At 40.6% G+C, this 72,089-nt stretch overlaps 2 protein-coding genes across 2 annotated transcripts; one reads left to right on the forward strand and one right to left on the reverse strand.

Annotated features, from left to right (window-relative positions):
• Positions 1 to 16,783: 16,783 nt before the first annotated feature.
• On the reverse strand, positions 16,784 to 18,185 carry LOC147430364 (putative pentatricopeptide repeat-containing protein At3g13770, mitochondrial). The gene is made up of 3 exons (XM_086495127.1): positions 17,942 to 18,185; positions 17,642 to 17,829; positions 16,784 to 16,846 (listed from the first exon to the last, which is right to left on the reverse strand). The coding sequence occupies exons 1-3, from the start codon at positions 18,183 to 18,185 to the stop codon at positions 16,784 to 16,786; spliced, it is 495 nt and encodes a 164-aa protein (XP_086351253.1).
• Positions 18,186 to 41,111: 22,926 nt separating this feature from the next.
• Positions 41,112 to 43,465, forward strand: LOC147430365 (mitogen-activated protein kinase kinase 9-like). The gene is made up of 2 exons (XM_086494832.1): positions 41,112 to 42,436; positions 42,719 to 43,465. The coding sequence occupies exons 1-2, from the start codon at positions 41,296 to 41,298 to the stop codon at positions 42,817 to 42,819; spliced, it is 1,242 nt and encodes a 413-aa protein (XP_086350958.1). The 5' UTR covers positions 41,112 to 41,295; the 3' UTR covers positions 42,820 to 43,465.
• Positions 43,466 to 72,089: the final 28,624 nt, after the last annotated feature.

Raw genomic sequence — 72,089 nt, forward strand, 5'->3', positions numbered from 1 at the left:
TATGCTCTTCACTAAGAGCCAAGTCACTAAATCCTCACACATGGTAAAAGAATTGGTGTCACCCGCCTTCCTCTTGAAGAAGGAATGTGTTTTTTTGAGAGCAGTATAAGTAGGTTTTACAAGATGATAAATGTCTTCAACCTTCTTAGTACCAAGCCATTTCATTAGAATGGCTTCTTTATCACTTACACATAACATTCGTGCCTACAAAAAAATAACAAAGAGTATCAGTCATCATCTAGTTAAACTCTATGTGTATTAGTCAAAGTATAGTGCAAGTAGTACACCTAACAAAATACACACCTTTTTTTCTAAAACAGAGCTTTCATCAATAATACTCTCTTCTCTGGATCCACTTGATAGTTCCTAAACATGAAAACAATATAGTTTTAATCCTAGTTACCAAGATTTCATTTATATAGCTTAACTTAACCAATTTACCTTTTTCTTTTTGTTATTGGAAACCTTTGAAGCTTTCTCCTTTTTTTTTAGAAGCTCCTGAAGCTTACTCGTAGCCTAAAAACACGACACACAACATTTTATAAAAGAAAGTAAAATCCAATATCGATCAAGCTACTCAACACAAATATATTACTAGCATACCTTTCTTTTTCGGACACTTTTTCTAGAGAGCAGATCTACGTTTGAATCGCAAAATTCACTTGAAGTGTTATCTTTCATTTTCTATATACCAAACAATCACAATAATCAAGCAATACAAAAAATGTATTTTATGCATCAAACAACATAACTTCAAACTCAAACCTTGTTCTCTACATGGTTATGATCAACACCATGTGAACTCTCATAAGATTTTTTTTCTTCCAAAGCAACCCCAAAGCTCCCATCTGATATAAATCTTTGATACTCCTAAATAAAAAATAATCATAATTTAAGTGAAATATAAATATAAATAAATAAATAAATATATATATATAGATAGAGAGAGAGAGAGAGTACTTTTGAACATACCTCGTAAGCATCATTTTCTTCATCATTATTTTGCCAAGGAATTTCTGGAATATATACTTCTACATCTTCCTAAGTTTTCATAAATAAACCATAAACAAATTTAACTTTAAGAACACACATTTAGAAGCTCAAGATGAATAGTGTGTAGTAACCAATGACTCACATTAGCTGGTGCCTCCTTTTCCATCTTGTTTTCAATTACCACAATAGTATCCATGTCAGTAAGCTTTGCCAAAGCATTGTCATCCTGAGCATTCTCTACCTATTGAAAATAAAATGTAGATGAAAAAAAGCATCAAATAAGCCACTAAGTATTCATGCTAACTATCTTACCATTTTGTTAGGAGAATCATCTTTATCCAAGTCATTGGATTCTCCATGTTGCATCCCAACATCCTTATCATGTAAATCATTATTTATGGCCTATATTTGCATTAAAAATATCTTGTAAGTATAAAACACACAAAAAACATGTCTTTATTAATGCATTAAATAACCATACCGTAGATCCACTCGAGGAAGACGTTGATTGGTGGGCCTTTCGTTTGGTATACTTGCGCTTAGCGTCAAGAGACTTGATACACCATAAATAAATATCCTCCTCCTTCCAAGGATAAGAAGCTCCATCTATGACAATGTCTTTGAGTTTGCCTATGTTGTCTCCAATGATGCTCATAACTTGACTCTTTCGTTCAAGATTGTTTCGAAGGTCACCAATAGAGTCAACTTTTGCAAACCATTTTCCCACCTCCCCATAGTTAGAGTATAACACTCTATATTGATCCGGATGATACTTCAAAAGAAAATTTCTACCATAAAGCTTCCCTGCATCTCTATGTGTGGGAGGTGGAGGTCTAAACACCTGGTCATATATCTCTGGATCATATTTAGTTGCACAAGGTGGATCCCCATGTGTAGTAATGCTAGTAGGATTTCCTAAAATTCTTTTGTTCCCAGCATAATTGGCTCTCCATACACTCAACTCTTTGAGAGCTTCATCATGAGGTTTCGAAAGCAATGCAGCTAAAATAGATTGCGGACAACTCCATTTTCGATGCATATTTACCCTAACCACGGCATGCTTCAATTGTTCCACACCTCCATTTTCGATGCATACTTTTACTATATCATGCTCTTGGAGCCATAAAGGAACATTTCCACATTGTCCTTCCTCTAGCAATCTATCCCTTCTCTTTAAGTCTTTCACTTCATAAGCTATGAACTTATGTCCTCGCGATAATGGCATTGGAATAACCTTATGTAGCAAAGATGAGATTGGGCGAATACAATCCCAAGTGAAGGGCAACGGTATCTTTTCAAGGACACTCATTCCTGTAACTGTATCAATAAGTAATCGTTCTGAATGAGTATCACCTACAATGCATTGCTTATAGTATCTCCCTGCAAAGAAAAGCATGGACTTTCCTTGATGCTGCATAGAGAAAAAAGAAGTTATACAAGCTTTCCAATGGCCCCTTTCCTCTACTTGTTGATTTATATCATCAACCTTCACCACCACATCAGAGCCAACTTTGTATATTTCCCCTCTGAAGAGAACCTTGTCATACGCCTTTACTTCTGCAATAGGAATGCTTGCTTCAATGTTCCAAAAGCTCCTTAAAAAGGTAGACTCCTCACTTGTTGGATTCCGATAAACACATCGCTTCTTTGAAATTGCAATGCCTTTGAGAAGAAGGCTATCTATACATGAAGATCTTTGACCATGTTTCAACATGGTATTCCACAAAGATTTCGCTGCACCAATAGACGAAACAATTGCTAAACCATCCATATGTTGTAGTGGACACTCCTCTGAGTAGTCTTCTATAGCGGAGTTACTGAAAGTGCCACCCATAGAGGCATGCAAAGATCTTAAGAATCTTTGTTCCGCAAGAAGCCCATCACTGTCTGATTGCACAATCTGAAAAACTCTAGTAAAGAACTTCCTCAAATAATATTGGACAAATGATGCTTCATCCTGCATATTATTTGTCTTGATGGTGTTGTATATCTTTACAAGACGCTCAAAGATATAACACCAGTACCGATCATTTAGACCATGACGTATCACATCATCAAGAAGCTCACCACTTCCAGCAACATGTTCCAAGGGAGAAGAATTTGCTCCGAAGTATTCTTCTATTTGAATTCTCCAAGATTGTAGAAGTGATTTTACCACTTGAATATCAACAATGGACCAGCCATGATCTCTAGAGTAATTGTAGAAACTATGAGCTATATCAATCAATAAATAGCCCAGAACTTGCATCTGTTCATCTATCCCATTGACTGTCCTTAGAATATAAGGAAGACACCACTGAATAAATTTTTGATTCTCCTCAGCCTTAAAAGAGTCACAATAGACACTTGGAGCATTTGGCCACCGTCCATATCGAATTGAGCTAGGCATCACCTTGGTGAGTTCTCTCACAGCTGCATCTATCTCCTTCTTTTGAGAAGCATCGGCCTTCTGAGTTAGATGTGAAATATACTTCTTAAATATATTTAATGACATTGTGTGCATCACATCGTACACGTAGTCAAGGGATACATCAAAACCATATAAGTCAGTAAGTCTCCACAGGATGGAGACCCCTGAGAGACCTGCTTTTTTCAAGGCTGCTTCCTTTTCAACTTGTGTACAGCATCGCCTGGCTTCCTCCAAAGCAGCTTTCATCTCACCAACTGTTCTATGTGGCGGTGGAAATCTACTTTGATAGCGATTTTCATTATAAACATATCGACCATCCAGTTTTGTACCATCTTTCACTAGAGTTGCTTGTGCCTTGTCACGCCTGCAAAAGTCACTTCCTCCATTTTTAAACATGCCTACCTTGCACTGTGCAGGGTGGTCTCCAGTAACCATCATCACCATGGCGCGTATCGTGCACAACTTGCATACACTTCCTTGGCTTTTCACAAACGGGGCATTTTTCACAACACTGAAGGCAATCTCGCTTTAGCTTTTTAGAGCGAGGTTCTCTAGAGCATAAACACTATGGCATTTCTCCAATAAAATTATCTTCCAAACTTGGTTGAAGGAGTTGTGGCGGATGCCTTGCCCCTTGATATCCTGTGCAGACACGATAACGTTGGGCAGAAATCATTCCGAGCCCTTTCAGCATTGTCTGTAGTTGGTCCCAACATGCGGGGACTCTAATACCACCAAGGTCTCCTTCCCATGTAGATGGGAGCTGAATTAGCAGTCTCGCTAAACTTTGCTTGGCGCTTGGACAACTGACCCTTGATCCCCCAAAATCGCCGAACATCAAGCGAAGCATTTTATCTTGTACACCTATTGGTAATCGATGTTCATCCCATAGAGATTGTAGTTCCACTACTCTCTCAATGAGCTCCATGTACAAAATAGAGAAATCATCTTCTAGAACATCATTGGTGTCCATGGGAGCCTCATTTTGGCTTTGATCATCCACTTCTGCCTCAAATGACATGTGTTCACGGTCACTTGAGTCTTGCACATGATCGTAGGCGAAGTTCTCGCTTGATAGCCCATGTTCAGCTGAGCCAAACTTATTTTTTAAGCTATCATATTTTTTTAAGAGATCTTGATGACGATAATAGGTCGAAGCATGAACTTGTCGACCGCTCCGCAATACAGTGAGCAACGGCAAATAGTGTGTTTTTCACCCTTACTAACCCTTTCCACTCTATTAATTGGACCAATAGAGGGAGAAACTTGGGGTTCAAGAAGAGTTGACATAGTTGTAGGTGTAGATAGAGGTGTAACCAGAGCTGACGTGGAAGGGCAGTCTGACTCTAGATGCACCCTTCTCCTTTTACTTACTGATGGGTGGACTTTTCCCAGTGCATCTTGTTGATGGTGATGATAGAAAGTCCTCTTTGTTACAAAAGCACACCCATTTGATAAGTGTTTGCAAAGGTAATCGCACGAGCACTTCCAAGATAGACTTTGACTCATGACTAATAAACACTCTATATTTCAAAAAGAATTCTTACGTCAATACAGATTTGAGATCATCATTAAGAAAGAAAACAAAGCAAGAATAGAAGTTTTGATCTTTTTTTAATGAAAGAAGATGACACACTTTAAATAAGAACTTTCTTAATCACAAATTATAATCATAGCCTGGAGCATCTTCTACAACCAATGGAGGAAGAACACAACTCCAAATTTTCTTGTTGGGTATGAGGCTTAGTAAAAGCTTTAGCCTAGAGTGAATTACATCAATAGGCATACTTTGGAATCCTAGGGTAGAGATTTTGTAACCAGATACAAGCCCAAGACATGCTTTCAATGATAGCACACCCAATTTTACATGCCACCCTATAGAATCGTCTATAAAGATGGTTACTACACATGTGGGAGGCCCATCTTTGCCAAATAAATAATAGAAGGTCTCTGGCCAATGATCTATGTTGACTCCGTTTTCCTTCAAGCCATCAACAACGCTTTTCACGAGGTCAAAGCGAACCTTATAAGCGCTTGCTTTCATAACATTCCAAGGCAATTCTTGATCTTTTTCCATAACGACAATGTGATTACAAATACCTAATAAGTTTGAAGTGGTAATTATTAAAAAATCTCTCTCTCTCTCTCTCTCTCTCTCTCTCTCTCTCTCTCTCTCTCTAAATACACATCAAGTCTACGCACCCAATAATTAGATCTCTTTTTTACCCTAATTATTCAACAAATATAAGACATTTCTATAAATTCTCATCTATAGGTTTCCCCAAAGTTGTTCAAAGGTATAGTTTTTTAGAGCATTAAAAATAAACATTCGCGGTAAATCACAACATTTGCAAAAAAGATCAACCTCTTTGTCAATGCACTTGGGTTGAAATCCCCCACCCCACCCTAACCCTCCAGATCCCTTGACTCTTGACAAAGACGGCCTAAGTGCCATAAGCAGAAATGAAATATAATGCTTTACTTTATGTGGAAAAGCGACATAAGCTAAATGAAATGGTTTGAAATGAATTTTTACACCATGGTCTAGGAATTACTTTGATGGCATTACCGACCACCTGTGTGGTTTTTCCCTCCCCCCATTTCTTGATTTAGCCCCATTGTACATATGCTGGTTTTTTCATTGGGAGAGTCTCCCATCATGTTTGTTGTAGCCCGTGGTTGTAGCCCTATGGGCAATTTCAATATAATGCTTTACTTTATGTGGAAAAGCGACATAAGCTAAATGAAATGGTTTGAAATGAATTTTTACACCATGGTCTAGGGATTACTTTGATGGCATTACCGACCACCTGTGTGGCTTTTCCCTCCCCCCATTTCTTGATTTAGCCCCATTGTACATATGCTGGTTTTTTCATTGGGAGAGTCTCCCATCATGTTTGTTGTAGCCCTCTCTTAAAGAGGTGGTTGTAGCCCTATGGGCAGTTTCAATATAATGCTTTACTTTATGTGGAAAAGCGACATAAGCTAAATGAAATGGTTTGAAATGAATTTTTACACCATGGTCTAGGGATTACTTTGATGGCATTACCGACCACCTGTGTGGCTTTTCCCTCCCTCCATTTCTTGATTTAGCCCCATTGTACATATGCTGGTTTTTTCATTGGGAGAGTCTACCATCATGTTTATTGTAGCCCTCTCTTAAAGAGGTGGTTGTAGCCCTATGGGTGGGCAGTTTCAGTGACTAATAGAAGGATCTTTTTCTAGAAAAAAAAAAGCTTTGAAATGAAATGCTTTGAAATGAAAAGCTTTACTTGTTGATAATCGAATATATTAGACCACTGTAGGCACTGCTCGAAAATCCTTGAAGAGGAGGTTCGAGAGATCAATGTCTCAAACTGATGTCGTCGCAAAGGAACGGGGGACCGCGGCTCTTTCCGCGACTGCTTTCTTGCATTAACGTCTGTCACACAGAAGAAAGGAAAGCCTAGCTCAGTTATATTATTCGAGAGTATTGCAAGAGTCACCCCTTAATTTGTTGTTCTTATATATTATTCAAGCTATCACGTGCTTATAATAGCGCTGGCCAGGTCGACGTGGCAGCTGAAGCGGCAGTGGCAGCGGCGCAGTACTGCAACAGGCCGAGCTTAATCAATACCCTAGCTTCAGCGGCGCCAGTCAGGACGATGTACGTCAGGACACACAAAGCTCCACCGCAGGAGTGTGCCGAGATGGGGATGAAGGGGTGAGAGCTCGAAGGTGGCTACATGATTACCAGCAGTGGGCCAGAGCGCAGCACGCAGCAGTAGAGCAGGGGAATGAATGCGATATTTAGTAGGCTAGAGGGCGAGCTCGATGGGCGCCAAGGCTAGAGGGCGAGCTCGTCAATGGGTACGCGCCATGGCTGAGTTTAGCAAGGCATAATTTTTTGCCTACAGCTGGAGATAGGATAGAGAGTTAAGTGAAATGAAATGAAATGAAATGTCATATTAAACGACCTATGACATTAACCTTTGAGAACACCTCTTAGAAAATCCACGTAAAAAAAAAAACTAGGTTGCAACTTGCTTACTAGTGTGCCATAGTTTCTATGGGTATTTATCTGTCGCGTATGGCATTAAGGTTCTCATTCATTGTTTTTATGGATTATCATACTTGGATACACATGTTAAGGAGTGTATATACTGTTGGCAGTTATATAGGGATCTAAATCACTTATGTCCCTTGTGTAAACTTTGGAAAATCGTCGTAGTTAAACTTTTAGTTATTCTTCATTAATCATTATTTACGCAAAAATTAGAAGGGCTACTCAAAGATTTTTCAATATTCTATTCTTCTTTCGAAGGGTAAAAATATGTTTGCCCTTCACTGAAGAGCAAAAGTGCCTCCGAAGGGCATCGAAGCCTTCAAAAATTAGGCTTGAATCCAATGTTTGGGTACAAAAATAAAATGAAGGAAAGAGAAAAGACTAAAATTATCACACTAAAATCATCATCATGCTCGTCAATGTCCGAGGATGCCCCACTTCGGGCGTTGTCTGAGGAGGAAGTTTTGCATCGGTCATTGAAGAGCTTCATGAATCTCATCCTCTGTAAATAGTCGTACTAGGTGTCCCCCATAACGTGCTATAATAGTATTGATCCTCTAATGGAGCCTCCATGAGGCATGCTCATCTGGCTATTGAGTATCTCTGATCCTGCTATCTCATAACTCTAGCCAACGCTCCAATTCCCTCTCTGAGTAGACAGGAAAGCGTCCTCGTATCTCACAATATATCGGACAATGACAAATGTGATGTAATTATGTATACATTTAGGAAGCCTCCCTAGAACCTTGTCCCCAATCAAAGAGCATGAAATTAAGCATACATATCTACTATGGCAATGCTCAATAAACAAACCTTTCCTTAGAATCTCGAATTATGGATTTCTTTTCTTGCTCACAATTGCCTCTAATTGGATGTAGTGATGTATGTCAATTGCCTCACATTGCAGCTTCTCACACTATGTCCAACTTATCACGTTCAATTGGCCCAAAATTATCATATTGAGTGCCATTGGACCCAACGTCCTCCTTGGATATTAAAATCATTTGTATATATATATATATATATATATATATATATATATATATATATATATATATATATATATATATATATATATATATATATATATATATAAGCTTTTTGCTATCAACCCATCACCGCCGACCAATTGCACTATAGCCTCCCTTCCATGTTCACATATGAGGAGATGAGGACTCTATTGAAATCATAGGATTTGCTCACAAGTTTTCTATCTAGAATGTCGTCTTTTGGACAAGATGCATTGTAGGATAGCCTCTGAAGGGGCTAGAAGGAAGGTGTATAGTGTCTGTCATTTATGTAAATAAATGTAGCAAGGCAATGGGATACAAGCTAATCTTAACAAGCAATCTCAGTTGTGGTCTCTTCCAATGTTGGATGTGGTCTCTTGGAATATTTGATTACAAGATTTGACCAAAAGGGGAAATTATGTTGTTACATGGTCACATGCTAATTACTATATGTTGATTGGAATGCTGACTAAACCAGAGATGTGACACCATACGTTAACCCTTTTCTTAATACCTTGGACTCAAAAAATGCTAGCAAGCTTTTGGTCCACGATTGATGTCCGATAATATTTGCTAGACAACCCAAACATGGAGGGGAATAGAATGATGAGGTCTTGAAAGTCTATTCTAGTATATCACTAAAATCCTCTACTAAGAAGAAGGATTTGTACAAAGTTAGTAGGATACACTAATAAAATTAGTGGGTTACTGAATCACGACACATATTGAACATCCTCGGGGCCAATATGTATGCAAAGTGACAGTTGCTTGCCAGAGTAGGACACATACTTGACCATCATTGGTGAATTTGTACCCAATTAAATGATGTTTATTGTCATAATAATCAATATCTAATTCTCCTAAATGATTTTCTCATGTTAAACTGATCATTTAATATGGGGAAGTGAGAAGGGAGAAAAAGCTAGAATATTGGTTAAGCTAGCAGACCGGCCACGATAGGGATCCAAAGGAGGGTAAATAGGGATCCAAAAGGAGGGACCGTCTGCAAAGGAGCAATGTACACCAATGGGCTTAAAAGACCCTAAGGTTCAACCCATTAAGACTTCCAAAATGCTAAGGTTCCAAAATTCAAAGGTTATGTCCGAAGGTCAAAAGCCTAGGGAAATTGGATGCTTTGTGTGTGTCCCAAAAGTCTTCAACCATCCCTACATAGGAGGGGGGCGAGCCCTAGAAGTAGGAGATGAGAGAGAAACTGTCACACACATACACACAAGCTCCCTTTACACAAAGGGAATGAGGGACACATGTCAGCTCCCTAGCCCAGATGTCCACAAGGTGTACTTAGTTTCTATTGGATGGCCTTGGAGGTGGACCAATGAGAATTAAACTAGAGTAAATCTAGTTTAATTAATTTAAAAACGCTAATTAAAAGAACCAATAACAATTAAGCTGTCTAGAAGACTATTGGACAGTCTCCCAAGGGGTCCAATGAGCATTCAACATCCCAATGGCTTGCTTGATTCCAGGAGACAAAGGGGTCCAATGAGAGTTTAGTTGAATTAAGTAATTACCTAAAGCTCTCACAAAAGGGGAAAGGGGAACACATGTCAGAAGACTATCACTTATGCTGCTTAATTTTCATTGGCTAGGCCTGGGGAGGTCCAATGAGGTGGAAGAATGAGCAAATAGCAAGAGGGGTCGATCAAGAGATAGAGGGGACTGATTTTTGGAAGTCATTATCACACACACACACTCACACAATCTCACGTGTGAAGCAAAGAAGGCTCTCTCTCCTTCTAAGCTTGTGAGAAGGGAGGCCTAAACCAACAACTCTTGGCTTTGTGATGCAAATCCAACCAAGTGCCAAGCTTCAATGCATGCTCATCTCCTCTACCATGCTAATTAATAAGCTAAGCTATGCTAATATGAGTGATTATGTGAGGAGATATACATCTTTCTCGTAAGAATACTCCTTCTTCCTCTCAATCTACTCTCATACCCCGCTAGCTCTCACCATCTTTGAAGGTGTGTGAGGTCTTGGGTCTGAGACCGTGAGGCAATTGATGTTGTGTTTGATAAGTGTTTTTCTTAGTGCATGAAGTTTCCATCTTCATTGCACTAGCTAGTATTGAAGGAACACAAAGAATTGTATTGTAAAATGTCTCTCTTGATGGGAGAAACCATAATACAAAGGCTTTTGGAGGGAGGACCGGCTCCATGCAAATCCGGTCCTCAACTGTTGTCAATTGCTTAATTTCTCTCTCTTTTGAAGTATTGTTCATGCTATCTAACTAGGTGTTATACTTTTTGTTGTTCTCTCCACTCAAGCACTCTTGTTATTCTCATTAGGAAGCTATTCTAATGAAATGCTCACTACGTTCATGCTATTTTCCGCTACACACAAGTTATTAGACAATTAAATGTTACATTGACTTATCAAAGCACAAAAGTTGCTCATTAGATTTTAGTTTCATTTGCCATCCTCGTGTACTACATCTTGATTCGAGATGTCATCTCTTGGCAACATTTTGAACGCATATGCACTATGTAAGAGGTTGACATAGCCAAATTATACATGGTGAGATGAAGAATCAACACACCAAGTTCTTGATGTGTGTTATGCCTTAAAGGGCATCTCTTGGATTGTTCATATGTTTGAAAGTGTCTCAATTGTTGTCTCTTGGACTATGGTTACCTTTGAGAGCACAACAGGTTGTTGATGAAATTCCAATCCCAAAGGTCATCTCTTGCCATGTATGCAAATGTTGTTTACTTTTGAGATTCCAAAAAGTTGTTAATTGGTTGAGAAAGATGTATATTTCAAGCACTTATTGGTCAATATGTATGCCTAGTGCGATGCCCTTCTAAGAAGGACATGTCCAACATAGACAATGAAGCTTTTGGTAGTTTTTGTTAGATACAAAGCGAGGGTGTCTCATCAGATTCAAGCATCTTGGCTTGCATATTCAAGGGCAGTGGCATTATGCAAAAAGCTCATATGGTGAATATATACAATGTGAAATTATTAGTCGAGGATGATCCAAAAAAAACGATACGCTTGGCAATCTTCTGTTGAAACATATGACAATAGTATGGTATTTGCAAAAGCACGAAAAGTGCTTAGCTACCTTCCTATTCAAAATTGATTACATAATATGTCCAAGTGGCGAAGGACAAAGAAGATCTAGGTTGTTTTTCTCGGATGCAAAGAGAGGACCTCTTAGTAGATTCAACATCTTGACTTGCATCTTCAAATTAGGGAAGTGCCATTATGCGAAAAGATGATATGGTGAACATATGCAGGGCGAAATTATTAGTCGAGGACGAATCACGATCCAAAAAAATAGAGGAGAGAGGGACGGCACCACATTTGCAAACTCTAAAGGTGTGTTAAGTGGTCACACGAGATGAGTTTATATAGAGGGGAGCAGGGGGCTATATATAGAGATACGATATATAGCACAACATGCACTCCAACCCTTACTCCCTACTTGAAACATCTTCCAAAAAATTAAAGCCGCCCCTCTTTGAGTCACTTTATCCCAATCCACTTGTGATAAGTCCTCCTATGGTACACTCTACACTGTCTTATGACCAAACTCCAAAATAAACTAAGTAAAAAATGCACCAAACTTTAGAGGAAGCTTAGCCACCATTTCCGTACTTGAGAAATTCTAAACTACCCTCATGAGACGCTTCATGTGGAAACACATTGGATATACTCGATACATGCTCTCTCTTGACCACTTATTTGCTTTATATTTTTTCGAGATTGGGGAGACCTAATGCCAAAATTAACACAATATCTCAAAACTTCACCAAGCATCAAGTAGAGATGGAATTTATAAGCCTTAATATGGACATTTGACATTTACAGTTTTTAATCTATTGCCTCTTGTAGTAGGGAACACATTCTCCCGTTGAACTAGATATATATGCAATGAGTTTCAAGGAGTGTAGCACCATTTGCAGTACTTGTATCACCTCTAAGCTACACTAATAAGTATTTTCATAATCAGACCATAAAAAAGTAAGAGATGGCGCCACAATCTCTCCTTTGAAAGTAGACACAGTAAATAGGTCTTGCACAACTTTCCTTGGAAAAATCTCACCATACAATATACCTTCTAAAAAAAACAAAAGCAACTCTAAGATATGAGAAAATGATATAGACAAGTGCCCAAACTTAGGTTCTTTGCAAAAATGAAATACAAGAAAAAATAAAAACATCAAAAAATAACTTAATAAAACATAGTATAAGTACCATAGTACATACATATATTAAAAAAATACGTAATATGATTAGTGCTTAGTATAAAATAATCACTATATTGCGATGTGGAAAGGCATGCTTAGTAAGTATATATATGGGTTGGACCTAAAATTTGTTACTTGTAACTAGTGACTACTTGTAACTAGTGACTACATAATTACTATATAGTAATTGCATTGAATTTAGGATTTGCTACTTCTAACTAGCAAGTCAACATAGTTACTATATAGTAATTGTGTGGAATTGGGATTTACTACTTCCAACTAGCAATTACACATAGTTGCTATATAGTAATTGCATTAGTCCAAGGATTTACTACTTCTATGTAGCAACTCCACTTAGTACTATATAGGAAATCTAGAGCTACTTGAAAGTTGTTAGTTCCATCCAGCAATTATAGACCTATCATATAGGAACTTAAGAATTCTCTAGTTCAATCTAACAAAAAGCTCCTTACTTCCTACTTAGATCTAGGAAGTACATGGAACCCAAAACTAATTTCTATATGGTAACATGTCAAAAGCTCCTTGTGGGTGGTTGCGAGAGAGAGATACGACCATTTGCACCACAAGGAGAGGTGGGTAATTCAGTAGCCTGCAGCAGCATACACATAATCAAGAGAGGATCTAATTACTTAACATACATGCAAAGCGGGTAGAATGGTGGGTGGAATAGTACTCTGTGCAGTCACCAAATTGAGCGACCAAGGTTGTGGCCCTGTACTGATTATACGCAAAACGAGGCTTCATGTATCATAGGGCGCTGCTCCGGTGACAAGGTTGAGGGATCAGAGGGCAGATAGTGTTGTTTGAATGGTGATGTTGCACTACAACAAATGGTGAGGATCAAAGCAATGGATGGAGGACGCCAGGCGCTTAGGCGGAGAATGGGTTGGGCAGCTCATGTCAGTGGATGGCTGACCAAGTTATGGCTGACCAAGTTAATACAGAGCCGGTTGGGGCTGTTGGTGACAGCAAGGCAGAAATGGACTGCTTGTGATAATAGGCAGCTCCGCCAGACACCACTGCCAGCTAGACTAGAAGTAGGAGGTGGGATATACTACAAGAAGGAAGCTCAGTCAATATGTGGGCTGCAGCTAGAGCTTACGCGGTGTCGGCTACAGGCAAAACCCTTATCACTGCCACCTCATGTTGGACGTTTATTTGTTGTGTCCAATATTATTGTTGCTAAAAATCACTAACTACCATCCGGCGCATTAAAAGTGCTGATTGAAGCTCCTTTCATCAGTTGACACTCAGTGCCATGATCAGTCTTGCCGCTCATAACCATGTTGCTCCTAGGCATGCATGTTAGAACAATACTGCAGCGTGTGCCATCTTTCATCGAGCACATGATACTTCAGTGCCAACCTATTGAGAAATCGTCTCCTGGTCCTATTAGCCTATTGCTTACATAGTTGTTTGCGCTGCTTCCTTAGTCGTCTCTTGCAAAATTTGATGATGTTTCCTACCACTACGTGCGATATAAATTGAATCAACACCAAGCACTTCTAGCTTGCGTTTCGAAACGCTGTCAGCCAAGGCTTGGTGAAGGATTTTCTTGGTGCAAACACTTGAAGAAACTAGAGAGCTTCGTTAGCCGCATTTGTATTGAATTGAAGTGAGTCCGAGCTCTCTCTCTCTCTCTCTCTCTCTCTCTCTCTCTCTCTCCCTCCCCCCTAATGTCACACTGTTATGTGTATTACAAGAGGCATCTGATAATATCCAAAAAAAAATCGTATACTTTTCATTAGCTCCTCTGTCTACTTTAAAAGTCCTACTTTACTAAGGAAATCCACCATAGAATTATAGTGGCGTAAGATACGTTCTAAGTTATGGTCCTATCGTATGGACTTGAAATGTCATCATGCTTCCTCAACCTCGCCTACATGACTACATACATATAGATCAAAACACCATCAAACATGGTATCTTGCTCCTATAGCCCCTGGCTAGCAATCTTATCGTGAATTAAGAAATCATACATGTAAAGGTCTTGCGTAGGGCCACAAGCCTTCGAGGTGGATCATAGGTGATTGCAATTAGAGAGAGGCGTTCCCTTCATATCTGGTAAAATCAGCTCAGAGCTAGGCTTGCCACAACCATGCTGAGTATATATTGTAATTAGTATGGTCTAAAAAGCATAACCCATTGCCTTTAACCCCTCATCACACCCCGCTTGTCTATGGATGACTTGTGTTTTGAATATTGCTTGTTCTCTAGATTTTACTAACTAAAAATTGAGAAAACAAATTGTGTTTGAAGATGTCATATAAGGCCACAAGCTTTCAAGGTGGAAGCGTACATGATTGAAATTAGAGACAAGCCTTTCCTTTTCACATCTAGTAAAAACAACCCAAAGCTTTCTTGCCACAAGCAGATTGGATATATCTTGGAATCAATCGAGTTAGAAAAGAAAAACCCATTTCTTTTAACTCCTCATCATGCTCTGCTTGTTTATGCTTGACTTGTGTTCCAAATATTGCTTGTTGCCTAGATTTTGTTAGTCAAAAACTGAGAAAATGAATTGTGTTTGAAGATCTCATATAAGGCCACAAGCCTTCGAGGGGTTAAATTTTTTTAGAGAAAACACACACACACAGAGAGAGAGAGAGAGAGAGAGAGAGAGAGAGAGAGAGAGAGAGAGAGAGAGAGAGAGAGAGAGAGAGAGAGATTTTTCATCAAAGCATGTTAGATTTTTTAACCTGAAAGCGTGTTTGGGATACCAATCGTCGTGGTTCAGAGGTGCACCTCATAAAAATCGGATACTGATCGTAGTGTTTCAGAGGGGTACCTCGCAGAAAACCACAAGGAGGGTTAGAGTCTTGTCAACCTCAATGTTTACGATCATAAAAGATGTCAATGTTATTAATTGTTTGTTGTTCCATTTTTATGTTTCAAAGAAAAGAAAACATGCAAGTCTCCTTGCATGGAGGAGTTTGCACAGTCCTCCCCAATTTTTATAATACGAGGGAACATGCCATTCTCACAACAGCGTGCAATTCTCAGTGCGTTCATTAACTACGTTCTCAGTGCCAAGAGTAAAAAAATGATACTGCTTACTCACCGCACGATTGAATGTCTATCATCGATGCACTTCCTTACATCAACAATGTTGGACATCTTCTGCACTTAACCTACTACAAGAGATGACATCCCAGGGAGGATGTCCTTCAAGAAGTTTTTTTGCTATTGTGAGGACACCAGATTTGGTATACATATTGATCAAACCACTGCCAAGCATGACATAGTACTCCCAACAACCCCTGACTAGCAATCACATCATGAATTCTAATACCCATATGAAAGTCTTCCATAAAGCCACAAGCCTTCAACGTGCAAGCATAGGTGAATGTATTTGGCCGGGAAAGAGGTTCCGAAAAAACAACCAAGAGATTTCTTGCGATAGGCATATTAGCACCCAATACGTTGTAGGTGATGACATTCCAGAGAGAATGTCAATCAAGAATTTTGCATCTTTTTATGCTTTCGTGATAGTACTACACATATCAACCAAGCATGGCCAAGCATGACATCCTTCACGACGGCGCCGTACCAGGTATCTTCTCATTGATTTTGTCGTAACTTCTCATTGATTTTGTCACCCATGTCAATGGCTTGCATAAGGACATTGGCCTTCAAGATGCAAGCATAGATAATGCATTTGGAGAAAAGACTTCCGTTTGCATCTACTTCCTGAGCTACCCTAGCACAATGAAGTTGGGCATATCCAGCAATCAATGCGTTTGAGGTGATGACATTCCGCAGGGAAAGCCCATCAAGACTTTTTTTGTCTTTCATGAGAGAACCACATTTGACATACAAGTAGACCAAAGCACAGCCAAGTACAATATTTTTTCACCACCAATCTGCTATCAACAATCTCAATGTGAGAAACCCTCTCTTTGCATTTGTTTAAAGCAACCTAGGGCCATAAGAGCACTCCAAGAGACTTTGTATGGCGAGCATCTCTCACTTCGCCTTTCGTAAAAGAAGTCAACCAAAGCGCCACCAAGCATGTCATTTTGCATATGGAAACATGACTTCCCTTTGCATCCAATGTGCATCTTTGCCACAATCGTGTTGGGCATATCACACAAGAGCGCCATATTTGGCATACATACCAACAAAGGCGTTGCCAGGCGCAACAATTTTCTACAGCAACCCATGACCAACAACATCAGAGTAAAATTTTAAGCCCATATCGGCATCTTGCATACACACACATGGATTCAAGATGCACGCATATGTGATTGCTTCTGGAGAGAGGCCCTCGCTTCGGATCCATTGAAAACAGCCAAGAGATTTCTGGCCAAGCTCCTGATGCGCTTATCCCGCAATCAATGCACTGGGGCAATAAGCTCATCAAGCTCATTTTGTGCTTTCTAAAGTGCACCACATTCACGTATCGACCAAGGCATTCCCAAGCACGACAAGTTTTATAAACAACCCTTGTTAAAGTGTCCCACATTTGTCATACATATTGACCAAGGCAGTGCCAAGCACGTCATCTCTTTTCGAGAGCAATTTGCATAGAGTGACATGCCTACAAGATGCACACGTAGGTGATAGCGTCTGGACAAAGGCCTTTGCTTTGCACATGCTTAAAATAGTCCAGATCTTGCTGGCCCGGTCGTTGTTGGGCATATCCTGCAATCAGTGAGTTCCAAAAGACGATATCCCGCACAGGAGCACCACATCTGGCATACATATCGATCAAGGCATTGCCAAGCATGGCAGTTTTTTGCAACGGCCTCTTACTAACAATATCAGAGTGAACTTTTAAGCCCAAACCAGCGTCTTGTGTGCTTTCAAGATGCACGCTTATGTGGTTGCATCTGGAGGGAGGCCTTCTCTTTGCACCTGCTGAAAACAGTCCAGAGCTTGCTGGCTCGGCCATTGTTGGGCATATCCCTCAATCAGTGCATTCCAAGAGACGACATTCCAGACAAGAAGCTTCTCAAGTAGTTTTCGTGCTTTCTCAAGCCGTATTTGAAGTGCCCCATAGTTGGCGTATATTCTCGCAATCAATGCACTGCAGGAGACGACATTCGAGAGTAGAAGCTCTGCAAGCACGTTTTGTGCTTTCTGAAGTGCGCTATATTCAGAATACGTATCAGCCAACGCATTGCCAAGCACTACAAATTTTTGAAAAAGTCCTAGCTGAAGTGTCCCACATTTTGCATACGTATCAACGAAGGCGGTGCCAAGCACGCCATCTCTTTTACAAAGCATCTTGCATCGAGCCACATGCCTCCGAGATGCATACGTAGGTGATAGCATCTGGAGAAAGGCCCTCGCTTCGCACGTGTTCAAAACAATGCATAGCTTCCTGGCCTGGCTGTTGTCGGGCATATCCTGCGATTAGTGCATTCCAAAAGACAACATCCCGCACAGGAGCACCACATTTGGCGTACATATCAACCAACCAAGGCATTGGTAGGCCCAGCAAGTTTCTGCCACTAACAATATCAAAGCGAAATTTTAAGCCCATATCGGCATCTTGCGTATACACACATGGCTTCAAGATGCACGCATATGTGATTGCTTCTGGAGAGAGGCCCTTGCTTCGGATCCATTGAAAACAGCCAAAGAGATTTTTGGCCCAGCTCCTGATGCGCATATCCCACAATCAATGCACTGGGGCGATAAGCTCCTAAGCTCATTTTGTGCTTTCTGAAGTGTACCACACTCAGGTATCGACCAAGGCATTTCCAAGCACGACAAGTTTTATAAACAACCCTTGCTGAAGTGTCCCACATTTGCCATACATATTGACCAAGGCAGTGCCAAGCACGCCATATCTTTTCGAGAGCAGATTGCATAGAGTGACATGCCTGCAATATGCACACATAGGTGACAGCGTCTGGACAAAGGCCTTTGCTTTGCACATGCTGAAAACAGTCCAGAGCTTGCTGGCCCGGCCGTTGTTGGACATATCCTATAGTCAGCGCGTTGCAAAAGACGATATCCCGCACAGGAGCACCACATCTGGCATACATATCGACCAAGGCATTGCCAAGCATGGCAGTTTTTTGCAACGGCCTTTTACTAACAATATCAGAGTGAACTTTTAAGTCCAAACCAGCGTCTTGTGTGCTTTCAAGATGCACACTTATGTGGTTGCATCTAGAGGGAGGCCTTCTCTTTGCACCTGCTAAAAACAATCCAGAGCTTGCTGGCTCGACCGTTGTTGGGCATATCCCTCAATCAGTGCATTCCAAGAGACGACATTCCGGACAGGAAGCTTCTCAAGTAGTTTTCGTGCTTTCTCAAGCCGTATCTGAAGTGCCCCATAGTTGGCGTATATTCCCGCAATCAATGCACTGCAGGAGACGGCATTCGGGAGTAGAAGCTCTGCAAGCACGTTTTGTGCTTTCTGAAGTGCACTACATTCAGCATACGTATCAACCAAGGCATTGCCAAGCACTACAACTTTTTGAAAAAGCCCTAGCTGAAGTGTCCCACATTTTGCGTACGTATCAACAAAGGCGTTGCCAAGCACGCCATCTCTTTTATAGAGCATCTTGCATCTAGCCACATGCCTGCAAGGTGCATACGTAGGTGATAGCATCTGGAGAAAGGCCCTCGCTTCGCACCTGTTCAAAACAATGCATAGCTTCCTGGCCCGGCTGTTGTCGGCAGGCATATCCTGCGATTAGTGCATTCCAAAAGATGACATCCCGCACATGAGCACCACATTTGGCGTACATATCAACCAAGGCATTGGCATGCCCAATAGGTTTCTATCACTAACAATATCAAAGCAAAATTTTAAGCCCATATCGACATCTTGCGTACACACACATGGCTTCAAGATGCACGCATATGTGATTGCTTCTGGAGAGAGGCCCTCGCTTCCGATCCATTGAAAGCAGCCAAGAGATTTCTGGCCCAGCTCCTGATGCGCTTATCCCGTAATCAATGCACTGGGGCAATAAGCTCCTCAAGCTGATTTTGTGCTTTTTGAAGTGCACCACACTCACGTATCGACCAAGGCATTCCCAAGCACGACAAGTTTTATAAACAACCCTTGCTGAAGTGTCCCACATTTGCCATACATATTGACCAAGGCAGTGCCAAGCACGCCATCTCTTTTCGAGAGTAGTTTGCATAGAGTGACATGCCTACAAGATGCACACATAGGTGAAAGCGTCTGGACAAAGGCCTTTGCTTTGCACATGCTGAAAACACCCCAAAGCTTGCTGGCCTAGCCGTTGTTGGGCATATCCTGCACTAGGTGAGTTCCAAAAGACTATATCCCACACAGGAGCACCACATCTGGCATACATATCGACCAAGGCATTGCCAAGCATGGCAGTTTTTTGCAACGGCCTCTTACTAACAATATCAAAGTGAACTTTTAAGCCCAAACCAGCGTCTTGTGTGCTTTCAAGATGCACGCTTATGTGGTTGCATCTAGAGGGAGGCCTTCTCTTTGAACCTGCTGAAAACAGTCCAGAGCTTGCTGGCTCGGCCGTTGTTGGGCATATCCCTCAATCAATGCATTCCAAGAGACGACATTCCGAACAAGAAGCTTCTCAAGTAGTTTTCGTGCTTTCTCAAGCCGAATCTGAAGTGCCCCATAGTTGGCGTATATTCCCGCAATCAATGCACTGCAAGGGATGGCATTCGGGAGTAGAAGCTTTGCAAGCATGTTTTGTGCTTTCTGAAGTGCACTACATTCAGCATACGTATCAACCAAGGCATTGCCAAGCACTACAACTTTTTGAAAAAGCCCTAGCTCAAGTGTCCCACATTTTGCGTACGTATCAACGAAGGCGGTGCCAAGCATGCCATCTCTTTTACAAAGCATTTTGCATCGAGCCACATGCCTGCAAGATGCATACGTAGGTGATAGCATCTGGAGAAAGGCCCTCGCTTCACACCTGTTCAAAACAATGCATAGCTTCCTGGCCCGGCTATTGTTAGCGATGGGGTTTTGATGGGTAGTTTTTTTTTAGATCAACGCTGGAGCCACGTGGGCTAATGACAGGTGAGGGATTGAAAATTGCCCACTACGCTAACGAAGTAATGACAATGCAAACTATAAAATATTGAGCATTATTAAACAATGCCTTTTCTACTTGTGTTTCAAAACGATTTGTGAAAAGGCCTTGTTGAGGATGAAAATTCCAAGGTTATCCTTTTTTTTTTTTTGGCAAAACTCACAAATGTGAGTATATTGTATATTAACAACCCAAAAGAATTACAAATACTAGTCATGCTCATGATGAGCCATGATGTCTTCCAGCACACAAAAGTGGGACAAAAGTACATCGGCTAAAAGAGGAACCACCCCACGACAATGGTGATAGACCTGTCTGGTTCAGAAAAAGATCGTTACCCACATAGCTCCGACAATGCTGCAGTCACCACCTTGTCCCACTCTTCACAGTTCCTCCTTTTCCCAATAGCAACAATCACTGCTTTGCTTTCTTGAATAATCTCCATAAACCTTGTTGTTTCCATGTTGTTCTCAAAGAGTCGGTCGTTCCTTGCCTTCCAAACATGTTTGAAGTAATAGTATGTGCTGGCAATTTGTGTATTGATGAGAAGTGGGTGGCTCATGCCCCCCCCCCCCAAGAAAAAGATCATCCTTGAAGAACCCAATCTTCCATGTCTTTTGGATCCACTTACAAAATCTTCCCTACAAGGCCACATACCCCCATGTAGTCCTTGAACAGGTGGGGGATGTTCTCACTTGCAGATCTACATTGTGGGCATATATCTGGCCCAATGCCTCTAGCTAGGACCTTCACCCTAGTCGACAAGGCCCCCCAGATCACTTTCCAAATAAATTAAGACCTTCATCCTAAGTGGTTCAAACTCAGAAAGCGTGTAGGAGATCCATACTATTGAGGGGGTGGGTATGGCTACCCTCACATACCCTGTGGTGGCTGACGAGCACAGACAGTAATTGCTCATGCATTAAGCCTTGCGAGCATGATTTCCACCCCCATCCTCCTATGGCGAGTGGCCAACCAGCTCACTCACCAACCAACCTCGATTGCACCTACGACTTCATGGGCGCCCTATTTCTCTCTCGCTCTCTCTCTCTCTCTCTCTCTCTCTCTCTCTCTCTCTCTCTCGTCTTCAACAACCGCGTCCACTCTTTTTATTTTTGTGCCTCATTATGCATCCCAACCTCTCGTCCCGTTCACTACCACTGCATCTGCCATAGGGTTCTCCTTCTCTCTCTTGCATGGGGTGGTCGATCGGCATGCAAAAGCCTATTCACTGGCTACCACCCACTACCCTACGATGCTAATCTCTTTCCTTCTCTCTCACAGCACCATCACCTTCTATATCTCCATAGCATTCCAACAAGCCATGCAGTTTAGTAGTCCCCATGCAGTGGTGTCGCAGGCCTTATGTGCCTCAGGTCCGGATTAGGAGCTTGGGACTACAGACCCGTAGTACTCTGTGTGTGTGTGTGTGTGTGTGTGTATGCCGGACACAGCAGTGGCGTCCCCCCGCAGGCATGCAGCCCTCTCTCTCTCTCTCTCTCTCTCTCTCTCTCTCTCTCTCTTCCTTCTTACTTCCCTGTGTCCTACAGCAGTAGCAAAAACCTCCGTCTCCTCACCTCTTCACTCGGCTCAAGTTGGCCGGCTACCTCCTCCACTATCACACGCCACCCTCTTGCCTCCACCATGCCTAGACAAATGCGTCATTTGGCTGCTGCGAGTCTACCCTACCTTTCACTTCTTTCACAAAACCAATTGCAGTTGGCGCAGATGAGCTTCACCACGATGGGCTTGCGAGCTATTATCACGGCATCAATATTAGGCAACGAGTAATAACAACACACCTTGAGCAGTAGACATGAAGCCGTCCCGCCCACTCTCAAGAATGGAGGGACTTTCTACTGACAACACAACCATAAACTCTGAAGTTCTGCCTAGGGAAGAATCGACACAGGAATTGCCTAGATTGAAGGGTGGCCCCTTGAAAGAATTCTACATTCTAGTGGGAATGAGATAGCTATTTCTGCTGGTGCTGCCAATGACAATGCTAAGTGTAACATTTAATGGCCTAATAACTTGTGTGTAGCGGAAAATAGCATGCACATAGTGAGCATTTTATTAGAATAGATTCCTAATGAGATTAACAAGAGTGCTTGGGTGGAGTGAGCAACAAAAAGCATAACACCTAGCTAGATAGCATGAACAATACCTCAAAAGAGAGAGAAATTAAGCAATTGACAACAGTTGAGGACCGGATTTGCACGGAGCCGGTCCCCCCATTGAAATGCTTTGTATTATGGTTTCTCCCATTAAGAGAGACATTTTACAATACAATTCTTTGTGTTCCTTCAATACTAGCTAGTGCAATGAAGATGGAAACTTCATGCACTAAGCAAAACACTTATCAAACGCAACATCAATTCCCTCACGGTCTCACACCCAAGACCTCACACACCTTCGAAGATGGTGAGAGCTAGCAGGTATGAGAGTAGATTGAGAGGAAGAAGGAGTATTCTTACGAGAAAGATGTACATCTCCTCACATAATCACTCATATTAGCATAGCTTAGCTTAGTAATTAGAATGGTAGAGGAGATGAGCATGCATTGAAGCTTGGCTCTTGGTTGGATTTGCATCACAAAGCCAAGAGTTGTTGATGTAGGCCTCCCTTCTCACCAGTTTGGAGTAGGTGGTAAGCTTTCCATTAAAGCTTGAGAAGGATAGAGAGTCTTCTTTGCTTCACACATGAGATTGTTTGAGTGTGTGTGTGTGTGTGTGTGTGTGTTAATGGCTTCCAAAAATCAGTCCCCTCTCTCTCTTGGTCGACCCCCCTTGCTAATTGCTCATGCTACAGCCCTATTGGACCTCCCAGGCCTTAGCTGATAGAAATTAAGCAACATAAGTGATAGCCTTCTGCCATGTGTCCCCCTTTCCCCTTTTGTGAGAGCTTTAGGTAATTAATAAATGCCTGATTCCTTGCCAATAGGAATCAGGCAAGCCAATGGGCTGTTGAATGCTCATTGGTCCTCTTGGGAGACTCTCTAATAGTCTTCTAGAGAGCTTAATTCTTATTGGTTCTTTTATATAAGTGTTTTTAAATTAATTAAACTAGATTTACTCAAGCCTAATTCTCATTGGTCCAACTCCAAGGACATCCAATAGGATTTGAGTACACCTTGTGGGCATCTGGGCTAGGGAGCTAACATGTGTCCCTCTTTTCCCTTGTGTACAAATGAAGCTTGTGAGTGTGTGTATGAGTTTCTCTCTCATCCCCTACCTGCAAGGCTTGGCCCCTCCTATGTACATTAGGAAAAATATGGACTCTCCTAGGGCCCTTTTGATTAGGGAAGGGTTAGTGGAGGACCAATGAGAGGGCTCTTGGGATATCACCTATAGCCTAAGGAGAGATAGGGAGGCAACCTATTTGTCCCCCTCTTCAATGCTTGATTTCTAGAGAGAAAGGGGAGGTGGATTGGGGGGGGGGGGTGGGAAAGAGGTGTCATAAAGCTTAGAGAGGGACCCTTGACAAAAAGGGACCCCAAAAGAAAAATTGTGCAGGTCAAAAAACCCTAAAAATTTGAAATTTTTGAAAAGTCTCAAAAATGACCATTTCCCCTCCAAAATTGCCCAAAACATAACCAAACATAAAAAAAGTCACTTTTTCTCTCCAAATTCCCTCTCTCTCTCTCTCTCTCTCTCTCTCTCTCTCTCTCTCTCTCTCTCTCTCCCACAATCTTCTCTCCCCTGCCCCCTCCCCTCCCCTCACTCTCTCTGTGCAGTCAACCCCACCATAGCCAAAAGCTCACTCTCCATCTTCTCTAGCTCTCCCTCCCCTCCCCCCTCCATTCTCTCTGTGCTGTGTAGCCCACCATAGCCCAAAGCTCATCACTATCCTCCTCTTCAGCTGTCCCCCCTCCCTCTCCTCACCTCTCTCTACAGTCAACCCCACCATAGTCAAATGCTCACTCTCCATCCTCTCTAGCTCTCCCAGCTCCCCTCACCCCTCCATTGTCCACAATGCATCCCACCATAGCCCAAAGCTCATCACTATCCCACCATAGCCAAAAGATCACTCTCCATCCTCTCTATCTCTCCCTTTCTCCCCTTCATTCTCTCTATACTGTGTAGACCTCACTATCCTTCTCTCCAACCCTCACCCCCCTCCCCCTTCCCAATATCTCTCTGCTGTGTGGCCACCCGACCTCTTCCCAAGAATGTCCACCCATACCACGCATAGATGGCCCAAGTTTGAGATACAAAAGGTCATACTGCACAACACAAAGAGCTCGAAGGTGGAATGGATCCCACAAGTATTTAGCAAGGCTCATGGGTCTACATGCAACCATTCAGTGTTGTTCCTCATGGAGTACAATGTCGAAGCATACTGGAACGCCATTGGAAGTGAAGACTGGTGGATTTCAAAACAAAATCTGGAATGGTGGCCATCACTCAACATGTGTATAGTGTAGTTGAGATCCACTTGCAAAGAGATTCAAACCAATTTGCACCTCATTGTAAGTCTAATGCTAAGTCATCTTATGGATATGTCCTCTTTAATTTGCATGTGTTCATATTTTTTGACAACGATATTTGTGAACGTATTTTTTTATCCAGCTTACTTGCAAAGCAACCGCTTGAATGCCTCTCGGGTACCTTTATGGTTGTGCATGCTATAGATAAGAACTAATCTATATAACTCAACAATGTATATTAATTTAAACTATAGTAGCTAACACCATATTTTTCGTACTACAGGATGTTATTGCAGTGGATGCTTGTGCTCAACTTGGTTTGGTGTCAAGTGGAAAGTGCGACTTCTCCAATCACAAGATCATTCTAAACAATCTTTGTTTGGTGTGTATACTTGTGGATATGGAGGTCCATGGAGTTATCAATGATGAGACAAGCCTTGCTAAGAGCATAGCAATTGCCTCACTCTATATTCCATTCAATGTATTTGATCCAGAACATAACATCCCAAGCTATTATTGTAGCCAAGCTACAAACTTTGTAATGAAACTACTTGAATAGAAAGCACTCTTGTTTCATTACATTTTTGTCCACTCTAGTTAATCTTCAGCTATATGATGTTGTGCTTGTGATCAATTTTTGTTTCATCTAATCTTGTATGGGTATTGTGCTTCCTGCCAAATTTTTGGTGCTCATAAGTGAATTGATCAAGTAAATTGATTTTTTGGTAGCAAGTACACCTTTGCAATGTGCCTGCATGTAGATCTAGTAAGCCATCTAATCTCAAAAGTCAGGTTTGATTCATTTTCTATTGTATGAGCACTTAAAGTTTATCTCAAAATGGTGGCAAGCTTTAAATTCTTAGAAGAATCCCATACTCAAGACTAATCTAAGCAAGATAGAGCAATCATATTTCCTTGTGTTGCAGGCATAGACATGAGCTTCTTTGGCATTGAACAAACATTTAGTTCATGAGCACTCAGAGTTTATCTCAATATATTTGGCAGGCTTCAAATTTTTGAAAGAATACACTCAAATCTAATCCAAGAAAGATAGAGCAATCATATTCCCTCATGTTTGCAAGCACACACATGAATCCCCTCTTGGCATTGTGCAAACACTTCGTTCTAGCTTTGCCATCAATAATGCAATGGCATGCTATTATGTTGTATTTGATATGAATTTGTGTAAGTTCAACCATAAGCTTGTGTTCTTTGAAATCCCCAAGGAACACAGACTATGAAATCAAAATAAAGAAAAGAGAGCGAACAAACAAGATAGAGATAGGGGATATATATATATATATATATATATATATATATATATATATATAAGCAAGCAGCACAAAGAGTAGGAGGTAAGGCAAGGGATGCATAGGCCTTGGGAGGCCCAAAGAAAGCCTGCCACAAGGGAGCGCATTTGGGCCTTCCATAGACCTATGGAAGGCCCAAATGTGCTCCCTTGTGGCAGGCTTTCTTTGGGCTGCCCAAGACCTATGCATCCCTTGCCTTGCCTTCTATCTATGCCAGCTTGCTTTGGCATTGTTGACATGGTCCTACAGGATGTTCAAACTTCACTCAACCATGCAATAATAGCTATCTCATACCATGGCGCGTTGCAAGCCCCCCTTTGATTTTCAGGATAGTGCCCCATAGTGTGTATGCTCTAGTTTTGGTCTCTAAAGAAAAAGGGGGTGCTTTGCTTGGTTGTACAAGACACTTTTTAGTGTCACAAAGGCCTACTAGTGAAACAGAGCTGCCCAAAAAGGAGAGATACAGAGAGAGATAATTGCTTCTTAAAGAAGCTACTCATAAAGGAGCCAATATTCTATTAGTACAAAACACTAGTCTATAAGTTTATGCCAAAAATAATTGATCATACATGGCTAGCTAGCTGAAAGCAAAGAGATATTGGAGAGAGAGAGAGAGAGAGAGAGAGAGAGAGAGAGAGAGAGAGAGAGATAATAAAGGTTTTCTAAACCCATCCCATGCCTCTTTTCCATCCAATGCATGAATAGGCACCCTTGCCTCCTCTCCTAAACTAACCAACTAGCCCCTACCTTTGAAGCATTGGTTGATATAGTTTTGTAGCCTCAGAAATGCTACCATGATGCAATTACATGGCCCATCTTGATGCAGGCTTATGAGTGATGGGTGATCCTCCCCACTAGCATAATTCTCAACATTGGTTCAACACTTTCTATATTAGTTATGAACCCCTAGTATTCACCAAGAATTTACCGTATTCATGTGACACACTTGTATAAGCATCAAACCCCTCAGTAAGAATCAAATCTTCAAAGAAATTTCTACATGGAAAATAATTTGCAAGATCAAAGAGTTCATATATTAAAGCCATAGCGCTTGTTGTTACAAAACCATGTCCATTGTAGACCACCTCAAACATGATTTTATGAGATTACAAAGGAAAAGCTATGTTGATAGCTTTGGGCATTATGGATACATGATCGGCATGTATAGAGTACATATCTAAATTCTTCAAATGTTGCCTCAAATACACTAAGGTTTGAAACCAGTGCCCTTGTGTAAAGTAACATCACCATTGCTTGACATAATTGACCTTCCTATGCTTGGGATCCATCTCTGTCTCATGGCTATGGAGTTTCCACCTGTGGTGCAGGGGCACCCTTCTGTGTCCTTCCAACTAGAAAGTTTGTGATGTGACTCCACCTTACATGAAAAAGAAATATTCTGTTCCATAGCTTGCAAGAAGTTGGGTATGCTAGAGTCTTTTCCATAGCTTGTAGAAGTTGGGTATTAGTGTTGTGGGATGCAATAGAGGCAAAGGTGGATGTGAAGACAACTACATTAGCTTGTAATCAGGGTGGGCTTGGTTGATAGGGTAAGTTGAGTAGGAGGGAAGGGGTAGGGTCAGGGGAGGGGACGTTGACATTGAAATGGAAGATTGAGGAGGTAGATGAAGAGGTAGTTGCTGTAGATCTTAGTATTTTTGAGGGAGGACAGTGAACAATGGAAGAGGGTACAGGGATAGAAAGAAGAGAGGAGAGGAATGTGATAGTGAGAGGAAGGGTTTAGCAGGTAGATGAAGAGGCAGATCCACGAGTGTGTGAGAATGAGAGGGAGAGTTTAGCAGGTAGATGGAGAGGGAGATGCAAAATTCTGTGAGAGTGAGAAGGAGGATTTAGCATTTAGATGAAGAGGGAGATGCAGCAGGTCCTGGCTATGGTGGGCATGGCTACTTTGAGGAAGGGGAGTGAGAGAGAAAAAGAGGAGACATGGAGAGAGAGAAAGGGATTTTGGAGGCAAAAAATGATGTTTTGATATTAGAATAGGTTTGGGGTCACTTTTTGGGGAAAAATGACTACTTTTGAAAATTTCAATAAATTTCAAATTTTTAGGGTTTATTTTTGGCCGAGCCTTTAGAAAAAAATGAAAGGTGGGGGTTCTCTTTTTTTACAAGGGTCCATCTCCCTCTTTATATGACACTCCCTTTTCTCTAGGAGATGCTGAAAATCTAGAGAAAGAAGGTAGCCTTCTAGTCACTACTTACCCCGCCTTTTCTAGGCTTGAAGGCTAGAAAATGACCTACCAAAATAGCCCCCATCATTTCCTTTGTCTCCCTTAATCACAACATACTTCCTTAAAATTAGGGATTCTTACAAGGCCCATGGAGAGTCCATATTTTTCATAATGTAGGGATTATGAAGACTTTTTGTGACACACACAAAGCATCCAATTCCCCTATTGTTTGACCTTTGGACACAACCTTTGAATTTTGGAACCTTAGCATTTTGGAAGTCTTAATGGGCTGAAACTTAGGGTCTTTTAAGCCCATTGTTGCACATTTCTCTTTTGCAGATGGCCTCCCTTTGGATCCCAATTTTCCCTCCTTTGGATCCCTACTGTGGCCGGTCTGCTAGCTTAACCAATATTCTAGCTTTTTCTCCCCTGTCACTTCCCTATATTAAATGATCAGTTTAACATGAGAAAATCATTTAGGAGCTGAATTAGATATTGATTATTATGAAATTACCTCTCTCTTGAAATCATAGTGGTCCTTGACGATGGGGTAGAGAAGATAAAGCATATTCATTAGTCCTTTTTCCTAGCGGGTAGAGGATCCCTATGTTACCCTACGACATTGTTCCAGAATGGATGACTAGTCCATTTGGTGCTTGAGAGCCTAAGTTGCCGCAAGCATGTCTGCACATTAGTCCTATCAATCTTCCATAGTAGAGTAACAAGCTCTACTTGGTGTTTGGGAGACGTCATCTCTGCAAACTTGATCTAAGCATGCATACTACTTCATTTTTGTGCACAATAAAGAAAAGAGAGTCTTATAAGACAAAAACTTTGTTCATTTTTAACATTTGTACATTTGCCTACTCTAGGGAAGCATTGTAAGCATTGACAAGGTTTAGGTTATCCTTTAATTGTATGCCTTGCATCCATCTAGCATCTTCAAAAGGATAATTCTTAAACTTAATAAGATATCATCGGATAGTCTTACTGCCTCTTAGTAACTTGTCTTCATGTCGGAGAATGGACTCGGGCTGCAGCACCCTCTTCTTGGTCCTCAATCTTTGGTGGGTCTTCAATAGTTGGTTCTTGAGGTGGCTCTTCTTTGTAAGGCTTTAGTAGGCTCACATGGAAAGCATTGTGTATGAGCCAATGGTTGGGAAACTTGAGTTGATAGTCCATCTCATTGATTGGCCTAAGAATCTGGAAGGGACCATAGTACCTTTTTGCTAACTTAGCATAGTACTTTTGGTGTCCCGTAAGATTCTTGCCCATCGTGTGCCTTAATCGAGCCTTGGGAAATTTGAGTAAGACCCAATAATTTTCTTTAAATCTTGGGCTCTTCTGTGCTTGTCAGCAATAGCCTTTTGCCTTTGCTGTGAGATAGAGATAGCATCCTTAATCTTTTGGAAAGATTCTTGTAGGTCTCGGCTATACTCATCTACAACAAAGATCTTCCCATGTACCTTGAGTAGCAAGGGACTTTTTGATCTTCCCTCAATTACCTCAAAAGGTGCTTTTCTCGAGGAAGTATGTACAATGTTATTGTATACATACTCCACTAAGGGTAAGTATTTCTCCCATTGGGATCTTTGATCTACTTCCGTTACATAGGATTTTAGTAGATCGAGAATTGTTAGGTTAGCTATTTCACTTTGGCCATCCGTTTGCGGGTGATAGGCCGAAGAGAAGTTTAGCCTTGTTCCTAAATTCTGAAAGAGACCCTTCCAAAAATTACAGGTCATTCTAGGATCTCTATCTCACACTATGGACATTGGCAAGCCATGGTACTTGAAGATTTGTGAAATGAAGAGGGTTGCCATTTGATGGGCTTTGATAGTCTTTTTGGCAGGTATAAAATGAGCTTCTTTATTGAACCTATCTACTGTCGCCCATATTCCCATATTCTCATGGATAGACTTAGGCAATCCAAAGATAAAATCCATGGATATGCTCTCTCATGGTGAATTAGGGATTGGCAAAGGTTGAAGCAATCCAGGTTGCTTCCCTCTATCAAACTTCGTCTTTTGGCATACCACACATTTAGAAACATACTCTTGTATGTTTGCTTTCATGGTAGGCCAATAGAAATATGTTTCAATCCCCTTTAGAGTAGACTAAATCCCTCTATGCCTTGCATAAGGAGGAGCATGAGATTCATACATTACTTTCTCACGTAGTGAGCTAGTAACACATAGTCTATTGCCGTAGAGAAGATAACCATCTTGTAAAGTAAATGGTTCCTCTTTCTTCTCTAGTGCAAGGGCTGAAATCACATCTCTAAAATTGAGATCAATAGCATACTCATCTATCATAGAAGATAGATCATTGTGAGTTGCTATGGAAACCGCATTCACTCTCGGCCGTCTTGAGAGTGCATCGGCTACTTGATTATGCTTGCCAGCAATGTGAGCAATTTGAAAATGAAATTGCAAAAGAAAGTTTTCCCACCTCATTTGTTTGTCAGAGAGCTTGGTCTGCGTCATGAAGTACTTAAGACTTTGGTGATCCGTTCGCAGAATGAAAGGAGTCCCCAATAAATAGTGCTTCCATGAGTCTAAGGCATGTAGAACTGCGAGGAGTTTGTTTTCATATATGCCTAGAGCTTGCTCAATAGGGTTGAGCCTTCGACTTTCATAGCCTATGGCGTGCCCTTCTTGAACTAAAAAAAGAGAAACCTTGTGCTCTGATACCAATGTAACATTTAATGGCCTAATAACTTGTGTGTAGCGGAAAATAACATGAACATAGTGAGCATTTCATTAGAATAGATTCCTAATGAGATTAGCAAGAGTGCTTGGGTGGAGTGAGTAACAAAAAGCATAACACCTAGCTAGATAGCATGAACAATACTTCCAAAGAGAGAGAAATTAAGCAATTGACAACAGTTGAGGACCGGATTTGCATGGAGCCGCCCCCCCCCCCTCCAAAAGGCTTTATATTATGGTTTCTCCCATCAAGAGAGACATTTTACAATACAATTATTTGTGTTCCTTTAATACTAGCTATTGCAATAAAGATGGAAACTTCATGCACTAAGCAAAAAACTTATCAAACACAACATCAATTCCCTCACGGTCTCAGACCCAAGACCTCACACACCTTCAAAGATGGTGAGAGCTAGCGGGGTATGAGAGTAGATTGAGAGGAAAAAGGAGTATTCTTACGAGAAAGATGTACATCTCCTCACATAATCACTCATATTAGCATAGCTTAGCTTAGTAATTAGCATGGTAGAGGAGATGAGAATGCATTGAAGCTTGTCTCTTGGTTGGATTTGCATCACAAAGCCAAGAGTTGTTGATGTAGGCCTCCCTTATCACCAGTTTGGAGTAGGTGGTCCCGGGGCAGTCACTTTTTAGAATGTGTATGATATCACGTGAGTTAACTGGAGAGGATTATTAAAAGACCAAAATGTATAAAAATGTATACATACAGAGGGGGGTGGGGGTTTTTTAAATAGGCTCACAATGTAAGTATAGTATGTATATTGGGGTATCATTAATTACCTCTTGAACGCACGTGATATAGGGGTCTTTTGATAAGTGACTGCCCCGGGTAGGTGGTAAGCTTTCCATTAAAGCTTGAGAAGGAGAGAGAGTCTTCTTTGCTTCACACATGAGATTGTCTGAGTGTGTGTGTGTTAATGCCTTCCAAAAATCAGCCCCCTTTCTCTCTTGGTCGACCCCCCTTGCTAATTGCTCATGCTACAACCCTATTGGACCTCCCCAGGCCTTAGCCAATGGAAATTAAGCAACATAAGTGATAGCCTTCTGACATGTGTCCCCCTTTCCCCTTTTTTGAGAGCTTTAGGTAATTAATAAATGCAACTAAACTCTCATTGGACCCCTTTGCCTCCTGGCCAATAGGAATCAGGCAAGCCAATGGGCTGCTGAATGCTCATTGGTCCTCATGGGAGACTGTCTAATAGTCTTCTAGAGAGCTTAATTCTTATGGGTTCTTTTATATAAGTGTTTTAGATATTGATTATTATGACACTAAGAATGATGTGGGAATTGAAACAGAGAAACCAGGCTCCCTTTTTGTAGCATTGGAAGATAACAAAGAAGAAGATAATGAGCTGCAGTGTTCTTGCACTATTGGAAGATAGCAGAGATGAGGACGATGAGCTCCCTAGAGCAAGTGCAGATTAGGTTGAGAACAGATCCACCACTCTTGGGTCAAAGGAAGACGAGCGACTAGAGGTTGGTATATCCCATAGTAGAGTTGACATGCAGCAGCAAGATATTGAAGAACTAATGAGCAATGACATTTCAATGGATAATCTCCAAGAGATTGCAGGATGGAGAATATCATTGCAACTACGAAAATGACTCAAAAATGAGAAGTCATGGTGTTTGTACTCTTCCCAAATTATTATTAGGACCTTCCTCTCCGGACATCATGTCAAGTGATACAAGGTAGCCAATGGTTTCCTATGAGAAAATTGCGGGAGCATATTCATCATGAGCAGGGTTAGTTTCTCTAGAGTGCCTAGTTTTGATAGTCCAGCCTTGCATTCTTTCAAGCATGTCTCTTTCTGTGAGTCAAAATCTTTGGCCATAAGGTACACCTGTCATTAGAGGCCTCTCCGAGGAGATCCGTGCAGTGTATTCAGCATGATCAACAAGTAACGCTTGGGTGCGCCTTGAGATAGAAAATTGACACCGAAAACAACAAAAGCATGCACATGGTTGATGCTCACAAAGTCAAGGTAGCCACAGATGAGCTTTTCAGTGTGTCGTTTGTCTACAAAATGATGTAGACGCAAAGGTGGAGCATGTCCAGATGATCAGAGATAGACGCTTCCATGAATGATTAGCTCTTGTAGCAAGGCTTGATTTTTCATCTTCAACAACTTTGAAGGATATAACACCTACAGAACAATGGGAAAAAGAAAACTCTCTCTCTTTCCCATTACGACTAACTACAGAGATGGACTTTGACAACACTCTTCAGCAACACGGGTGCAATACTTTCTCAGACAACACCCGCTGCGGGGAATCCACGTGCATTGCCGATGATGATATTGCTTTTCATCACGATTTTAGGCTTTTTGTTTAAATCTTTCCGTCTTTCACTTTAGTTCATTTTATTTTTGTACCCAGGTATTGGTTTACAACCCCACCGATTTGGTCTGATAGGTAATTTTGGCCTTGCACATCACACTATTATCTTGTAATACAAAATAAAAAATTAAAGAAATTGGACAAAATATGTGAAAATGACCTATGAGCAATGTACATGGAAGGTTTTTCTCCATTTATTTACTTTTGTATCACATCCCTAGGCCTGCCAATGTTTCTATTACTATGTCGTAGAGGACTATGTTTACTGAAGGATACTTCCCTCTACGACAAAATTTGAATCCAACTGCTTTAGGAGACCTTCTTTTAACCTATCCTAACATTCATACATTGAGTGTGGCCTCACTTTCTTTGAAGACCGATATCCACTGGTCATCCCAATCTTGCAAACCACCTTGCTAATTTAGATAATTAACACCTCTCTTATCCGCTCATTTGTACTTCAAGTTGTCTACTTTCATTCTCTTTTCTTGGCAAACAAACTTTGCATCAAATTTTTCCTTCATGGCATTTCAAATGTTAATGCATTTGATATGCAATTAACATTTGAATATTAACGTAGTCTTAAATCTAACAAGCAATTGTTTTTAGTATCTTGTTTTTGAAAAGAGTTTTGCAGATAAATCTAAATACAATGTTCTCATATCAAACTGATCCAGGTACGATAGTCCTTAATGCATTCTGATAATACCCCTCTTGAAACATCATTTCAAATATCCCTGATAAGTAAGATCTATCTATGTATCTTTAGACCTAAAAGTAACTTTATTAAATTCTAGATAGGAGAAATATTCTTTAAAAGTAACTTTATTAAATTCTAGATAGGAGAAATATTCTTTGATTTCATGGAAAAATTACTAACACAACATTCACAAATTTTTGATTTGTTAACTATCCTTTGATGACAGTTTGATAGCCACATCTTTCTCTTATTTGTACCTCTCTCTACATGCACACACTGGTGTATACATTTTTAAATACGGTCTGTTATCCATGTAAGTACCTCCAATACCTCCTTTCTCTTTTTAGGTTATCTTATGAGCTATCAACTCAGCCATCTCTCATATTATGGCTTAAATTTTGCACTGAATGGAATTTTTATTAAGGTCATTTCACATGAGCTAAGGTGTTTTCCATCATAAACAAGAGTTTGTAAGTATTTTGCTATTCCACTATACCCCAAAGTGTTGCCAACCAAATAGTAAATATTTTTCTATTTTATGCCTTATCTAGTCCATTGGTCACATGCACACAGAATCACCGATTTAGGCAGTGTGTAGATACTCATCTTGGTGCAAAATCTCCGGTTTAGGGAGCACATTGATAAATTGCAAATTCATGATTTTTAAACTTATACCAAATGTAGATTCACCGATTTAGGTAGCATTAGTACAGAATTTCCGATTTAGGCAACACGTCTTATTGGTGTGGATTCGCCGCCGATCTAGGCAATACCAATCACAAAATCATGTTGTAGTGGCTGGCCACCACTGTAACTTGTATGATTTTTCTACCCGAGAATTTTGATTTGGATATTTGGATATTTGGATTTTGGATTTAAAATGGGTATATGTTGGCAGATATTTGGACTTGGATTTATGTGAGATTTGGACTTGGTATGTGAATTTTTTTTGTCGCAATAGTATTTATGGAACTGGATTTGAGATTGATGCGAATTTGATATCTTGATTCATCAGGGTATGACATATACTGCTTATTCTAGTGGTATGGGACACTAGAATAGGTAGTATCTGGATGACGGTAGGCATAAGCAATGTTGTTTAGTTTAATAAATTTTTCTCTTACTATGTGATATTTTGACACAGAATACTAATCACTATTTTTGACAAGTATCGTTTGCAGATTCATACATTGCAACTAAGGAAATTTTCTTTCTAATGAGAGGTATGTTATGGAATTGACATTTTACTATTTATTGCAGCTTACACGTGGAAAATGCTTGACCGATCTAGGCCTATGCGAACAAACATATATATTGTACAAGTGCTCTTTTATGAGCTTTGGCCATTTATGACCGGCCGGCCAGTTTGTAATCAATTTGACCATTCAAGAAATCTATAAATCAAATACGTGCAAGAGGGAAATAGTCACTCTTGCACAGTGGTGAATACTCATACGGGTGAGAGAGGGAAAGAGAGCGCATGCAGAGGCACCTCCTAGAGCGGAGTACTATGCTTGCACGGCAAGAGAGAAGAGTGGAGAGGAGAGAAGAATAAGGCAGAGTGACTATTTCCCTCTGTATGAGTATTCACCTCTTTAACCGCTTTGGCCTTGACCCATCTGGTAAGGTAGTCAATGGCTACCAAAATGTAATTTTTACCACTCGTCAACTTAGGGAGAGGACAGATGGCATCCAAACCCCACTGCTTAAAAGGACTATGGCTATGATAGCCCCTTGCAACTTGGGTATTGGTCGTCTTTCACCCATGGTCTAACAGTCATGGCAAGTCTTACACCAATAGTGCACATCTTGCACAATAGAAGGCCACCAAGAACTTGCTCTAAAAATTTGTAACAATACCTGATCCTTACCCTGGTTTTTTCTCTCTTCATGACATTGTTCAAAGACCATGTTGTTCTTCTCTTTGTAAAGCACTCTTCTCAATACTCCATCCCAACCATATGTCATCATATCCTCACCTATCAAAGTAACCTACGAGCCTTTCTCAAAATTCTTCTCTTCTGCAGTTTGGACAAACTCTCCACCTACATAGGTGGCAGGCGACACATGCAAAAATCCTACATGGGCCTGTACTCAACTACTCACCAATTGATCTGCTTCTTGGCTCTACTCTCTTTTGACATGCTTGAATTGTATGACTTCAAAGAACTTTAACATATTTTTGATGGAAAAAAACAATGCTTAATGCAATCCCTCTTTACTTGCCATTGGCCTAAAAGCTGCTTGATAACTAATAATGAATCTTCTTTCACCACCAACTTCAAAATGCCAAATTCCACACATTTCTTCAGCCCTAAATGGAGAGCCAAGTACTCCACCTCATTTTTGGTAGGGGCCCCTTGGAAAAAATAACCTTACCCTAGGGACCCTGGATCACCACACCACCTCCTGCTTTCCACACCACTCTTCTATATGATCCATCAAACCACATGACAAAGGCATCTTTCAAATTAGGCTCTTTTCCACCAATTTCATCTTGTACCACCATTGATACACTGGTAGGTTGGCACCCTTATGGACCAAAATGTTTGCCTACTTGTATGGTCGATCCTGAACTTAAAAATTCAAATTTTTGTAGCTCCATCACCCACTTCATAATACACCTCCCTGGCTTCAAATGCAACACCACTTTAGGTAATAGATTCTTAGATGTCAGCACATAAAACATGCATACAATCAGATGCACTTTAACTTTTTGTGCACGTTCTGTCGCACGTGTCAATGCAAGGGGCTTGCCGATACACTGTGTGCAAGCCACAAATGGCTCCAAGAACACAACTAGACTAATCTATCAAGCTCAAGAGAGCAAGGGTCTGTCACTCACCACCCTATGCTCGCCTTCGTGGAGGATTCCTCGCCACGAAGAAGAATGAGCCGCCGCTGTGATGTGCTCAATTGCTTCACTGCTGCCGTGCCGTCGTCGCAATGCTCGATCACACACACACACACACACACACACACACACTCTCTCTCTCTCTCTCTCTCTCTCTCTCTCTCACTCACTCACTCATGCATACACACACACACACACGAAGATAAAGAAGAAGAAGATGGAGATGGAGCAAGAGCACTCTTCAATTACACAAACGGAGATGAAGAAGAAGAAGATGGATATGGAGCAAGAGCACTCTTCAATTGCACAAATGAGAGAATGAATGATTTTTAGGTTTAGGTGATGAGCTCGCCTCATTCACACTTGGGCGCCCATACTTAGCCAACTAGCCCTTGAATGTTCCTGTTAGAGTGCACCTCTCATCGGGGATCACTCTTACCCTTTTCCTATTGGACCGACAAGCCTGACCCATGACTACTAGAGTGGACTCCAGTGGTTAACATGCCCCCCTTCCTGATGTAGATTTCGTCCTTGGAATATAGCAGTGTAGCATCGGGATCCACGATAGAAGTACTCGTGTCAGAAGAAAAACAACATTGTGAAAGCTCAAAGGCAGCATGTACAGGTGTGCAATAAGTGAGATGCATACATGATATTCTAGGAAATACAAAAACAAATTCATGATTTGTAACATTGTCAACTAGAACAAGCGTACTATCTGAATAAAATGCAATTGAGTTAGGGTCTATTAGGTCGACTCTAAGAGAAGTACACAAGAGCTAGGGCTAAAGTAAGTACTAGATTGACCAACGTTAATTAAAAAATGAAGACTAAAGAGTAGTTAACCTTAGGAATGCTTGTCGGGGTCTAAGGACTAGTGGTCTTGTCACTTATACCACTTAAGTGTGATCCACATAAAATACAAGGAAGTTTGTGCTATTTTCTTTCTCTTTTCTTTTTCTCTTTTTTTTTTCTTTTTTAATGTTGTCATAGTTGCTACAAGTAGCTGGGGGACTCGAGGTCTCAAATACCAGCAGTTGGGAGACTCAAGGTCTCAAATACCAGCTTGCCAGCTACATGTAAATCCGATCCTCAATTGTTGTCAATTGTTCTTTTTCTCTCTCTTTTCAAATCTTGTCTATGCCAAACTAGCTAGGTGTAAATTGCTATGTTACTTTGTCAAATTAAGTACTCTATCTATGCTCATTAGGAACTTGTTCTTAATGAAATGCTCACTATGTTATCATTTTTCGCTACTTTACTAGTGCATTAAATGTTATAAGTCATATACGTCATAATAGCTGAAAATATCGAAGACCTCCTCCAGAAGAGGGCTAAAGCTAATTTTGTTCGTGGAGGTGGACTGATTAGAGTTTTTAGTGCTTTTGGTACTATTCTTCTTGGCATCTGGTTGAAAGGTATCTTTTTTTTTGTTGAGGGTGCTGTTCCTGGGGGGCTGAGGTTTAAGATCAGGGCAATCCTTGACATAGTGCCCCTGCTTCATGTAGTGAAAGAAAGCATTGGGGAGGTTTTTGTAGACCACAATTTTCAAGTGAAGGTATTTTCGAGCAGAGTCTTTGATAGGAACCAGAACCTTCAAATCTGCCTTTACATCAACTTCAATTAATACTTGTGGGTCCCATTTGGGGTTTATGCTTCCTCTAGATCTTTGACCTAGAGCTCTGCCCACGCATGAACATGTGTTCTTTAGCCAAGGGTAAAATTCAACAGGTAGATCAGGGAAATCCACTTAGACTGGAGTCTTGGTGGCCGAGGACCTCTAGGATTGAACCCTAGATACTAGTTAAAAACAAAAAGGGGCGAGTTCCTGATTAGCCACTACCCTTGCTAACTATTTGGAGAGTTGCATTAGGGTCTTTGCAAAAAAATAATTATTATTATTTATCAATTATGATTATCTTGATATTTCTGTTTTCCCAGGTTTGAGCCATCCATTTCTTCAAAGCTTCTACAGAAGGCCTCACCCCATGCAATAATCCAATCACAACTCTGTCCTGCAATTGTGAGTGCCAGAGCTCAAGCTCCTTGGTGCTCCTCAAGAGATACTTCATCTGCATCAGAGCTAATGCCATTGCCTTCTCATTTTTCCCTTTCCTCATTGTCTTGGACATTGTGGTGTTGGGAAGGTCCCTCTCCGCATTCACCCAAAATGCCATGAAACTCTATCTCTAGTCCATGGCCGTGACTAAGCTGTTTAGAGAAATCCATAATGTCGTCGCTTACATCCACAAGATTCACCCAAGGAGAAAAATGTTTATATTGAGCTTGAAGGAGGTTACTTGGTTGTTGTAGAAAGAGCGGAGGCAACGGAGCCGGGTGAAGATTCCCCTTATGGTGTTGTTCGGACTGACTGGGGCTTACTTGCCATAGCTGCATATGTCAATGGTCGAAGGTGAGGTTTGAAACAGAGGGTTGGCTGCAAAGATAGTTGTCACAAAAGAGGGAGGATGAGCTGGTGTTGAGGGCAAGAGTGGGCAACATGAACCAATCAGGAAAAGGAGGGCGAGGGGAGAAAAAGATCATGCAATCGGTACTGCACATTCAGAGTGTTTGAGCTGAAAGCAATGGCCTTCTCTCCCTCGTTTCCACCCGAGTTTACTTTTGTACTTGAGTTTACTTATGAGACAAAATCTACCCTGCGGGCCCTAGATCGAGGGGGTCCCACCTCAGCTTTAAGTGCCACGGGGTCCCTGGGATCAATGGCTCTTGTGCAAAATCAAAGGCGCTCGCAGATCTTGGCCGTCGATGCGTAAAGACCCCGTGGCACTTAAAGGGGAGGGGGGTCCCATCCTCAGCACTAAAGGGTACGGAGCCTTTAATGAAGACCGAGTGGTGGGATCAATGGCAAGCAAACTAGGACGCATAGATCAAGGCGCGCAGCCCTTGATCTTCAGGTGTAAACTAGGACAAACTAAGTAAACTTGGACAGGCGGGAAGCCTGTCCAAGTTTATTTATCATTTCATGGTTTGCCCACATGTCAACGAAAACGTCGCGAGCGTAGCGGTTAGTGCATTGGGCTCTCACGACGGTGGCGAGGATTCGAGTCCGGGTGTCTGTGAGATGAGCGCCTATTTTTTTTCACCTTCTATTTGCCTCGAGATCCGCGCGCTTCTCTCCAGCCTGTTGTTCCCACCGCTCGCCCCTCATTAATGCTCCATGCCCTTTAGTGTTGAGGGGGTCCCATCCTCGTTTACCCATCTCGCATGCCCGTGTGAGATAAGATGGCTGAGCCACGGGACTATTTGACACCACCTTGTCAGGTGGGATCTACGGTTTAGCATCTTCGAATGATGTGGACCGTCCATTTATTCTCAAGAATAAAAAGATTCCGATCGGCGAGCCCCCACGACTTGAACCCACCACCTACACAACCAAAGGTCACAACTCTCCCATTAAGCTATCGCGCGTCACTTGAAATGGAGGCGTGAACATAGAATCATATAGCAAAAATGACGGGGTGGAAATCACATGGTGTTCACTTGGAAATCACTTTGGGATGGACGGGGTCACACTGCAATCACTTTGGGATAGTCGGGGTCACATTGTAATCACTTGATAATGGGTGGGGTCACAAGGTGATCACATGTTGATTGGGATTCACATGGGGATTACTTGGCGGTCACTTGATGTTCACATCAAATTTACTTGGGGTTCACTTTAATTGTGATCACATGATGATCATTTGGAGATTAAACGCCATCGGACGGTGCAAAACCGATCCGGCCGTCCTCAATTAATAGGGACCGTAGATCCCTAGTGACAGAAGTGGTGTCAATTAGTCACGAGGATGGCTGAGGCTACTGCAACATGTGACTTTTTCAACGATGCTTCCTCACTATCATCGCCCCATTCTCCACACACCTTTCAGCAGCGTTGGTTGGTTTGTACATGCGACATAGCCCCCCGCCCCCCGCGCGCGCTCTTCTTTCCGCCGCCTCCCGGGCCTCTGCTTCTCTTCCTTCCTTTCGTGCAAATAGCGGACAAGGGTGAGCCGCGTGTAGGAGACGGTTTTATCAGCCTCAGATGTCTCTGCTGGAGAAGAGATCCAAGCATGGGCTAAAATCGCCTTTGGTTACTGATAGGAATGACAGCTTCAGAAGCAAGCAGGAGAGAGAGCAGCAAGATCAGCAGCAACGGAAGCTTCAAAAGCCAGCACCGCTACCTTTGCCTGCACCTCTCCCACGTCCCTCTGCTTTGTCGGAAGGAAGCGGGCGCCCCAGATCACGAGCTGCTGTCAACGCTGCTGCGGCTGCTGCAGGGCCCCAAAACCCCAGGGTTTCTCTTTCTTCAGATAAAGGTCGTACTGGGAGACAGCTTCTTAATAATGGATCCTCGTCCCTACACATTGAAGAAGTCAACCCTGATGATACAGTTAAGGTTCGCCTCCTCGGCCATGGCAGCAGTGGAAAGGTTTACAAAGTTCAACATAAGCGCACTAACAGACTATATGCACTTAAAATTATCCAAGACAAGCACGAAGCAGCTGTTTGTAAACAGATACTTACAGAAATGGACATTCTCCGGCGTGCTCAGAACCCTTATGTCGTTCAATGCTTTGGTGCATCTGAGAAAGGAGGTGAGATTTCTTTTGTGCTCGAATACATGGATGGAGGATCCCTGGCAGATGTCATTGAAGCAAAGAAAACTTTATCGGAGCGCTACCTTGCAGAGGTTGCCAAGAAGGCTCTCAAGGGCTTGGATTATCTTCACCGCAACAGGATTGTCCACCGTGACATCAAGCCATCTAACATTCTTCTGGGACGCAATCAGGAGGTGAAGATTGCAGATTTTGGTGTAAGCACTATCCTTGCAAGTACTCTTGCACCTTGCAACACCTTTGTGGGAACGTGTGCATACATGAGCCCAGAGCGATTTGACCCAGACAGCCATGGTGGGAATTACAATGGATATACAGCAGATATATGGAGTCTCGGTCTGAGTTTGCTTGAATGTGCAATTGGACGCTTCCCCTTCCTATTACCAGGAGAGAAAGCTGACTGGCCTACTCTTATGTTTGCTATATGTTACAACCCACCACCTTCACCCCCTGAAAATGCATCTCCAGAGTTTAAGGATTTTGTCCAACAATGCCTGCAGAAAGATCCATCCCAGCGACCACGGGCATCGACACTCTTGACCCATCCATTCATAACCAAATTTGAAGGTAGATGTGCTCTGCATTCAAGACCTTTTGAGAATATTATATGCCTCTGTAGAAGTCAAGGCACAAGTCTTGTTACTAAAACATATTGAAGTGGTTTGTATTAATAACTATGTATATGATTTAGACAGTCATGCATGGTTAATGCAAGGAAGATTTTACGCAGTGCTCACAAAGGCCTTCATTCTGATGCATGTTCGTGTTGTACTTGTTTATTTTCTTTTGCAACTCGGCCTGAAAAGTCTTTTCTGTGGTTTGAGTGCTTTTTGTGTTGTTTTATTTCAGCTCCCCCATCAGGTGTCAAGGCTCAAACACATTCACAGCTGCAATCTGGAGGACGATTTTGGGGAAATTTCACTAAAGCATTCAATGCTATGTTTTCATGATTCACGTGATCACCTGCTTCTATAGAAGTTCATTGGTATAAGGGGACATATGTTCTTCAGTAAAGACAATGGAGAGATGCAGATGCATTGTATAAACACCCAGGTATTTTGTCCCTTGACAGCTGTGTCTGAAACAAAGAAGCATTGTACATAATCTTGCCTGCTAGCAAGTTTTGGATATTAGCCATGGTCATGTGCATTTTTAATGCCTTATATATGGCCCTTTCGAAATTTTGCGTATACATCAAATGGCTTGGTCAGAAACCTGTTGCATATAGGGTCCACGATCACTGCAGCTCTTCGTCTGGCAATTTTCCTATGCGTTTCCCTTTTTTTGGGTGGCCTGTTGTCCTAAGTTCACATTCGGATGCAAAATTGCTAGAGTTCTATTCACAGTGCTTTAGATGACGTTTGGTGAGCTTTTACCCACCTTTCCATGGCATTTTAATGCCCATCTGTCATTTTTGGCTAGGAACAGAGGGCAGGTTGATTCATCGTATCAAGTGAAACTTGATGTATCAGTGGTTGGATTTGTATCACAGGTCTTATTGTCTTCATTGATGCCACCATGCATTTTGGAAAGATACTCTGTTACAATTTTTTTTCCTCTGCTGATAAAACTACTAATTAATGGTTGTTACCTGTAGATAGGTTCAGAGCCTCTACTAATCCCTGTGCCACTTTTATTATTTCTCCTTTGGTATTACCATTTTTGTCTTTGAGGTTTTATAATTACTCCAGCACAGTCACTGTAGTAGAGTTGTGTAGAAATAGGTGCCATTATTACGCATGAGTTGTACCAATTTTATGAATTCCCCTTTTTGTGTTCATTCTTTTCTTTGAGGTCATACTGTCTACTTGGCAGTCATTGTAGTATAGTGTTAAGGGTTAAGTCTGTGTGATCATGCTTACGATATTGCTGGGACAAGTGCTAGCTGCCCGTGTTTGGGGCTGGGGTTCCTGAAGGGTCCTGTCATGATCAATCGCCAACTACAGTGAATTGACGGATAAGGGAGCATCTTTGCCAAGTACACCTGCAATGGCTCAATGTCTTTTATTGTTAGGTAGCTTCTTAAATGCTTAAATCGTGTGTGTGTGTGCGTGCGTGCGTGTGTGTTTGGAGGGAGTGTTCAGGAAAAAATATTTTTTCAACCACACACAATTCCTTTTTATGGATTTTCCCAGCGGAAATTTTGAAAAATTGAGCTGTTTTTATACTGTTCTCAAAAGTCAAGGTGGGATTTTTCGTTTTGGTCTTCCTCTCAACCCGCATTTATGAATTTCAAAGCGGCTCGACTGTAAGCTGAGATAACTTTTCTATCATGCAATCCTGGTAGATTGGTTATCCCGTTTCCCTCTTCAGTAATAGGTCTTAAATTCAAGGAGGCTCATTGGATACATCTTTGAGATCTGTTGATAAAGGATGACTTGATGGAGGACCGACTCCCCATTACGGCCATGATGCGAAAAACGTGTGTGTGTGTGTGTGTGTGTGTGTGAGAGAGAGAGAGAGAGAGAGAGAGAGAGAGAGAGAGAGAGAGAGGTGTAGTTGATAGAAAAGTAATTCCATTTCCATCTTGAATAAGAGGTCTTGAGTTCTAGACGTCTGGATATTTTTGAGGTCTATTGGGATTGCTCCTAAGGTTGAAATCTAGGAGGGTTACTTGCAAGAAGTGAGGCTTAGAAAAACTTATGTTTATCAGTTGCTCCAAAGCCCAGTTCTCAATTTAGCCCTCCCTTTGCTCATCCCCTTATTATTATCATCTTTCTTGTGACAAAAAAGTGCCACTTTTGTTTCGAGTGTATCGCATTAGGTAAACATCCTCCCACTTCTTTCAGAAGTACGGGCCTCTCTCTCTCTCTCTCTCTCTCTCTCTCTCTCTCTCAAAATGACCAAGAGAGGATACTAAGGTAAACACGGCATTTTTGTTTCTCTGGCTCAAGTATCACTTCTCATTAACTATATGCATTGGGAAGTCACCTTCATAGCCAACACCCTTGGGAGCCCTCATCCCTAAACCCATAGGCTAAAACCTATCTTGTAAAGGTGATTATGTATTCAACAAGTACTTCATTTTGTCGGTCGAAGGAATTTCAACTTTGAGAACTTCTATCATAGTGCTTGTAGAGGTCTCTCAACAAGAGTGACCACCAATGTGGACCATATGACATCAAAATTTTGTGGTACCATGCTAAGTTGCATTTATATGCCCGTATACGAAAAAATATACGAATAATACACGCTTATATGTTGTATACCAGTATCATACATGTATAGTTGTATGAAACAGAGTTTGATCGAACTATTTTTCGGTCGGAATGTATATAGATTAAAAAATAGCTTGATCAAAAAAATACTAGTTAACACTAGTTTGGTATCAAAATAGGTGTCGAATTTAAAAAAGAAAAGCTGCGCATTTCAAAAGTCCTTTGGAAGAATAGTTTATGTTAGCCAAAGTATCCATTAAAAGTATTAGAATGACTTTTGTACACACACTCATATGGATAAACACACATCAAAAGCACTTGTGCAAATAAGCGATGTTTCCCTAGACGATTTTCCGGAGTCTAAAAAAAAAAAGATGTATGCAATAATCTATGGTAAGCAACTATATTTGTGGTTCAGAAGAAATTTTTTTCTGTCACTATCATTAAACATTCAAAATTTAGTGGATTCGATGTGTGACTCTTATGGGCTCCATACAGTGCGATTTAAATCATGCAATTCATGTAAATTGACCATGTTTTATGACCATATATTTTAGCTCTATTAACTCATCCTATGGTAATGTGTGTTTATCCAAGTCACATTCGCTACATGTCCAATTCCAAAAACTGTCCATTTCAAATTCCTTAAAATTGTTTGTGCTGATAAAAGACTTAAAATTGAATCCTACTCTAGATTATACAAGTAGTTTGTGTCCAAATACTTGGTATAGATGCAATGAGAGAATTGATTAGCACACTCTCATAAATGTTTGATAACATTGTTGGATTAGAAGCATAATGTTGGTAGAATAAGATCTAAACTATCAAAAGTTGATACTATGTTAGCACTTTCAAGAGTTTGGTGTTTTTGTCTAACACTTATACTTGCTACGAGAGCTAAGTTTTTAGGCTTAACATAGTACAACTTGTTCTATCCAAAAGTCTTGAAAACCATGCAAAACCTTATTTTGAACAAAGTTAGGGTAAATTTTTGAGAAGTTTATTTTTTTCAATTTTTTCTAAACCTAATTTAATTTAATTTATTTTTAGATCTTTATTGAAGTTTATTTTATGCTTTAAAGCTTACCTTTGGGTTAAGCTCAAGGCAAAGCTTTAAAGAAGATGCCCAAAGATGATGAGAAATAGCCCACACGTGCCTATTATAAGACTAATAGGATTTTGATCTAAGTATAGTTCAATAAAAATATGTTTCGATCTAAAAATAGTTCGATCGAACTTTCAAGAAGGGGTGTCGTATAATACGTCCATTTCAGGTGTATTTTACGTACAATGTATAACGTGCAATTCAACTTAGGTACCATGTGTTTAGTTTTAGGAAACTCTCATACTCTGCTTATGTGGTGTGTGTCCCTATATTACTCACTACACTTGGATTGATTCAGTTGATCACTCCATAGTGTGAAATTGTTTGGAAAGTAGCTGGTAACAGTTGTTCTAAAGCGAGAAGGATCCTTTGTTCATCTTGAAGCTACATATAAATATAAGACTCATCATGCTCACCTCGGCCTTAAGAGATTATTCATAATTCTTGTTGAACAAGTAGTTGTTGATAACTCTAGCCAAGAGATATTGCACTATTTCCAGTTACAATATGCACATTATGCATTATACAATGAAAGGATCACTATCCTTGTAGCTTATAGATTCTGTAATTAGACCCAAGTATTGCCAAAGTATATTGCTTTGGTTTAATACTTGTTAGCATGATATCCAACTTAGGCTATTCTAGTTGGTAGAAGGTGGGAATAACTCTTAGAGATACCTTGCTGGGGGTTTACTTGGACAAGTTACTTGGTAGAGTTGAAGGGGATCGGGCAGCACCATAGACGGAGAGTGAGTGAGAGAGAGAAGGAGACACACACACGATGTGGGTGGGGAGACTGTGAAGTGGCAGCTCCCCCTATACAATATACTCACTATAAGTATAGGGTAACAGTGGGCGGGCGCCCATGACCTGGGCGACTGGTCAAGGCACATAGGCCTTAACCCCAACAACCTCCCACTTAAAGGCCAATGTGCCTTTAAGCAAGATCTACTAGTGTACAACTAATAGAAGGTGAGAGATTCTCTCAACCTATGCCCACTGACTCTCGATGAGCTAGTGCATCCGGCTCTACTGATAGACAAACATCCCGCTCCGGAAGCCACACAGAGCTAGCTCCAAGCTCTGCAAATAGTCTATAAGAGCTCATGCACTCCTGCAAGTATCGGTCCAATACCTGCAAACCTCCCCTATGCTCTATGCCAAGATCAGTCATCGAAGACTGATCAACCCTGCTGCAAATGCTCCCACTGCAGCTGCTATGTCGGGCTTCGAGATCAGCATCTCGTACATAAGGACACCGAACGTTGATGCAACCCTGGCAACCTCTGCCACCTCCAACTCAGAACTCAACTCATGGAAATCCTGTCCCCTATCATAGAGACCATGGCACTCTGACTCCGAGCTCTGGAGTGACTCCTCGTGCCCACCACATATTACATGTGTACCAAGAGTATCCATATGTCCTGAATCTGTATCAAGCTTTGACATAAGCATATCAAGAAATGACTCCACAATAGCTGACATCTCAGCATCCATGTGAGTCATCTCTGTCATCACCTCTGATGACTCATCCTGCTGTGACTCACTAGAGCTGTCCCACTCTACTTGTGCATCCGTAGATGCAACCTACACAACAAGGTCACTGCTCTGCACTCCATGCAAAGCATCCTGCAACCCACAAGCAAAAGAGACTCGCCTGCTCTTTCGCTCTCTACTTGGCTGCATGATCACAGAGACAACACTGTCTCTCACGTGATCCACATGCAAAGGGTAACCTGTACCACTCCTGGCACCTCTCGCAATCACTAGCGAACCCAAATGCATCACAAAATCTCGCTCTCGTAGCAAAATCTGACATCCACAATCTCTAAGTTGACCAATCGAGATCAAATCCCGTCTCAGATCTGGCACATAACGCACATGATGCAGGGTAAATCTCATACCACTGGGCAAGGACAAACATACGTCTCCTGCACCTTCAATGTCATACACAACACCATCAGCCATGTGCACACAACCAAGTCTCCCACTAGAAAACGTGCTAAACCACTCACAATGCGACGTGACATGGAAAGTAGCATCTGAATCTAGTAACCAATGTGAAGACAATGTGCAATCCGATATGCAATCCGTAGACATAAGATCGTCTGAAGACAAGCTAGATGTAAATGTGACATCGCCGTCACAAGCATACTCAATAACCACCGTACTGATCTCACTAGCATCTGTCGCCTCCGTTGTCTCAAACGCCTGAAACATCGACGCCTAATGTGCCCTCTATGTCCACAATGCCAACATGTCAAGTCTCTATGCCGTCGAGACTTGCGTGTGGGACCAATCTCTCCCATGGACATAGAAGTGGGACTAGACTCCCTTGTAGGCATGGATGTCGCGTACATAGCATGTAAACTCTGCCATAAAGCATGAGTTGTAGTCTCCCTCGAGACCTACCAGTCAACAGACTCAACCAGATGCAAACGAATCGTAGACATTGCCAACTCATCAAGATCCTGCCAATCATCATCACGCATAGACTTGGGCTTCGCCGATAAACCACGCAAGGGTTTATCCTGCCCCAAATCCGCCAATGCAACAAGCATATGCTCCTTCCAAGCAACAAAATCTGTACCATCAAACTGTGTCAGACCATAACGCTCGAAGTCAAATGAAAAATCAGCCATAATGCTCGCAAAAGAGCAACCAACAATGAGTAGCAAATGTCAACCAAATCAGCCCTAAACTGGCTCGAATCGCATCAACAAAAGTCTGCAAATATGGCTGCAAATCAGCCCCAAAATTCAGCTCTTAAACAACTGCATATACAAGTCACAAATGTGTCCCAAATCAGCCTACAACTGAGCCATACATGGACACCTGCAAAGAGGAAACAATGGCTGAAAATTCAGCGCCCAAATAAGCCCTCAAACTTGCCTGTAAACTTGTAAACCTGTAAAACATGTAGCTGAAACTTGTTGAAAAACCTCAAGCCATTAGTTCTCGAATCCGGCTACCTAGCTCGTAGCCACACAAGCATACATCACAATACTCACTCCTATGAGTGTGCCAAGATAATTGTACGCCTGTCAAACCGTGAGCGAATCACCAAGCCCACACTGTGCGGTATCGATGCATACACACGCACAAATCTCCCACCTGCAGAGAACACCGCACGCAAATGTTGAGTGCAACCCGCAATCTCTACCTAGATCGCATAAATGATACGCATAAAACTCCTGGGAAAATTTCGCCAGAGTTTCGTTTGTAAAATGGCCACAAAACCAGTAACCAAACTGACTGCACGCTCAAAACCATGAGCAACCAAAGCGCATCAAACCGTACTCCAAATGCATGCACCAAATCTCCACACTTTGCATACATCATTGCAAACACCTGCAAATCTAGTACACAAATATCTGCTCTACCTGTGACTGCCAAAAAACATGCTCGAGGCATACATTGCCGAGCTCAAAATGCAATCACATTAGTCTCCCTGAGCATCAAACCACATAAGGCATACATCGTATCCTCCCACCTATGAGGAAACTTGCAGCAAATATCACTCTCACATCTGAGAGCAAACCATGTGTGGAATCCTCGACACACAATAAACAACTGCTGTTGCAGAAAATTCAGCGTTCAGAATTTTTAAATTTTGATATGACGAGCGCGTACGAAGCGTGCCAAAACCCCAAGCTAAACTCCTGGATCACATGTATCCGAGTCCGGGTGTGAAAGCTATGCCAAAAACCTCCGTTTCGACCCAAAAAACGCAGCATAAACTGCCAAAAGAGGGCTGAAAATGCAGCTCCTCAACCGTAGCTCGAATGAAGTTTTTGATGGCTCGAATGGCTTCGAAAGGGGGGTAAAACCTCAGGACACCTGCTGGAAACGCTCTCGGAAAGCTGAATTTGCCGATGCCGAAGTCGAAACCCTGTTTGCACTCTTGAAAGTGCGCGCGCGTGGACGCGATTTCGGGAATGAAACTGGCTCTCCGCTGTCGTCGTGACTGTGCACACACGCGCTCCCTCCGCACCTATGCTCTGATACCAATTGAAGGGAATCGGGGAGCACCACAGACGGAGAGTGAGAGAGAGAGAGAAGGAGACACACACACGATGTGGGTGGGGAGACTGTGAAGTGGCAGCTCCCCCTATACAATATACTCACTATAAGTATAGGGTAACAGTGGGCGGGCGCCCATGACCTGGGCGACCGGTCAAGGCACATAGGCCTTAACCCCAACAAGAGTTACCATCTACTACTTGATTTTGTGTGACTGTGCGACCATTCACTCCAATGCGGAGACCTATAAATAGGATCCACTAATCCCAGTTTGGAGAGACACTTGACTCTTGACTTGAGTCTCTTCACTCTTAAGACGCTTAACGCCAACCTCTTGTATCTTGTGAAGCTTAGGAACATTCATTGTTGAGCCTTGTACCGGTTGTAGTTTTTAGATTTATCATTCCAAAGATTTGTTCTCTAAACTCTCGTACTTTGAATTATTATCTGAATTTGAATACAACTCTAGTAGTCTATTTCCAAGTTTAATTATTCATCTGAAGTTTGATGTCTATCATCTGGTCATTTGAAGTCTGAATTTTCATCTCGTAATATGAAATTTGAACTTGATCAATTACTTTGAGTCTAACTCTAGAATAACTATCAAAGTGATCTAGCTCATTCCATTTTGGTGATCACGGTGGTGAGCTAAAGCTCTTGATAGGAATCAATCTCCTAGTTAGAACTCGAAGCTAGTTATTAATTCACAATGCCTATACAATACTCAACACGAGGAAGGAGAGCTATTCACAACATTTACCAAAAACATGATCACATCAATACAGTCGTAGAGAAATTAGAACAAGAGTATGATGATGACTAGCAACACTCTCATGGTGAGAAAACTGAAGGAAATCTAGGTATTGGAGCAGGTGAAGAACGTCGAACCTTTGAACACTCAACCACATGCCAAAGGCAATATTCAAGAGAGCTAAAAGATGTTCTCAGTCAAACGGTTCTTGTCACTCAACTAGGGAAGAGAAAGCCAAAACAAATAGTGACACTAGTGATGCAGGAAGACGCAGACATTGATGATGATCAGATTCTCAAACAAAGCCTAGTAGAGGAAAAGAAATTGATAGATTCATCGAAACTGATAATGACTACAATCAAAGATATGGGATGTAGACATTGACTATTACGATAAGCACAAATATTGGGAGAGAAACCATATCACAATGATAAACCTAGTTGCTAGGAAAGCGAGTCAGATCATCATACATGGGGAGAGGTCCAATGATTTGAAAATACCATTTTTGACTTTCAAAGGCAGTCGAAGAGATGACCTAGATGTGCATATTCAGGTGTTTGAGTATTATGTTGATACGAAGAATATAGATGAAGAGGACTAGGTTGAGTTCTTTTCACAAACTCTGAAAGATGCAACACGGAAATGGTACTATCACCATCCAACACATAAGCTGAGGACATACATCAAGCTGAAGAAAGCCTTCTTGCTCTATAGAATACAGTGAGAACCAAGGGGATGAGGATATCCGCTATGAGCTTGATAAAATCATGCAAGGTAATCTTTCAGTTAGGAATTATGTGGAAAAGATTAAAGAGCTGACTAGAAAATTGAATGAGCAGCCATTAGAGAAACGTATGCGCACTTGGTTTTTGGATTTAGAAGTAAGCAGCTTAGAGAACAATAAGTGCCATCACCTACCCAAAAAAATGATGTTCTGGTGCAAAGAGCTTTGAAACTGGAACATCAAGCCAAGAAGGAGAAGGGTCGGAGGGAAAAGAAAGCTCTAGTTCTAGTGAGTCATCAACCAACTCTAGTTCTTTGGGTGATAGGAGTCAAAAGATACTTCCAAGAGCAAGAAGAAGGGAGAGTGGAGTAGAAAGATTGAGGATTTATTCAAGCAGATATTTGAGATCTCTAGGACCCCTCTAGTGGGTAAAGTAGAGACCTAGTGTACAAAATGCAAATCCAAAGAACAATGGTTAGATGAGTGTTGCCGGTGTACATATTGCAAAGCTTTTGGGCACCTGTGGAATAATTGCAAGATTGGAATTCATCACTTTAAGGAGGGAAAGAATGTCTCCATGATAACATTGACCAATCTAGAGTAGGAGAAGACCTATGAATATGCTGAAAACGGAGCCAGTACCCTGGGATGGTTGGAAGAGGTAGGTATCATAATTATGATGGCCGAGGCAGAGGAAGGAGTGACTTTACAAATAGAAATTTGAGTTATTACACTTGTGGCAAAAAATACATGCACTTTTCTACACAATGTCTTGATAATAAAAAAGCTGAAGTGATTGAGGTAAAGATGGTAGAACCAGTAAGAGTGTGTATGATAATTGGGGGCACTCCACTTTTGTAATTGCTAGTTTGTTTTCCAACATGTTCGAGTGCTCTTCAAAGTGTTTTCAAATCAATGATTACATCTTTGGCTGATTAACACTTGAGCTTTTGCTAGGGCATCTTGTGCTTTTGTCAATTTCTGTTGCTATGGCATCCTATGGATTTTGAGGTTTTTTGATTCGTATCAAGCCAATTGAGCTTCGACCATGATTTATTCATGTTCGTTTCTTAGTGTGTGTAGCTCCACATAGGCTTTCATCATAGTAGAGTCAAGATGGTGTTCACATCTTGTGCATGTTCTTGTACTACCACGCTACACATGTCTGCAACCACCCATTGTAGAGCTTGATAGTAGGAGCCCATCATGCTCCATTTCCTGGCTAATGTACTAGGTATGGGGATGGGCTATTGGATTTAACTTTATCATCCTCTAACGTGATAATCTTAGCTGTGCCATCTTCTTTGATGCTGGTATAGAGCTCATGAGCTCTCTGAGTGTCTATACCGCATGGTGACAATTGAAAGTAATTGAGCAGGTATGTCATCTCTAGTGCTTCTTCACTTGGCAGCTTCTTGGCAAGATGTATGCTTTCCTTGGTATCATGGGTAGCATCACCATATTATTTTTTGGATCTCTGTATACAACTTCATAGATTGATTCACCTTCTAATTCTAGTCTCTCCTTTTCAATGTATGTCAATGTTTCTCGAAGGGAGTCCTTGAGGATTGTGAACTCTAGCAGCTACTCTAGCTTCTTCTTGTGACTCCACTTCTTAGGGTTGCCTTTGGTCTCAAACTTCATAGCTTATATAAAAAATTACCACATTTTAGTGAACTTGTTAGAGTTAAATTTGCCATTATCCTGTCTCCATGCATTTATTGGACTTGATGGCTACCACTCTTGCTTAAAATGCTACTATGAACCATGTACAATTTACAAAAACTAAAAAATCATTCCGTTCATGCAAGATGAGGAAAAAAATACATTTTTTCCCAGCTGTGTTGAATAGAAATATTTTTTGGACTCTAAATTCATGGGCTTGATGTATAATGTACGAAGAGGCCTTGGTGTAAAAATGGCAACAAGTGGATGATTGGTTTGAATGGAGACTAAGATTTCAATCTTGACTACACGACCTTTGAGCTTTACTCACAAGATTTGGGAGTTTTTTGGGTCTCAACCTCATACATGTGGTCTACAGGCTCTTGTCAACATGGTTGTCAAGGTAAAAACCAACTTTGGCTCATGGTTACTCTGTAGGAAAAAAACACGTTTTCTCCACATAGTGAGAATTTAAGCTCTGATGAATTTGTGGCTTTTGAGCATGTTTCCCATGATGTTACAAGGATACTGAGCCACCTGTACCAAGATTATGAAACTTCATGCAAGATTAAGGCTAATTTTAGACTCTCGAAGAGGCGAGAATTCAAAGTATGGGAAGAATAAACATCCAACCAATGCATGTGAATTTTCTTGGGTATTGGTTTTTCATTGTGTTGAATAACTTGGTTACAATCAAAACTCTGTGTGCTGCTATAAGTCCATGCCAGAGAAAAAAGCACATTTTTTTCCTACCTAGCGGAAAGAAGCAATTTTTTGATAATGCAAACATCCCAAACATGTTCATATACTTCTTGAAGATCCATTTGAGGTGTCATTTTAATAGTTGGGTGGGAATATCATGTCTTTGCGCAATTGTACCCTTTGAAAGATCCTTCAATGTCTGAACCGGACCCAAGGCTATTGCCAAACACAATGCAACTTAGGGAACATGTGGGGGTTGACCTATGGAAGCCATGCATGAAGTGTAGCGGCAATTTGACGCTTTCTTTGGCCACGGAGCTCTTTTGTTGTTAATTCACCCCATTAACCATGTTTTTAAATAATACCCTTTCACAAAAGTTGTTAGTCTACATGCCTGTGAGAAATTGGTAAAGTTTGGTGGTCATCTCGCTACAAGAAAAAAAAGTGTTTTTTTCTTATAGGGTTTTCTATTGGGGTCTATGATGATTCTAAGGTTATGGGTTGGTCAGTAGACCCAAGAGCTACCCCCCTACGGATTTTGGTAGGTTTTAGTCAGACATGATGAGGGTTATGGCTTGGTTGGCATTTTGCAGATCGAGGTCCCACCAGGATCTTTATGGGATGTTTACGACATGCAGCTTAATAAAACAATAGTGCATTGGGTAGGGAGCATACCTCTCATGGCCAGTGTCACGACTTGATGTGTGCGCGGAGAACGGTGGGCTCAAAGTACACACCACAAACTAGCTCTCTCTCTCTCTCTCTCTCTCAAACTCACCAAGTAGAAATGAATCTCCTAAAGAGAGGTTAGTCTATACATACCCCGATTTACGTTTTCATAGTTAGTACTATGTCATATGTTCCATGACGCTTAAATAAAAAAACTTTAAAAACGGACATCTTATGGCTAAATTTTATTAGTTTTGTGAAACCTAGGAGTTTTAGCTTAAAAAACAATGTTCGTACTTTAGGTGACCATTATCGAATATTGATCAAACACTCTCCAAATCAACTTCTAGAAGTTCCTATCACTTCATGGACTCTTTGTACTTGTATTTTGTTTTTTTGAAATTTTCTTGCTTGTTTTTGGTATTTTTGCCTAGAAAATCAAGAAAAATAGAGAAAAACTAATAAAACTAACTAAAATATTCTAAAAAATAGCTAGAAAATTCGGAAAAACTGATTCAAAAAGAAAAAAACCTTATCTGGTATTTTTTGATGGGTTTATTTACTTTTTATTAATATTCTTAGTAAAAAGCACTTTTATGTACATATTTACAAACACACACACACACACACACACACACACACACCCACACACCTAAGGGCTCATATTTGACATTTGTCCCTTACTCTGATATACTTCATCTTCTTAGGGAGTAAACTCAAAAATTTTGTAGAAAAGAATATCAAATGCAATGTATAATACAAAAATATGTGAAACAATGGCCTTTCTCATTTGACCAATAAATCCGCATTTACAATACTCCCCCATCCTAGTTGGAGTTCTTTTGAACAAATGTAAGCCATCAAAGTTGTGTTGTGTATGGGCGTCAAAGCAGAGCCTTATGGAATTGTAATGTGGCCCTATGTATGCATACTCAATCAATGCATGGAAAATTTTATGCTGTGCAAGAGGTGGGTCTTAAGAAAACTAGTGGCTACTATTAGCTGAATCATGCTAAAAATTAGCTGGGGAGCTTTTTTGTATTTAATAATGCCATTTAGATTGTATAATGACCACACAACCTTTCTAATGGAAATTTTTAGTGCATAAGTTCTTGGCCATATTCGTAGACGACTTTACTATCTTCTCCACTAAAGAGATGCATTTATTATACCACACTTAGGAACCATCTATTGACAACTATAAAGGAAGTCCTTAGCCTTTTAATAAAAAAGAAAATAGTTGAGAATGTTACAAAGCATTTATTTCATTTGAAATTAGAACCCTATGATCCTAGGTCCATGGAAACCAAACATATCCACACCATATGGTATCACAACCCTATGAGCTTGTGGCCATAAGACAAAAAGGTGCTCCAATTAGAACTTATTACAGAATGTATCCTATGACCTCAAAGACACTAAGTCTTATATGTACAATTGCTCTCTATTGTTTGTTCAACACATTTTGCTTTGTTGTGAGTTGGAGAAAAATTATTCATTTGATTTTTTGTTATCATTCCGGGGCATGTTTTCAATTTTTTTTTGCTATTATAATGACATAAATTAGAAGAGTTTCTTCTCATATTACATCAAGTATCTCATTCAAAGAGGAACAATGGTTTGATCACCTACCAAAATATTTCAAACAAAAGAAAAAATTCTCATTTAAGAAATAGCTTCAAAAATCACTAAAGGTTGGATTTATGAAGTAAATCCTATTGGGAGGAGACACCTCTCACTCAAGTAACATTGCTAATCTAATCGTTTGGTGCTCCTATTTTTTCTTCTTAGTTATTTGGCTGATGCAGCTGACGAGCATCCTCCTAGTCAACCAAACCTTGTACATGCCACCTTTTTGATGGAATTTGTCTTGCTTTTTCCGGGATGCCATGTAAAAGAGCCTTTATAATTTTGATCAGAAAGTTGTACACTTTGAGCTATAATATTTTATCATGAGCCCAAAGCCCAAGTAGCCAATCGTTGGACTTTTTGAAAGCCTTAGGTATAAAGCTTAAAAACCTTAGCTTGAGCACGACCTTGTAGCATTATATTTTTGGATTTTTGAAGAGATTTTGCTATACAACTATTAAGCAGCTACTCAACTACGACTTGTAACTCATTTTTCTCTTGATATGGTAATCTAAATTCAATTTCAAAAAGTGTATTGTGGTAGAATCTACCACCATCAAATTGGGCTAAAAAGATCAAGGCAAAAAGGGTTGAAAACCTTATTTGGACAAAAAAAGACCATAACTCTGAAAATTAGAAAATTTGATGGTAGAGACCTAAAATCTGACAAAAATCAAAAGTTTGTGCCCAAGGGTATCACAAAACTCACAAGAAGTAATCTAATAAGTCTCATCCAATTTTGTGGTGGAACATGGATTACAATCCATGTCTTGCAGAGACAGTTTGAGCTAGAACAAAGACCCTATGGTGATTTCAAGCAACTGAAACCAAAGTTTCGGGACAAAGTGAAACAAAAATCACACTCAAATCAAGGGAAAAAAAATCACCAAAAGCTAGTTAAGCTGATCAAAACTTGGGGTTTTGTAACTTTTTGTAATCCAAATCCAAAATTTTTGGGGAATAGCTTAAAATAGCAGTGACAACCATTTTTCCAAGTTTTATGTCAAATGAGGTCAAACATGGATCGCGATCCATGTACCTCATATCATAGATTTTGATTGAGATTTGAGTAGTGAGTAGGTGAGACTATTGGAAACATATTTTCCAAAAGATACATTGCCAAAAAAGTTGAAAAAAAGATAAAAAGAGCCAAAATCAGAGGATAGTTAAAAATCGTCAAAGCAGACCCAAGATTTCACTTTTGGCAAAGCAAAAACTGATCCAAATCCAAAAATATTTTGAGAATAGGCTACAAAAATCATAAGTTATCAACAAACCAAATTCCAAGTCCAGAAGTGGTGTAACATGGATCGCAATCCATGTCCCCATATGAGATTTTAGGTAGAAACTTTAGTAGTATGTGTCGGGGTAAAGCCCCATGTGGCTGGTTAGGCTAGGTGCCCACCCACTATACTTAATTACTATGTACATAATAGAATAAGGGGGCTCACATGTAGAGAGTGAGTTTTAGCCCCTGCAAACACAAGGTCTCCTCTTCTCCATTGCTGCACACACTCACACATGCTCCCACTCAAGCACTTCAACTGGTATCAGAGCTCAGGGATTGGGAGCACCATTGGAGCTCAGCAAGCAGAGAAGCAGCAAAAACTGCAGCACATTTTTGCAAATCTGTTTTGGCCTACCAAAATGTCTTCATTCAAGCCTATTCTTGCAATTCCTGATCAGTTTTTTGTCCTCTTCAACTTTGCAAAAGAAAGTCTTCTCAAAATCTTTACCAATTTTGAGATACGTCACTCAGACTGCCTGCATGTCTAGGATACACAGCTGCAGATTTTTACAGATCTGTTTTGACCTGTAAAAACATCACATTTTAGGGCCATTCCTAACATTCACAACCGTTTTTGCGTGGTCTACAACTTTGCAGAAGAAAGTTTTTGCAAATTCTGAATGGTTTGGGAGATATGAGCTGATTGGCTGCAGGGTATTCAAAAAGTTGAAGATTATGTATGCCTATTGTGGTGATTTGCTACATTCAGAGAGCTCCGTGATTCTCTTGTTTTACACATTGATGTTTTTCTCTCACTAAAGAGACTGTGGGTTGAGATTTTCAACAAATTTATGCGTATATGTTGAGAACACTTTGTGATGTATGCATTCATGTGGACTCCCAGGAATCGAGAGTGGATTCATCATAGCTGATGGTTCAATGCATGACATAGTTGGTGCAGGAGATGTCAGACTATTGTTGCCAATTGGTGCATCATATGTGTTGCAAGATGTATGCCATGTGCCAGGTTTGACGCAGAGCTTGATCTCTGTGAGTCAGTTATGAGACAGTGGATGCCAGGTAGTGCTCGATGAGCACAGTTTCAGATTGCATCTTAGACAGCTAGTCATAGTGAGAGGTGCTAGTGTTGGCACGATTCACGCGATGCTAGTAAATCACGTACGAGACGGCATTGTATTTGTGATGAGTACGAAGCCATGCAAAGAGACGAGGCATGTCTCCTTTGCGGATAGGTTGCATGTGAGCATGTTGATCCAGTTGTGCAAACATTTGTGCAGCAGGGCATGCCAGAGGATGATGTGTGAGAGTTAGAGCTAGGCATTGCTCTTACCACATAGGGTTCAAGAGAGACAGATGCCCTTGGTGCGCATGTGACATGCGATGGACACGGATGGATTCCAGGGATCGGAGTTCGGGTGTCAGGGTGAGTTCCATGAGTGGAGTTCTGAGCCAGATTTGACTGAGATGGTTAGATTGACAGATATTGCTAGGATTGCATCAGCATTTGGAAGTCTCATGTACGAGATACTCATCTCGAGACCCAAGATTGCATTTGCGGTAGGTGCATTTGCAGTGGGAGAAATTAGTTGTGCAGTGAATGACGTTGGCCTTGAGCATAGGGGCACTTTGCGGCGTATGGTGAGATTCCTGCAGGATGTGTGTGGCTTTGGTGAGGAGTATGGTGTCGATCGCTCTATACTTCCTCAATGATTAGAGCTGGATGCACATAGATTCAGTGAGCCAGTGGGCGTTGGCTGAGGTCATACTTGTCATGGCCTTGTACAGGTTTTGTACGGTTTTATTTTCTCTCTCACGACCACATTGGCCTTTACGTGGGAGGTTGTTGGGGTAAAGCCCAATGTGGCCGGTTAGACCAGATGCCCGCCCACTATACTTATTCATTATGTACATAACAAAATAAGGGGGCTCACATGTAGAGAGCGAGTTTTAGCCCCTGCAAACACAAGGTCTCCTCTTCTCCTCTCTTCTCCATTGCTGCACACACTCACACACTGTCCCGCTGGTGCACTTCAGTATGTAGTAGAGACCAATAGAAACAATATTCCCCAAAGCAAGGTTGCCAAAAGAGTCTAAAAGACAGACCAAAAGGACCAAAAACACTTCAAAGTGAATAACCAAGTCCAAATCACAGAGAAAGCATATAGCTAGGGTTTGACTTTTAGCTGACCTAATCAAGTCCAAATCACAGAGAAAGCATATATAGCTAGTATTAGGGTACCAAGGGTAAGGATGAAAGACTTGGGGTTGTTGCATCATTACTTGGACATACGATTTAAGCAGGGTAATGGTGGTATTGCCTTGTGTCAAATAAGCTACATAGAGATATTACTTTGTAAGTTTGGACTTGAGGATTACAAACCTATTGCTACTCCCATAAACACAAGTTTGACGTGGAGTCTTCATGATGTTGGTGATCCTGCCAATGTCACTCTTTATGAGACTACTGCTAGATGCCTTATCCAGATATTCAATTTGTAATCTCACAGATTAACAGATTTAAGCATTGGCAGGCTGTTAAGAGGATCTTTTGCTATTTGAGTGGCACTTTACATCTTAGGTTGTTTTATCCCATGGGCCAATGCGGGCATCATTGCCGCTAGATTTACATTCTTTTTTGGACTCAGATTGGGATGGTTGTTATGACACATGAGTGTACATAAGTGGTTTTTGTTTAATGCTTGACAATTCATGCATATCATGGTCAAACAAGAAGCAATCTACTATGGGACCACTTTCAATTGCTGTGAGGCTGAGTACAAGGCAATATTTAGAGCTACGATTGAGTGTGTATGGCTCACATGCCTTATGGTTGATCTGGGTGTTGGAAGGGACACTGCCAGCATCATCCACACTAATAGTCAAAGCGCATTGGCAATTGCGAGAACCCAATTTTTCATGCTCGCACAAAGCACATTGAGGTGCATTATCACTATGTCAGAGAAAGATTCTCGGTAGGAGAGATCAACTTGGCTTATGTGCCGACATAGGACAACCTTGTAGATCTATTCACAAAGGAATTGCCTCGTGACAATTTTAAGACTTTTTGCAAAGATTTGGGCTTACTTCCCTTTGTGGATTGATCATGCCTTTAGGGAATGGCACTTCTCTATACCCTAGGTGCCAAATCTTGTTCATCGCATCACTCCCAAGGGGGATTTGTTACCATACATATGTGGTAGAGATGCATGTGAACACATTTAGTACCACTGGGGCCTCACTAGGAGGCTTTTCCCCCATGCATTGTATGTACACCCATCAATCTAGGGCTAGCTTATCTTTCCATTGTGCACTAATCAATACACTCTATGTTGTGTGCTTTGAGCTTCTTCATCTTCTCCAAGTTGTGTGTGTTTTCCCTACAACACTATTTCCAACACTTTGTGCCACATAAGCTTAGATGATTTCTTGAGTAAGTGGGTCAAGGGTGAGTGCATAATCCTTGAAGAATACTATGTACCATCCTGTAATACATTATAAGCCTCAAATTCACTTTTAGTATATTTGGGTTGTGACTGGTCTACTATATCCTTAATCTTTGCAAGATCTTCTGAGATTTTCTCAAGAGATATGATAAATCCAAGGTAGGTGACTTCGGGGATAAAGAAAACATGTTTGCTCATCTTAGCATATAGTTGATGGTGGCAAAGGAGATGCAACATTTTGCATACATGATCTTCATGCTCCTTTTCATCTTTAGAAAAGACTAGTACGTCATTGAAAAATACCAACACAAAGTCATCCAAATATTCTCCAAGTATATCCTACATAAGATGATTAAAATTTGTGAGAACATTTGTAAGATCAAAGGGAATTACCATGAATTCATAGTGCCCATATCGAGTGTTGAATATGGACCTATAAAGTTCTACTTATTTGATCTAGATTTGATGGTATCTTGACCTAAGATCAATCTTTGTAGACATTTTGGCCCCATATAATCTATGTGATGACAAGGCGATAACTCGTCAATGCATGGAATAGGGTACTTATTCTTTATAGATACTTGATTAAGACCTTGAAGTCAATGCAGATCTATAGAGATCCATCCTTCTTTTTTTGATGACATAAGGTAGGTGCTCTCCATGGTAAAGTGCTTGGCCGGATGAACCCCTATTCCATAAGCTGGCAAAGATGTTCTTTTAGCTCTATGGCTTTGAGGAGGGGCATTTTGTAGGGCCTCTTTGAGATGGGATCTCTACTACTATTGGGAGGCGTTGTAGCAACAACCTAATCACAACCCACACAAAATTATCAATCCATGGATCAAAAACCCGACTAGGGCATGGAAACACGAGCATCCAATGAATAGAATAAGAGGATTCATGAGTATGCTTATCCAATGCAATAGAGTTTAGTCATTAAATCACTAACTCTAATCACATCATTAATCAAGCATCACCTACACACATTAAGCCCACCAAAGTCTGACTTACCATAGACTAGAAACTCAAAGCACACTAATGATAAGCACACACTAATTGCACTAGTGTTGGCATTTCCAATCACCACATACCAATCAAGGTACTTCATCAAAAGCTACAAACACAAGGTGAATGTGCTAGAGTTTCATAAAACCTATCCACACACAAGCAAACAATAGGTCACGCACACTAATTACAAGATTAAGAACCAACTTAATCAACCTAATTAGTGTTGTTAAATATCATAAACCGAGTGCTTATAGAAAGATAGGAGTGGTTAATAGCAAGAAGTCATCACACATACTCAAATCTAGAATAATGAGAAATATGTGAAACTACTTCATGACATTTTGAAATGTAGAGAAGATAAGACTAATGAGTAAAATAGGGATTAGATTAATCAAGAAGAGCTTACTCTTAGTACAATGGATTAGCACTAGCCTCTTAAGCATGGGAATTAAGGTCAAGGTTAGGCCATCCATAGAGTGAACACTCAAGAGAGAGGGAGCTCTCAAAAGTGGATCCTCAAGAGTGGATACTCAAGAATGAGCCTCTTTGGATAAAGGCTTCCTTTTAAAGGCTTTCACCACAATCCCTTCTACTATGGGTTTAAGTTAGAGCCCTCTAGCTAGCATATACAACTTTGGAACTCCCAATGAGCCCAAGACTTATACAAAGTGAGTTGAAAATATTATGCACATGGCATAGCATGTCTCCCGCTTTTTTAGCATTTTTTTATTGCTTCCAGCATGAGAATATTTATGACAATTGGACTAAAGGACTAAAGCCTAATCGTAGCCCTAAGTCATGTTAAAATTGAATGGAGTATTAAAACTATCACTAAGAGTCTAGGACTAATGAGAAATGAACCTACAATAAACTAAGGTCTAGGCCAATTACCTATGATTATCATACATAAAACCTAATTTTTTGATGAGTTATTATTCACAAAGCAAAAGTGTTGAAACTTTAGTATGCCTAGCTTTTGAACATGAAAGAACCATAGCTTAGAAGCAATAACTACTTAAGCCAAGCATAGAGAATGGAGAGATAAATAAAAGAGCAAAATCATGGAAAGATTACACCTATTCATGCTCTTTTGAGCATCCTTGAGCAAGCATCCCCGTTGTAGAGAAGTCTCTTGATACTTTTTATTTGCAAAAGAAGCTTTTTGAAGCTAAGTGTAAACACAAGCTACAAAAGACAATTATTGAAATCCAAATGCACACAAAAACATTAATGAAAACCTAAAGCTAGGGTCTTGCATACCCGAATTTGCCAAAGGGAAAAAACCCAAGGGAAAAAAATGCCTTTGGTTATGCACATGATGCTCTTTGATAGCAAATTTATGCATACATATAAAAAATGAGAGATAAAATGAGTTTCTACATAAGCTAATTTTACAATTTTTACCATCTTTCATGCATGATTCAAAGTTGATTAGTTTCTAGCTCAATGAAATAGGGAATTAAAAACAAGCCAAGAGCTGAAAATAATGTAACTTGGATGAAATAAAGTGGCTCTGGAAAGCCAAATTTTACAGTTTTAAAGCCCTCCAAAAAAGTTGGCTAACAACTAGCTCACGTGAAATTTTCAATTTAAGAGCAAGCTATGAGCTAGAGATGACTTCAAATTTTAATGGAATGAAAGTAAACGGCTCTCAATAGCCAATTTTGTATTTGAAAGCTCTTTAAAAAGTTGGGTAAACATCAGCTCAAATGAAAACATTTTCACTTTAGACCAAACCATATATGAGCTACCATGCATACAACTTTTAATCCAAAGAATTGGAATGGCTCTAACTAGCCAAGTTTTGCAATCTTTTGCAATGATGACCCCTTCTTGGATCAATGAAAGTACACTTCCACATCCCTTCAAAACAATTCAAGTGTTAGTGCCAAAGATTTTTGCATACATATTAAGCACTAAAATATCCCAACTATGCACCAACTCATCATCAACAATGTGACTCTCACGTCTACATGCATATCACAAAGAAAAAAATTCCATTTTGCAACCAAGCTTCCAATTGAGATGACATGAAACCAATGCATAAGGCTCAAATTGGTGCATGTAAAGTTCATTCATGTATTGAAGTTCTCAATCAAAGCACACATGAAACCAATGCCCACTCCCTTGCTCTTAAACTAACAAATATGGCCTATATAGGAAAGGAGAGAGAGAGTTTTAGGATGAGGAAATTTTGAGCTCTCTCAATTTGTTAATCAAAACCCAATATGATACTTCATGGCCATTCAAAAACTCTCAATTTTTAGTGCTATGCAAGGATTTTTGCATACCTATTAAGCACTAAAATACACACTCAATATCAAGTTCAATTTTTAAAGCACAAGACTTCTTGACCAAGCATGATTTATCATCAATGTAGCTCACAAATGAAGCAATGTGAAATCCAATAAATCCAAGCACTAAAGATCGTTGTACACTTGCACTCATATAGAAAATCATATCATTCAAGGTAAGAGAACATATTGAATACATTGTTTATAAAGCCATTCTGCGCGTTGGCCAAACACAACTAGGAGCGCTCCACAATTGAGGGGCAAGAAAGGAGTTTAGCTTCAATTCTTGATTTGGGTTTGCAATTTTTTATTTTTATTTTTCAATTTGTGACAATTCTCGCAAAAACTACCCACAATCACTCAATGATGCCCAAAAAGTTTTCATCCTCAAATTGAAGCTAGATGTCTTTGTTCGAGGCTCGTTTGAGATGGAGGTAACTAAAGGATTCATGCTGCAAGGCAAGGATGAGAGAGGTGTGACTCACCTCTTGATAATGGGAGTCACCCCTTTTCTTTTTTGATTTTTTTAATATATATTTTTAAATTTGTGGTTTTACTATGGTGGCGATCCGCGACTGTGACGAATCAGAGAAAGAGAGGGTTGAGTGAGGAGGCCAGTACATAGCGAGCGTTGTGAACGTGTTTTTGTGTTGTGCCACTAAATTCGGCAGGTTGAAATGGCTTGCACTGGGCATCACGTACGTGCATGCGTGCATGTGTGTATAGTCAAAGGCAATAGAGCAGCACGAGTGTGTGCAATATTTGGGGTCCAAAGACCAGGGCAGGGAACTGGTTGCTGCATGCATGTGTGTGTGAGAGGTTGAAGTGCAGGCATCAGCTTTGTCAGAGAGCAGTGATCAAAGCAAGCCAATAGGAGATGAGTGTGGGATGTGTGAAGGGTGTAGCTACTAGCCAGGATTCACGGAAGACACGGGTGTGTGAGCTCGGATAGGACAAAAAACATCTCCTGGATTGACTCCTATTAGTCAATGTGTGTGTGTTCCTGGCGCGAATCTTGGTGTGAGTTGCAAGTAGGTAATGACGGTGCACTGCGATGCAGCTTGGCCACACTCGTACATGAACTTATGAATTTGTTAAGAGCCAATAAATGGCGAGATTGGAGTCGAGAGTGAGTTTGCAGGTCTGGTTGACTGCATGATTGCCTTGTCGAAGGAACAGGTCATGGTGGGCCTGAGGAGTTGCGACTAGAATCCGCATTAGCAGAAAATGAATAGGTGTTGTGAGACAATTTAGGAAATGACCCAAGTGGCAGGTGACTTGCATTCCACTGATTGGTGGGAGCATGGCAAAGTTAGCAGGCAAGCCAAAAATAGCTTGGGCATAGTCATGCGAGCTTGGCAGCTTGTGGAAGCTAATGTGTGGACTAGGGTAGATGCAGCACGCATCATTGGGCCAAAATAACATGAAGCTTTGGTTATTCAAAAAATCTAAAGGGATGTTCCCACAGCGCAAAATGCGTGAACTTCTACTCTCAATAAGAATGAGAGAGGGGAGCACAATGCAAAATTGGCATTTATAACATCAAATTTATTTTCCGCTTGTGCACAACCACGCCAAATTCTTTTCTCATAGATAATGAACCCAATGTCTTCTATTCGACCATGCCCACACGAGAACCTCCAAAATCTATGCACGATATCTTTCAATTTATCTTATTTTTTTTGCTTGTACACGCATGACTCTTTGAAACCATGATGGTATTTTGAAAAAATTATCATCAATTTATCATTACTCCAAAATTAATCCCATTTCCATTCTCGTTGATTCCAATCACTTGAAGGTACACTTTGGATTTAAAAAAAAATTCATGCACAAAAATTAATTCCAAGTCTATTGGGTAATTCATACACACAAAATGAATGCACAAGCTTTTATTGGTTCTTCCAAACTTGATTTTCAATCATTTCATCATGAGTTGCTCTTATTACTATCCACAATTAGGCAGACCCAATTGGCACAAAACACTCGCCTATTCAAACCCGATTTTTAATCATTGCAAAATTAACTGCTCATATCTCAAAAACCCTAATCATTTAAACCCCTCGGAGTTTGTCATTTTGGCTTGTGTGGCTACACACAACTGACTTTTGGGTGCAATTACACACATATGAATGCAATTACACACAGATGAATGCAAAATTGCCATGTTCAGTACATTGTTCAATCATTAGAGTGGATACACTAAAATTTACACAATTGAGTACCAATTGAGTGATCTTTTCTCAATTCTCAAAAGCCAATTGTGGCACACACATCAATTATTTGACTAAATTAATAATCATAGTTGGTAAAAAATACCAATTATTCATTCACCCATTGGATTGCACATGCCATTGATTGGCACACACACCCAAATTTAGGCCAAAATAATATGCAAAAAATACATCAATTGCACATTTCAATGCTCAAATTGTACTCTTGATCAAGAATAATTTAAGATATGCATGCTTAATTTCTCAAAAATGAACACTATCTTGACCCAATTAAGCAATGCACACACTATAAAATTAAGCACAAAAATGCAAATTTGGCTCAATTGGCAATGCATTTAGGCTTACACCAAATGATTGCACGCACTTTTCATGCACATTTCACAATTAAAAAATCATTTGCGTATCCCAATTGACCACCAATCAATGAAAATCAAGTGGTCTTGAATGGGCACACACACACACAAATTTTGCCCAATTTTTTTGGCAATTAGGCTTATCCAATGAATGAATCACCCTAACATACACATCAATTACATGATTGCATACTCATATATCATCAATTCCATCAATGTCTATGCATGCACACACTTAAGATTAGGTGCACACATACTTGAATTTTTGGGCAGTTTTTTCCCTCTTTGGTGCATTACACACACAATGATTTTTATAGCACACACATGAATTCTTGATGAGAATTAAGCATTATCTTGACACACACAAAGTTCATTTGACCATCAATTTCATTCCAAGTGAATCAAATTAGGTGCAAAGTGTAGGTCAATTGATTTACACACCTAATTTTAGCAAATAATTAGAACACATCGAACCACATTAATCAATCAAGAATTGACATGAGCAAGTGAGTCCACTCACATCGTAATTACACTCCAAGCTATTCCTGAATACTTGCTAGATGCATGTGCCTTGAACTCCTACCCATGGGTTCAAACACCGATAACTTGAACTCCAACACAAGGGTCTAATTTATTTATTGGGAGCACTGCTCGACCCTCTCTTCCACTCACAAGCTGTCTCTAGATAAAGCTAGTGGTAGTAATGGTCTTTTCTTGACTAAAAGGCAAGAGTCCTTGCCAGTGTAGTCTCCACTACATGAGCATATTCCTTGCTTTCATTCTTTGAGTCAATATCATTGCTTTCCTCATGATTCTTGCCTTTTCCTTTGTCCTTTGTAGAGCCCCTATGTTTGCCTTTCAATTTTCAATCTTTAGATAAATGGCCATGCTTTTGATAGTTGTAACAACAGCTATCAATCTTGATTTTGGAATCCAAAGTAGAAAGTGCTTCCACACCTTTGTCAAAATTTGCAACACGGCTTCCTCATCAACCAGAAAAGAGCTAAGATAATTGAATTCCAGCTTTTCCTTTGTGATTTGTAGCCAAAGTATCGTGGTGGACACCATTTCGTATGCCTTATGCAACTTTGTTAGAACCAAAGTAGCTAACTGAGTATTGGTCAGTGCACTTTTCATAACCAATAGTTGATCATGACTAAACTTAGACTTCATAAGAAATGAGTGCATGGAACTTCCAGGTGGAAACTTGATGGCAAATAATTGTCCAAGAAGGGTGACTACTTGCATTGTAGAATCTCAATCAAACATTCCAACAAGCTTGAACCTTTAGTAGTCTTCAAAGTTTAAATGGCTGGAGAAATTTCCTTTGTAAGAGATTCTGTAATGGCCGACATTGCCTTTGCATTACCAACATCCCAATTCAGACACAATCTTTTATACTCGTCATCTTCAAGGCGAGTGTGCCTTTTTGTTGGGATTTCTCATAGGATGAGGCTCTGAGACGTTTACTATGTCCCATAAGCCTTTCTTTGTGAAGCAAAGTTGCATAATCAGGTTCCAATGGGCGTAGTTATCACCATTCAATTTTTTGTTGGCGCTTGGGCAAGGGGGTGCCATGCTAAATTTGCAAGATCTAAAAGCTGGGAATCCCTCTTGCACTCCAAGGGGTGGCCACATGATCTCCAAGCCACTCCACACACTCAGCACACAGAGCTCCAAAAGAAATGGACTCCAAAATTTACTTCTCTCAAGCTACTCCTCAAAAAGAACTTTTATGCCCCTTTCCTGAGCTCAAATATCCTTGCCTCCAAGTCGCTTCTCGAGGCTTGGCACATCCCCTTTGATCTCCAAGCCTCTGGTGGCTAGCTCCTGACTATGTTTTCAAAATGCTCTTAGTAGGAACCACAAGATGAAGCAAGGTCGGGTGTTTTTTTTTTTTTTTTTTGGGGGGGGGGGGGGGGGGGGGGGGGAAGGGGGGATAGACAGTGCTTTGAAAGATTTTTGTAAGGGGGAGGAGGTTGATGTCACCACCAAATCCCTTTATCATCAGATACAACATTCTAAAATTTTGTTGCTAGGGGAGAGGGCAGTAGATGCAAAGTGGTTGTTGGTCGTGTGTTTCAAAATGCAGGTGGGTCAAGGGGAGGGGAAGTTGCCGATGAAGTTAAGTGAAGATGCTTGCAAATGGCTTGAAGGTGCTCTTCTCAATGCGATGCCTTGATCCACCAAAGGCTTTGATACCATGTCAAAGTCAACGATGCAAAAGCGTAGAGACAATGGAGAGTAAGCATGAGAGAGAGAGAGAGAGAGAGAGAGAGAGAGAGAGAGAGAGAGATTCCTGAACCAATCAACCTATAATTGATGATGAATACAATGGGGGCAAAGGTTGCGTATATTCCCATCTAAGTAAAGTGCCCTACCAAGACTTCGAGAAATTAGTAAAAATAAATACCTAAAAGCAAAAATAAATAATGGGATCCCATTAGATATTTCACTTGAGATTCCATAACTTTAACACAACCATCATTGTTTGCCACCATAGTCTTGCTTGCAAAATGTTCTTGTAAGTGATATCAATAGAAAAATGTCCTCCAGAGCTCCCAATGTGAGCATGTGTAATCACTTGCATCATTCGTTGCATAGGCACATATCTTTGAAGAACCCCATCAATACCTAGTTTGCACGAGGCTCCTCCTATGATGGTGAATTTCAGACTTTTTAGAATCAGTGCCTTCTTCTTTGCTTGGGACGAGTCTTCTAAAAATCCTCCATAATGAAAGAAATCATACACACCTTCCCATTATGGATCCGACCCTTATTGCTAAATTTTGAAATAATTCAACATCCACTAGATCATCCCGCATTGAGATTTCTCAATATCCTTTAGTTGGTAAAAATACCAATTATTCATTCACACATTGGATTGCACATGCCATTGAGTGGCACACACACCCAAATTTATTATCAATCCATGGATCGGCAACCCGGCTAGGGCTTGGAGGCACGAGCATCATAGGATGAATCAAAATAGAGGATTCAAGAGTATACCTCACCAATGCAAGTAGAGATTAGCCATGGCAAGACTAACTCTAATCATAATTTAATCACTAATCAATCAACTCCTACACACATCAAGCCCACCAAAGTCCGACTTACAATAGACTAGAAACCCAAAGCACACTAATGATAAGCACACACTAATTGCACTAGTGTTGGCATTTCCAATCACCACATACCAATCAAAGTACTTCATCAAAAGCTACAAACACAAGGTGAATGTGCTAGAGTTTCATAAAACCTATCCACACACAAGCAAACAATAGGTCACGCACACTAATTACAAGATTAAGAACCAACTTAATCAACCTAATTAGTGTTGTTAAATATCATAAACCGAGTGCTTATAGAAAGATAGGAGTGGTTAATAGCAAGAAGTCATCACACATACTCAAATCTAGAATAATGAGAAATATGTGAAACTACTTCATGACATTTTGAAATGTAGAGAAGATAAGACTAATGAGTAAAATAGGGATTAGATTAATCAAGAAGAGCTTACTCTAAGTACAATGGATTAGCACTAGCCTCTTAAGCATGGGAATTAAGGTCAAGGTTAAGCCATCCATAGAGTGAACACTCAAGAGAGAGGGAGCTCTCAAAAGTGGATCCTCAAGAGTGGATACTCAAGAATGAGCCTCTTTGCATAAAGGCTTCCTTTTGAAGGCTTTCACCACAATCCCTTCTACTATGGGTTTAAGTTTGAGCCCTCTAGCTAGCATATACAACTTTGGAACTCCCAATGAGCCCAAGACTTATACAAAGTGAGTTGAAAATATTATGCACAACCATAGTATATCTCCCGCTTGATGCATAACTGGTGTAGCTTGTGTTAGCCACTGCTAACAACTACCTAGAAAGGTTTCAATCTTGTGATCTATATCCCTCTTGTGAGGTAGATTTGAGATATCTTTTGGAATTATATATGAAAATACATCTAAAAATACATTTGAGAGATCTTCTTGAGGATGTAGTTTTGAGAGATCTTTTAGAAATATATCTTAAATACATTTGAAAATTCCTTAAGTGACTCTAGAAGTATGTTAGCCTTTGAATCTTTAACTTTAGTCAATCTAACCCCCTTACATAAACCTTTTAGAAGCTGACTAGACTTGACTAAATGAGCCCTTGGTCTCCCATTAGTCCCTTGTACTAATACTTCTTCAACTAGTTTATTTTTAAAGGAAAGAGTACACTGTCAATGAATGTGTGCTTGATTTTTAGGTAACTAGCTTATTCCTAAGATGCCATCATAGATCCCTACTAGCAAGGTGCAAAAGTAAAATGAGATGGGACTTTTCCTAGTTAGAATTCTACTTTCTTGACTGAGTATTGAGAAAGAACCTCCTTTCCATTCTCTTGTTCTACTACCAACTTTTTGATTGGGCATGGATTTAACTTTAGCTTCCTTAAGCATTTTAGAGAAAGAAAAGAATGTGCACTACCACAATCTATAAGTAACTCAAGCTTTTTACCTTGTTGGTTTATAGTGGTTTGGATAACCACATATTATTGTTGAGCTCCAAGATTGTCAATTGTGGTGAAAAGTGTAGCTCTTCCATCTTCCTCATTCATTGAGGTTGGTTCTCCTAATGCTGTGTATGCTCTTGCTCCTCTTCCTCTTCCTCTACCATGTCCTCCATTTCTACCTCCTCTTTGAATATTTCTTTGATTTGATTGAGGTTGAGGGTTGGGATGGTCTTAGTCATTCAATGAGGTTGGTTCTCCTCATGATGTGTATGATCTTTCTCCTCTTCCTTTTTCTCTTCATCTACCATGTCCTCCATTACTACCTCCTCTTTGAATATCTCCTTGATTTGCTTGAGGTTGAGGGTTGGGTATGGTGGTAGTTCTAAGGTTTTGCTATTGTGCACAACTACTTCTAGAGTGTCCCATCTGATAACATCTGACATTAGGGAAGGTATGCTCCAAGATTCCTATGAGTGTTAATGCACGTCATTGATTTCCTTGGTTAAAAAATCCTCTAGCCCTTTCCCTAAACTTGTTGAAGTTGCTATAGTTCTTTGTAAGAGTGTTTCCTTAAGGTAATTTCTTTTTGTATGATATTATTATCATGGGTTCCCAATACCTTGATTTACCCCTAAAATTTATCACATAAATTTTTGAGCTAGTTTACTAATTTCCTTCTCTAATTTTGTAAGATCCCCAAAATTTGGGTCTCTTTTAAAAATAAG

The sequence above is a fragment of the Adiantum capillus-veneris genome, chromosome 22, assembly GCF_014529385.1.
Source record: "Adiantum capillus-veneris isolate H3 chromosome 22, ASM1452938v2, whole genome shotgun sequence".
Lineage (NCBI taxonomy): Eukaryota > Viridiplantae > Streptophyta > Polypodiopsida > Polypodiales > Pteridaceae > Adiantum > Adiantum capillus-veneris.

Coding starts and splice junctions, on each gene's coding strand:
- LOC147430364 (XM_086495127.1), bottom strand. CDS start 18,185: ATGGGCTTAAAATTTCGCTTTGATATTGTTAGTGGCAGAAACTTGCTG. Junction 17,830..17,941: donor CGTATGCATCTCGGAGGCAT/GTGGCTCGATGC, acceptor AAAAATTTGTAG/TGCTTGGCAATGCGTTGGCT. Junction 16,847..17,641: donor AACTACTTGAGAAGCTTCTT/GTCTGGAATGTC, acceptor GGGTTGCTGTAG/AAAATTGTTGCGCCTGGCAA.
- LOC147430365 (XM_086494832.1), top strand. CDS start 41,296: ATGTCTCTGCTGGAGAAGAGATCCAAGCATGGGCTAAAATCGCCTTTG. Junction 42,437..42,718: donor ATTCATAACCAAATTTGAAG/GTAGATGTGCTC, acceptor GTTTTATTTCAG/CTCCCCCATCAGGTGTCAAG.